This window comes from Carya illinoinensis, chromosome 14 (genome assembly GCF_018687715.1).
Source record: "Carya illinoinensis cultivar Pawnee chromosome 14, C.illinoinensisPawnee_v1, whole genome shotgun sequence".
NCBI classification, from domain to species: domain Eukaryota; kingdom Viridiplantae; phylum Streptophyta; class Magnoliopsida; order Fagales; family Juglandaceae; genus Carya; species Carya illinoinensis.
In genome coordinates, this window is record NC_056765.1 from 6,119,079 (window position 1) to 6,191,167 (window position 72,089).

Genomic DNA, 72,089 nt, shown 5'->3' on the forward strand with positions numbered 1-72,089 from the left:
GTCATGGTTAGAAATATATCAGGTTTGCCAAAACGTTGAACTAATGCCATTGCTTCCATATATCTCTTCCGCATATCTCTTGGACCTCCAATAAAAGATGAAGGTAGAATAATCCGTTTTCCAATATTGGATGCGCAAGTTTCTCCAACTGAAAGACTATCTACAATACCTTGATACACATCTGATCTAATCTCATGTTGTTTCGAGCAAAAATAATCTAGTTTTGACGTTTCAATTTTAATGTACATATCGACAACAAATTGTTGCAGCAAATGACCAGATAGTAACAAAATCGACATGTACATATCTCTTATTTGTAATTTGAAACAATAATATTCACGACATAAAACCGTTGGTACTTTCTTCTTATTCTTCAAAACTGAAAATATGATAAAATATAGTTTATAAAATTTAGATGAAACTAAAATACATAATTAAATTTACATAAATTTTTTATTACCTTGGCCTTCTTTCCGAAGAAATTCTTCCGTGCTATTTGAATGTTCAATAAAGTGTGATTCTAATGCCTGGGCATTTAACGACATCGTTCCTCTTTCTACTTTTTTGATTCCCTGGTGCCAACCCGAGTCACCGAAAGGAAACAATAATGGGTATTGTAATGGATCATAACATCCAAAATAATATTGAACAATATGACTGCCTCCTGCTTTGTTAGAAACAATAATGTCTCGACCTTTTTGTTCTGTACAGTTGTCAGTTTCTGTCCATATAGCTGCTACTTGCGATACCAACGGAGCATTGTAAACACGTTGGTCTAAATCAATATCTGATCTTATACGAATTGTATGATTTTCAAGACTTGAAATGTTGCTGAGGGTTCTAAAGAAGCGACAGTATGGATTAACCTCAAGTATATCCATTAATCGAGCAATGATAGAAGGATCTAATCTTTCTGCGTCATGAATACGATTTTCTAACTCGTGCTCCGTATCGAAGAAATATAGTTGTAAATATGAAGGATGCCTATCTTCAGGAACTAAATCCTCAATATAATGATACATCTGTCCCTGAACTCTAAACGTGTAGATTCCTCTGTTTCGTCTGCATAATTCTTTATCAAATATAACTCCAAATGATGTGAAAGCGAATTTATTATTGTACGTGCGTGCATATGTACAGAACTTTTTAGACTCGACTGAATTAGAAGTGAATAATTGATAAAGCTCATCTGAAAATTGATTACGGCTCAACGCTATTGTCCCATCAGCGCAACAAAAGCCGTTTGGTTCATGGTAAAATTTTCTTGCTCCACAATATTGGCACGAAAGCACAAAGGGTAAGTGGTTTGCCTCCAAAATGTCAGTTTGTAATATTCGTCTGAAAGAAGTACCAACTGATGAAGTTTTCTGAACACTACCAGAGTTGCAAGTTTCTATTCTAGATAGAGTAGATGCGGTCCTATGTATAATGTTACCAGAAGTGTTAATATTTGACGAAGATCCAATTTCTCTTGTACAAATAATTTCATCATCGTTTGAATTATAAGATACATTACGTTGAAATCTTGCTTCTGTTTGTTTTTTCTTACTTCTGCATTCTTTCAGTTCAGCATACCTCTGCCGCTTTTTTTGACGTAGTTCTTCTTTCTTCTCCTTTGATTGAGCAGCGTACCAATTTTTTTTTTTCCAACACCATTTCCAGATTCTTCAAAATTTATTTTTAAAGAATTTTAGATACAAATTAGTGAAGATACAATTTATGAAATTTTAATGTTCTATGTAATAATATCGGCTTACCAGTTAGCATTCTTAGAACGAATCACAAATTTTGTAGGAATTTGATAGACTAAGAAGACATAAATAACAACTTGTCAAACATGCAGACATACAAAACAGAGAAACGAATATCCAAGGAAAGAAAAAAAAAAAACAAGCTTGCAATTATGTATCTCTAAAGCATAAAGAAATATTATATATAAATAATAGCATATGATTAACATTCATATCAAACCAAATATTAAATAACAATCTTATTGATTTGTAAAATAACATAGACAAATGAATTCATAAAATAATACAAAATAAATAGAGGAACATTTATTTATATGGATAATAACAAAACATACCTGGAGATAGAGGACAAATGAAAGATCAGTGGAAAATGAGGAGATCACGACCCAGCAAATCGAGGAGCACAAAGACAACAACACATGCAACAACTTTGCTGTAAATGAATATATTATAAAACATCACACAACCACTCTGATAATATATTATTATTTATTAAATAAGACTATATTAACATATCAAAAATTAATCTGTTAATAACGTTAAAATAATTTAATTTGTTAACACTTATTTATTAAAATTTTAATAAGATTTTTCATATTATGAATCTTTCAATTGGAGGGAATTGCTGCTAGATGCTTTTTTTTTAGCATATCTTTCTCTCTGTTTTCTACGGAGTTCTTCCTTTTTCTCTTCTGATAAATCTTTATACGGGATATTCTCCACTCGTTGTTTTCTTTGATCTTAAAAAAATAGTCTCCAAACTTAACTTTTACAAAATTAATATTACTATTTAAAAAAAATGCTACATAACTTATTAACACAATCTTACCACTTCTCATTATGTTAACGAAGCAAATGATTCTTCTAAAAGTTGGATACTGTTCAACACAACTAAAACTAAATGAATAAATAATAATTGCTTAATGCGAAATCCATATTTCCATGATGCATTTTAAATGCTATAAACAATTTCGTTGATTCATATGTTGAAAAATACATACAACCAAATTATTTATACTTTAAATCAACAAGGAAATGAAGATAAGAAAATAACACATGGAATGAAAAAATACCATGAAAATGAAACTTATAAAAAGCATAGATCAATATCACATATCAAAATTCTTGAATAAAATATTTTTCAAAATTAATTTGCCATTCAAAGCAAGGATCCACAAAAAAATTATAAGTAGAGACCAGCAAAAAGAGATATATAAAATATATATATATATAAAAGCACTTACAGGTCTTGAAATGAACAATAGAGAGTCTTTTATATATTTAGATCTCTTGATGAGGACAATTCCTGTTTAAACACAAAAGGCATTGTAAGTTTTAATTGTATTATATATATATATATATATATATACACAGGCAGATTATGTGTAGGCAGATTTTCCTTACCATGAAGAAAGAAATAAAACTAAGGAAATACGTACCTTCTGAAACAAAAACCGAATGAGCAATACGAGACGAAGTGAACACAAATGAGCCATAAAGACCGTTTTAAGGTGCCTATTGTCCTCAATCATCCAGACGTCCTATCATGCTGCAAAACTACTGCTGCAACCAAATCTTTTTGCGGATTCAATTGTTTTTGGCGTGTGTTACCCACCATGATGACAAAAGGGATCCTTTAAAAGCTTGCTATTGACATGTTACCTAACGTCTCTTAATTCATACATAGCTCTATTATTGTTTTTTTTTTTAAAATCCTACTTTAGTAGGTTTAGAGACTATAATTTGAAAGAAAGAGATTAAGCTTGATTCAATTGTTTTTGGCGTGTGTTACCCACCATGATGACAAAAGGGATCCTTTAAAAGCTTGCTATTGACATGTTACCTAACGTCTCTTAATTCATACATAGCTCTATTATTGTTTTTTTTTTAAATCCTACTTTAGTAGGTTTAGAGACTATAATTTGAAAGAAAGAGATTAAGTTTAATCCATTGTTTAATTAACAACATGTCATATCTCCAATCCAATCTCTTTCTTTCGAGAAGACTTTTTCTCTCGGCCTCCGCGATTAGCATGAGATTTGAGACTTTATCAAAAGTTTTTTATTTTTTATTTTTTAGTAGTGCAGTCAAATTCTGCTTGAAATTTCCTGCTCAACTTCACATTCCACGACACATGTTTGACGACTATGAAGTACTTGCACATTGCTTTAACTTAAACAGTGATCTGTACCTTTTATGTCTGAGAAGAAATTATGCCGCTCAGTGTTTATTGCTGAGCATGCCGCCCTTAGTTTTTTTTTTTATATAATTTTTTAATATATTTAAACATTTTTAAAAAATAAAAAAATCTACCAATATATTTAAAATTATTTTCTTAATTATTAAATAAAAAAATTAAAAAAAAAATTGTGACTAATGACCACTTTGAAAAGGCAAATAGAGAAGATATACAAATATTTTCTAATAATAACTTTAGTATAAAATAATAAGATAATGATAGATTTACTCATTGTACAAATTGTGATTTTCATCCAGAGGTTTCTCGGTCGTCCAAGAGTCATGCGGGAAGAAGCGTCGAAGTCTCCAAGTCCTCTTTCTTCCTCCTCCTTATTTTCCTTTTTTCTCAACTTTACACTTTTATCCTTCTTGTCACTTACCGCATGAGTGTTAAGGTTCTTTTTCTTTTTTTTTTTCACAAAAGAACTTTATGAAAAATGAGTTAAATTTTACATTTCACATTTATATAATCCAAGACCAATACTATAAAGCAGGCATTTGCTTTTGAAAAAACTTTAGAAACACAAAACCCGACACAAGCTAATGTACCTAAACAAGTGCAAAACTAATCACCCAGTATAATAAATAAAATTCTTGATTTTTAATATATTTGTTGAGTCTTTTTAAGGTTGAGATCAATTTGAGGAAAATATGCACAATCATCTCAAACTATAACAGTATCTGTTGCAATCATCTCCTAATCTATCAAAAACTTGTAATGGACTCCCTTCTCCCTTTAAAATAGTCCAAATTAGCCCTAACAATTTAAAAAAATATATAATAATATAAAATAATAAAAAAAAGTAAGGAACCCACAAGAAAGAAGATATGTTTGCTTTGAATACGGAGGACAAGCCGGGACCAACATTGAATAAGGACTTGTCATCTACTTTCCAATGACAATTCCAATCCACACGTCTAATATCAGTTATCCAGTGCACTATCACTATTGATAAAAAAAATTTAATATACGTAATCCCTGACATCACTTCGGTGGAAAAAATCATTTAGCTCGATTCTTTTTCATCCATGTAATTTGGCACCCTTGAGCTTCCTTTTATTGTTGCATGTGAGACTAAAATGAAGTTTATTGTTTCATATGCTAAAATGAAGTTTTTGCTATTCTGGGAACACTAAAACATATCAATAATTTGTAGAAGCAGATAATAGCACAAATTGATTAGGAAATGTGTTGATTACATATAACATAGCAAATTACTTCATTTTAGTACATTGCAGGTAGAATTCCATGCATATTATGTAGTAGTCATCAGTTCATCTTCAATTATGTTATTACTACAATAAATGGCAAACGTTCAAAATGTCCTAAAATAAAGAACAAAAGAAATAAGTACATCTTATTCAATATACTGAAGCAACTGAGATTATTCATGTGAATCAACCTGTTTAGAAGGAGACCAGCAACACTGTCATGATTGTTGATATCTTGATCCACTGGAATTTTTCCAAATAATAAGCAAAGATTTTACAAGTGAATTGTAACTAAAAAATTTGTAAAATGACAAGCTTCAATTGGGATTTAGAGAACATTCATGGAGGAGATGAATGAAATTATTAGATCTAAAATATCATCTCTTAAATACAATTAGTATTTCAGATTCATATTACGGTTTTGTAAGAAATTGTGCATTATTAAAGGAGAAATAAAATGGAACACATAAAAGATCTAACAGAAGATAGAAACACAAATATGAATATTTGTAAAGTATTATTTTATTATCACAAAGCAAAATTACAGAAATTTGAGGCCCTTTGCCTCAATCTTTAAACGCTCTTGCTCTTCAAAAATCTGCATGCCTTTCCTATCTAAAGGAGTAGCCACTCGAAAAGAAGAGTTAAGCAAAGATTTTAAATCTCTGTTCTCTCGCTTTAGTGCTTCCATCTTCATGTTGGACTCCATAAGAAGCCGCTGAAGAATAAAAATATTCTCGTGAAGTTTGTCAACCCCACCAGTCCTAGATTGTAGTCGCTGAGAATATGCGACAAGGGTTGATGAGTATCGGGTACCGAGACTCACAAGGTCGTAGATAATTTCATTATCTGACTTATTAGTCAGATCATCATTGGATTGCATTATAGTACCTACGGAAGAAGCAGAAACAACTGGTGAATGAGGTGCAGAATATCTCATATATTGGTAATGAGAAGATTGTCGAGCCATTGCAAAGTGAGAAAGCAGAAAGAGATTACAGAGTAAGAATGCAGACTAAATTTAGAAAAGTGAAGAAGATGAGATGCGAAAGAAGATTAGCTGAATAATTCTTTTATAGAGAAAATTATGACAGAATATCACTCTATTGCTTTATAACATCTTTCGTGAAGCATCTCTCTATAAGAGACAAGAGATGTAGCATCATAGCTGCGGCGCTTGACAGATACAGAAGAGCGATGTAGTATCATAGCTGCGGCGCCTGACAGCTACAGAAGACCTGTAAAAATCTTACGGATCAGAGTTGTCTGGTCTAAAACAGAAGGTCACCATTTTTGTTGAAAGAGAGAGAGAGAGAGAGAGAGAGAGAGAGAGAGAGAGAGAGAGAGAGAGAGAGAGAGGTTAACAGCTTAATTTTGATGAATTCTTTACTGAGTATGTTATTTAGAAGAACACTTCAAGTATATCATTTATGTTTTTCTAAAGCAATTGAGAGTTTACCACTGAAACCGAAGATGTTAAACATGGGTACAGCTGAAAAAATCATGGAAGGTGGAATCCGCACCGTTTTCCATCAGAAAACCCTCCAAACAGAGCAAAAAAGAGAAAACCAAAGAAGACAACGGCCAAAATCTCTTCGTACAGAGCTTTATCAACAAAAATGAAAACCCACATGCAAATTCTATGAGATAGGGCAAAACAAAGTAGAGAAAATAAGTGAGAGGAAAGAGAAGGTGAGGAGCGAAATGATAGGAGTCGGGGTGGGTCAATGGAGAACAGTTTTATTTCGTGAGAGGAATGTGGGAGGTTTGTGTACGTGACAATACACACAAGGGAAACCCACATGCAATGTATCTGTGCTGAGAAGTGGATTCTCTCCCACCAAATGAAAACCAGGCGTCCTTAAAGCGGTTTTCGGTTTTACTTTTTGGTGAATTACAACTTGTTTGGATGCCGACTAAGTATGTCTTCGATACAAAATTATATTATATTATTATAATTAAATATATCTGATACGAGTTGGGGAATGATAATCCAATTATAACATATATTAATGTGCAATACTGTACGCATCTAATCTTCCTCAGCTGTCCAATTAGAATTTCTGATTCCGTATGGCGTAGGCAAACTTAACGAAATTGAATTCATACCTCACAAGCAATCTAGAGAGAGAGAGTAGGTGAGTGGTTGCTTTCATTGGAGAAGCATTATTGTCAAACTTAGGGCAAATTGCTTTTATAGTTTTTGCTTTGAAACAGGAAAGAAATGTAAGATAAGGAAAATGATCCCACAACCCTTGCAACCGACCCTACCCACTTACTATATTAATACAAACTAATATTTTTCTTAAGTTTAACATTTTATATCATGTATAAAATACAAACTGATTGTCAAGTTTCAATAAAAATATCATATAAATATAAATAGTTTCAATAAATATGTAATTTATTATTTAATCTTAATTGTTGATATTTTTAGCTTATATAGGTACGAAGAAGATAGATTCCATTAAGTTATAAGGATATGATAAATATAGTATTTTATGCAAAAGCATAAATTTAATATTAAATACTCATTCATCTCTTATTTTTTTTATTCAATTAAAAAAAACTACATATTTTACTTTGAAATATTTTTTACAATTTTTATTAAATATAATAATAAATTCACATAAAAAATAAATAATTTTTTAATAATAATCATCACTTTTTTTTAAAGTAATTATACGATAATATAAATCATCTTGTTCAATAAATAGCCTCTCCCACTGTAAAACCGGCTGAGCCTTCAGCCATCATCTTGATGTGAGTGGCTATTAATATGCCAACAACTAACTTGACTAAATTGCAAGACCACGTGGGAAGTTAAGAAATGAAAAACAAGACAGGAATGGATGACAGCCATCATCTTGATGTGAGTGGCTATTAATATGCCAACAACTAACTTGACTAAATTGCAAGACCACGTGGGAAGTTAAGAAATGGAAAACAAGACAGGAATGGATAAAAAATGTCAAAACGTGCCTTGTTTTAAGATTCTCGGAATGAGCAGACACGATAATGACGTATATCATTATCTATTTTGATGATTGATATTTGTCTGAATTGACTTAATTTTAAAGTACTTTATCACGTTTCAAGATGTAGGTCCCTTAACTATTTTTGTATCTCTTCGATGATTGATATTTGTCTGAATCATCGTTGGCTTAATTTCAAAGTACTTTATCACGTTTCAAGATGTAGGTCCCCCAACTATTTTTTGTATCCCTCCTCTGTCTCAACGTCTGCATCCACTCTTCATCCCTTCAAAATTTGATTTCAACATTCTTTTATATAGGTGATCATACAATGAGTCTCGTATACCACATATTTTATATTTTTATTTTTTAAATGCTTTTTTAAATTTTTTTAGATTTATTTTTTAAAATTAATTTATTTTTCATATACTAAAAATATACATTTCTGTCTATTTTCATTCAAATGTCCCATCATGTATTGCAAAAAAAAAAAGATGAAAGGTCCAAGATGAAAAAAGAAAGTCAAATGATTTGAAATCTCCAAGAATTATGATTCCTCATTTCCAGGACACTAAAGAAATGAACTTCATGAATTCTATCATTAATAGGATTTAAATTAAGCATGAATTTAACCCAAAATAAAAAAAACAAGATATGTGAAGTAATTCTGTGTCCCATTGCTTTTAAGAAACAGAATAACATATGGGTTAAAAAAACATACGAATCATCTTGTTGAGCTAATGTCCACTATCACCAAACTTCACACTCAATAATTCTAGCAAATGTAAGAAACTAAAAACCTTGGGGCATAATTAACAGACCCAAATTAGCAAACTTTGAGACGAAGAAAAATAACACAATTCCATAAGAAACCAAATTAGCAACAATGATTTTCCATAAGCAACCAAATTAGTTACACGAATGGATTTTTTTTTATCGTTTAGCGGCTAATCTTCCCACCATAGTAAAAACAAGAGCACATAATAACTCTCACCCATACTATATTACTTCCCACCACGGATAAAAGGCTAAACCACAAGCTGTTCGGATACAATCACAACAAACTGTTAAACCCAATCCTCAAACTAAAAATCTACCATTCTCACGGAAGACTTGGGAGAAACAAACATCCCCAGCTTGTCGCATGTGATCCTGATACAAGGCAGTGAGAGCAATTTAAAATTAAACATTTCAGGAAATTTTTAACTCTACCAAACACTTCAATCAAGCAGAGTAATAAAAAACCCATTAGGCTTTCCTAAGCAAACAAATGAAACATTGGTTATGATAAACAAATACATAAAAAAACAAGGCACAAAGTTGAAATTACTGTGATCTTTGAGCCAATCGGAGTAATATTCTCCTTCCCCTACAAACAAAAATCACAGAACATATCATCAAATCCATAAAGAAAATAATACATAAATTAAAAAAGTGCAGAGAGAGATCAACAGAATAAAAGCCACATATGCTTATATGCATATGATCCGATAGATTATTTTCTCACAGAAAATAACCCCAACAGAAGGAATCAAAATCATACGGATGTCCATCACACCAAAAAAAAAAAAAAAAAAAACCCAAAAACATTGAACAAAATCTTCCGATTTTGATGGTTCAGTAAAGTAATCATTCAAACATTCGTTGTTTGAAAAAAAAAATTTTGAAAAAAAACTTAGCTTTGGGAAGATCCATCGGTATTCTTCTTCACCGACCTCTATTTCTCATTCAGATGGAGGATGGTATTTCTCTGCCTTTGTCTCCATCTTCGTCTTCATCGGGCTGAGACCGGAGGCAGGCGGGGTTGAGGTTGGAAAGGAGGATGGATGATCAAACCATGGGTTATTTTTTGTGAAGAGGAATAAGTGAAGAGAGAGAGAGAGAGAGAGAGAGAGAGAGGTTTGTAAGAAATGGGTGTGAATGTCGGATAGGCAACAAGAACAAAGAAGAAGCGATAAGTTCATAAATGTGACGAAGACATTGGAACACGAAGGTGGAAATAAAAAGACCAAAACATTTGTCGGCAAAAGAAAAATATAAGCAAACCGATCGAAATTTTGGAATAAAAGTAAGGGTAAAATTAGAAATAAAAATATTAGACGAAAAAATTATAGCTTAAGCTATTGGCACTTATTAATAATAAGATATATAAAACAATACTTTGTATAAAAAGTCTGAAATATGTTAGTGCAATAATAATTTTCTGTCATGCCCCTCCTGAATGTATAATATTCATTACTGGGTCTAATATTCTATTGTTCCTCACCCACTCCCACTCCCACTCGCACGCCAATCTAGAAAATCTTTCCTTTTTTTTTTGTTTAAAAAAAAGGTAGTGAGTATTAAAAAAAAAGAAGGTAGTGAGTATTTACTCTTTATGCCTGTGATAATTCGAGAGATGAGAGCTTTGTATCTGTTCTATATTAAAAGCGGCTATCAGCTAATAGTGTTTTTTCAACCATTTTTTATTTTCAAATTTATCCCTTCATTTTTACCTTTTCCCATTTTAATCCCTCAGTTTTTCTTACATTTGTTCGCACTTTTACGTTTCTAAGCTTCTATTTTGTTTATGTTGTGATCTTTTACTATCGCTTATGAACATTGTTTAAGAATACTTTTGTTTCCATTTTTATCCTTCGGTCTAGCCAAATGTATACGTTTTTGCCCTTAAGTTCCTTTCACTTTTGAAGCAACGAAAATATGGCCAGATAAGTACTCTCTCTCTCTCTCTCTCTCAAATCAACTAGCCAAATTTGATAGACGATCAGGATGATTTGCAAAAAGTGACTCGGCCTCACCAACACCAAATGGGAAAAAGAGGCAACTACTTCCCCTATTATTATTTTTTTATCTTCCAAATATTTGAATTATTTGTTTGTTTTACTTTTTTTGTCCTTTTGACTTGCTTTCTCTTTTTCAATTTCAGACCACACACAACACAAATCCTATCTCTCATTATTGGCTCTCTTTCTCTTGAGTTATCTCTCTATTCTATTTAATTAAATATTCTACTTACTCATTAAAAAAAAAATTTAGTCTATACATAAGTAAGAGGGTTAAGATATAAAATAAATAATAAAATTTACATTTTTCATAAATTTTTGATAGTTTGGAACGAGAGTATTTTTATAAAACAATACTATTTTTATAATTTATTTTATAAAAATGTCTAATTTAGAATAAAATTATGTAAAAGTCTGAAAAATATTATATGTGTATATATATTTTTTTCATAACAGATGGATGCTCTACTTGACAGTCATTGTTAGCAAAGAAGTGCTAGATTTGTAAAGATAATTACAAAAAATTGTAAATTTATTAGCCTTGATATAATATATCAAAATATATATAATAGATTTAACCTATAAATTATATCTTTCATCATTGATACATGAACTTACTTCTATAACTCTCTTGCATGATTTGCCACGTAGATCTTTGGTCTTCTAACATGTTTCCGGCTAAGAGTATTGTGAGCTCATCGAACTGAACTTCAAAGCCCAATACAGCGGTCCATGCATTTTTTTGACCGACATGGATTAATCAAAGCCCAATACTATTTTCGGAAAAACTAGATGAAGTCTTAGGAAAGTATGTTATGCCAACCCGGCGAACCATTGAAAGTTCGGGAATGCTGATGCAATTACAGATAACTATTTTTATTTAATAATTTGTGGTTTTGGATCAGACATTGATTAGTGTCCGTTGCAAGAACTGAATATTTGGCTTCAACATATGTTCAGGGAAATTAACTAGGCAGCAGATTTTTTGGCTCGATTGGGTGGGAATGGATGCAATAAAGTTTGGTCTTCAGCTCACAATCGTCCTTCCCAGCTCATTAGTACGTATTCTCAGAACTGACAGACTTGGATTACCATACTTACGAAAAGTCTCCTACACTAGACTGGTTTGATGTGTTTATGGGTTTTTACATGTTTCTTTTACTGCTTATAGGGGAGGAGTTCATGTGCAGGGTTTGTTGGTTTTATTCTTCAAGTGAATCAATTCTTTTTGGCTTCTTTATTAATAGGAGCTATGTGCTCAATTCCTCCACCAAAATTGAGGGCTTCTTTTATTAATAAAAGCTATGTACTCATTTTATTTATTTATTTTTAAAATAGATAGGGGTGCCACTTGTGAACAACTAACACTATGGCAAATAGTTCTTTATCTTAAGTGGAGAGTTGTAGTGCTCTTCCTTTCAACATTTGACTAAAAAAGGTAATAGGCCTATCTCTTTGCATAAGTACTACCCTCACATGCCCTCTCGAGGCGTCACACTCTATGGTAAAAGGTTGTGTGAAATCTGGTAGGGCCAAGACTGGGGGTTTTGTAATTGCCTCTTTTTAACTTCTCAAAAGCCATTTTTGCTTCTATTGTCCATTTAAAGTTATTTTATTTGAGCATTTGGGTGAGGGGTTGCTGCTATACTGCCATACTCCTTTATAAACCTCTTGTAGTAGCCTGTTGGGCCAAGAAATCTTCTCAACCCCTTAAGTGAGATAGGCTCATGCCACTATAATATTGATTTTAGCTTCTCAAGATCTATACTAACCCCTTGAGTTCTGTACTAACTCCTTGGGCAGAAATCAAGTGCCCCAAATAAGTGATTTCCCTACAGCCAAACTTTGGTTTGGAGAGTATGGCAAAAAGCTATTGCTACCTGAGGGTCTCCAAAGCAATTTGTAAGAGCCCAACATGGTCCCTCTTACTATTGTTGTACACTTGGATGTCATTAAAAAAGACCAAAATGGATTTTCTGAAAAAGGGCTTAAACATCTCATTCATGAGGCTTTAGAACATTGAGGGAGTATTAGTTAGCCCAAATGGCATAACTTAAAACTCATAGTAGCTCTCATGTGTTCTAAAAGATGTTTTATAGGCATCTTGGGGTTTGACATGGATCTACCATATCTGAGATCCCACCTAGAAAACATATTTGACCCATGTAGTTCATCCATTAATTCTTCCACTATAGGGATAGGAAACTTGTCCTTAATTATGACTTGATTGAGAGCCTGATAGTCCACACATAGACGCCATGTCCCATTTGCTTTTTTGACTAGCATTATAGAAGAGAAGTAAGGGCTCTGGCTGGGTTAAATGACCCCATTAGTTAAGAGTTCCTTAACTATCTTCTCTATTTCATCCTTTTGAAAGTAGGGGTAGCAATAGGACCCCATTGAAATAGATTTAAAAAGAGGTAGTAAGTTGATCAAGTGGTCATGGGACCTTTGGGGGGTAAGCCCTTAGGTTCCTTAAACACATCCCCATAAGTGTCTAGCTGCTATTGTATTGGTCCCATTGTCTTTCTTCTTCTGTCAATCTTGGTTCTTTAATCAAGTATAATAGCACTCCCTTAGCCTCAGTCTTGTGGAATTTATTCAAGGAGCCCTTCTCCTCAACCAACTGTGAGGCTGCCAACCTCAACCCTTGCATTCTGGTAAGTGAAGTGCATGGTGAATTTTTCAAAATTCCAAAGAATAGAACCCAAGGCCCTCAACCACTCTATTTCTAGCAGTATGTCACAACCAGCCAACACTAAAACATGGAATAGACATATAGAGATAGCAACTTAAAAAGTCCTAGATACCTTATTGCATCAGGAAATAAACTAAGAGAAGATACGGAGAACCAAGCTGTTAACCAAGTGGGGGAATTGATGCCTGTCATGGGACCAGTTTCCCTATCTGATTCTGAAGGTGCGCAAGAGTTAGTGCACCTGCAAAAAACCCAGGAAATTGTCTCAGATGAAGAAATACTGAAAGAAAATAGTGAAAGAGGTATAGGTTCTAGGAAGAGGAGTTCCTTTAGGGTCAAGAGCAGGCCATCAAAATTGAATTTATGAATCCTTTCTTATATTGGAATTTAAGGGGGCTTGGTACCTCCAAAGAGCAATTGATTAAAATGATAAAGAAATATAAAGTGAATGTGGTAGCCATTGCGGAACCTTTTGTCAATAAGCAGTGTATGGTTCGGTTACAGAATAGACTGGAGTTTGGGGGATGTATTTCTAATGAGGAGGCTGGAGGAAAATTATGGGTGCTGTGGAATACCAAGGTAAAGGTTACTGTTCAATCCATCAAGGGTCAAAGTATCTCGCTAATGGTTGAAGAGAAAAACAAACAAATCCTCGCATCTTTTGTCTATGCTAAATGTTCATACCTGGACCGTAGAAGACTTTGGGAGGATTTGAGCTTGTTGAGTACCGGAATCACACCTTGGATAATTATGGGAGATTTTAACATTATCCGTAATAATGATAAGAGGATTGGTGGAAGGCCCAGACCGACCATTGCTATTAGGGAATTCAATGATTTTATTGATGCGGTGGGTATGATTGAAACAAAGTTTGAAGGAAATAAGATGTCGTGGTGTAATGGGTAGCAAGGAAGAGCTCGTAGCTGGGCAAGACTGGATCGTTCTTTCATTAACTCAAAACTAATGCTGGAATTTCCAGGTTTGGGGATGACCTATTTGCCTAGACAAAACTCAGACCATTCCCCGCTAGTGGTGGCCATGGAGAAAAATGATAAACCGTATGGGTTCAGCCCCTTCAAATTCCAGAATATGTGGACCTCTCATGAGCTATTCCATGACTGTGTGCGAGGTGTTTGGCGTAAGGATCAGGTCGGACAAGGAATGGCTAGGTTGGCAAATAAATTAAAGGTTGTTAAAGGGGTGCTGAGAAGGTGGAACAAAGAGGTTTTTGGTTGGACTAATTCTCATATTCAGGGGCTTGAGGAACGGATATGTGGCCTGGAAGAAAAACTTCAGATGGGATTTTCTGAAGATGTTGAACTGGACCTGTTAGCATCGAAGGCTGAGCTGCATACATGGGAGAGTAGGGAGGAAACGAGGCTCGCCCAACAAGCCAAGCAAAGATGGCTTGAGAAGGGGGAGGGTAATGCCCAATTCTTCCGTGCTCTGTCTTCTAGAACCCATAGGGTGGTAAGGGAGATGGAAATAGGTGATAACAGATGGTTGAGGTCTCCTGAAGAGGTTCATGAGGGTGCTGTTGATTTTTTCAAGAATTTTCTGGTAGAATCCCATTTAAGTCCTGCTCCTGATTTGACTAGTTTAGTTGAACCTGTGGTGAGTCCAGCGGAAAATCTGAATATTCTAGAGCTTCCTTCAATCCAAGAGATAAAAGATGTTGTCTTCTCCATCCCCATTGAAAGTAGTCCGGGGTCAGATGGTTTTGGCTCAGGATTCTTTAAAGCCTGTTGGGAGACCATTGCTGAAGATGTTGTCGCTGCTGTCCATGATTTCTTTAGAGGTAATCCAATCCCAAAATATTTCTCTTCTTCTTTTTTGGTGTTGATTCCAAAGATCGAAAATCCAAAAAGCTTTGACAAGTTTCGCCCCATAAGCCTCTGTTCAGTTTTTTATAAAACTTGTTCAAAGCTCTTAGTGGGTCGGTTAGCACCACTGCTACCTCGCATTGTCTCCCAAGAACAGGGAGCTTTTATTCAGGGTAGAAGCATCTTGGAGAATATTAGCTTGATGCAAGAGATGGTTCAGTCCATTAATAAAAAAGTAAGAGGTGGAAATGTAGTTCTTAAAATCGACATGGCTAAGGCATACGACTCTGTTGCCTGGAAATTCCTCATTCAAGTCATGGCAGCCTTTGGTGAGTCCATCTTCCCCTTTCAATCCTTGTCTCATCCCTCATCTAATCCCCCTCAAAATCCTTCCCTTGTCTTTACAAAACCCTTGCCCGACTCTCTTGATTTTCCTACCACTGCCTTTCCCCATCATCCAGCCACTCCACCTTCCATTTCAGCACCACATTCATCACACCAACATATTCCTACATCCCACCATCCCCTCCCCTCTTCTCCTCATGATGACCCTTCCATTTCCACCCATGATACCCCACCTTCTCCTCCTCTTCGCAGGTCAAATAGAGTAAGGACAGCTCCACAATACTTGCAGGAATTTCACTGCCACCAGACTTCACTTTCAGCTCCTTCTCAATTGCTGTCCAAGTCTCCATCATCCTCTGCTGGTAATCCCTGCTCTCTAGCTAATTTTCTGAAATACCAGAATTTTTCTCCATCTTTTACTGCTTTTTCAAACTCCATTTCCATTGTTTCTGACCCAACAACTTACAAACAAGCTGTCAAACACCCTGGTTGGTGTCAAGCCATGAACTCTAAACTGTCAGCCTTAGAACAGAACCAGACCTGGATAATCACTGACTTACCTCCTGGAAAAGAGGCAATTGACTGTAAATATGTTTACAAAACAAAATTTCATGCTGATGGATCTGTAGAAAGGTTGAAGGCAAGGCTTGTTGCCAAGGGATTCACACAACAAGAAGGGATAGATTATACGGAGACCTTTTCTCCAGTCGCAAAGCTTGTTACTGCAAGAGTTTTATTATCTGTAGCAGCAGTACAAGGCTGGACACTTCTCCAATTTGATGTTAACAACGCCTTCCTCCATGGCGATTTGGATGAGGAAATATATATGCGCAAACCTCCTGGTTATGACAAAGGAGGACCCACTCAAGTTTGCAAGCTTCTCAAGAGTATCTATGGTCTTAAACAAGCTTCTCGACAATGGTATTCTAAATTCTCTTCCTCTCTTCTTGCCTTTGGATTTGAGCAATCTAAAGCTGATTACAGCTTGTTTACTAAACTAGATGGTTCATCTTTCACTGCCTTACTAGTTTATGTAGATGATATTATTGTGGCTGGTAATTGTTCCTCTTCCATTGCAACACTCAAATCTTTTCTGAACACTCAGTTTAAGATCAAAGATCTTGGTTGTTTGCGCTATTTTCTTGGTTTGGAAGTTGCAAGGTCTTCCAAAGGCATTCACTTATGCCAAAGAAAATATACTTTGGATATCTTGGCCGACTCAGGGACTCTTGGTAGCAAACCTCTCAAGCTGCCACTTGAGCAGAATTTTAAACTTAGCAAATCATCTGGTGCTCCACTCTCAGACCCGAGCTCTTATAGAAGACTCATTGGCCGTTTGCTATATCTAACCATCACTAGGCCTGATATATGTTATGCTGTCCAGCTCCTTAGTCAATTTATGGATCATCCCACCACTTCACACTTGGCTGCAGCTCATAAAATACTTCGGTACATCAAAGCAGCACCTGGACAGGGCATCTTGCTATCATCTTCCTCTCAACTTCAACTCAAGGCCAACTGTGATTCTGATTGGGCCTCGTATCCTGACACACGTCGTTCCGTGACTGGGTATTGCATTCTTCTAGGGGACTCACTTATTTCTTGGAAGTCCAAGAAACAATCTGTGGTATCTCGTTCTTCAGCTGAAGCTGAGTATCGCTCCATGGCTTCCACATGTTCTGAGCTTACTTGGCTTCGATATTTACTTCTTGATCTTCGGGTTCCTCATCCTCAGGCTGCATTGCTTTACTGTGACAACCAAGCAGCCCTCCACATTGCTGCCAATCCGGTCTTCCACGAACGTACAAAGCATATTGAGTTAGATTGTCACTTAATCAGAGACAAAATCCAAGAGGGTAGCATCATCACAGCTCACATTGCCTCAAAATGTCAACTTGCTGATATATTTACAAAAGCTTTACCTTCCTTTGTTCTTCAGTTGCATTTGTCCAAGATGGGAATAGTGAACCTTTATTCTCCATCTTGTGGGGGGCTATTACACACCATAGATGCTCAAACTGCAGGCCGTTCCTCTTCAAAAGAACCTACAAGTCGTTTAAGCTTAGAACCTGAAAAGGGATAAATTGTATTCTTTTCCAGTTTTGCTTATTTCCATTATTTTGATTCTTTGTAAATACTTATTATTCCTTTGCTTAGTCAGCTGCTATTTTTAGTATAGAAACGGTTAGTTTGTTACAGAAACGTGTATATGTAGGACAGATTGTACAGTGCTCATTACACAGAATATTGAGAAAGCATCTTCCCTCATCCTTCGTGCACATGCTCTCTGTTTTTCCAGCTTCTTCTTTTTTTCTCTTTGATTCCTTACACACTGATCACCGCAATATCAGGGTAGCCCTCTTTTGCCTGGCCACAGTGCAGGTAATGTCACTTCACAGAATGTGCCAACGTGGTATCTTTTGCTATCTGGTGATTAGCTAGTTTTGTATATTGTCGTAAGCTCCATAAAAAGTTGTCAGTGACTTAATGATGATTGTTGTTTCTTTATGTATTAAACTGAATTTCTTATCCGAATGTTTGATATTAGTATTCAAAACCTTATTAGTCGAGCTTTTAGATATTGAAGTTGCCAGATGCTCAAAATATTGAAGACGAATTAGGTATGCTATATTTACCACTGGGACTTAAACCTTTTGGTCAACCCCCACTTTCTTTTTTCTTAATTAATGTTGGAGTTCAAAACTTCAAAGAGATTTCGGCATTTTTTTAGCCTCAAAGAAATTTGTAAGTGAAAGAAACTGTGGAATGTTAGAGCTCCACGTTTGATGTTGTGTTGAGTAATGTTGCTGTATTTTGTTTTTGTTTGTTTATACATATTCTTGGCTTCAAATGGTTTAATTTGTATAATTTGGCAACATGCTGTGATGCCTAATTTTCTACTGATGGAACATCCTTGTTTGGCTTCTGCAGATCTTTGCTTTATTCTTGAGGCCAAAGAAGGACCACAAGTACCGCTTGTATTGGAATATCTACCACCATGCCCTTGGATACGCCATACTTGTCCTTGGCATTCTCAATATTTTTAAAGGTTATGACATCTTGCAACCTGCAAAGAACTGGAAATCAGCTTACATAATTGTGATCATTGTATTGGGTGCGATAGCCTTCTTGTTGGAAGCGATTACATGGATTGTAGTCTTGAAGAGGAAGTCTAGCAATTCCACCAAGCACTAGATGGATTCAACAATGAAGAAGGTAGGTATTAGTTGCTCATTTAGGTTCAAATACATTTGGTGCCGTTCTCTCATGGCAGATACTGATTTTGTAATATCCTTCTCTTCTTGATTGTGATATAACTTTCTCTTCCAAACTTTTGTTTGGTTTGTGTATAACAGCTTGATTTCTCTTGGATATCATACACTTAAAGATTGTTCAATCTTTCAGCTATACATGTCTTCTGTGTTCCAGAGGTTTGATTGATGAAACTTTCTAGGATGCATGCCTAATGACAAGAAACTTGAAGAGAATTATTCATCCATGATTTCCCGTTAATTTTTTTTTATCAGTATCTAGAATCTTATTGCTCTTTACTTTCTAGATTGCACTCATCACTATCAGAATGCTGAAAAGGGATTCCTCTTGAGCAGCTAGTGGCTTCAGCTACTAAAATCTCTTTTCACAGTGCCAAAGGTCTTACTTTTTTTTTTTTTTTTGATGGGCTCAAAGGTCTTACTTGACTTCAAAGTGGTTGCCAAAGTTATAGATTGTGTGCATGGGTACCGTATCAACAAAACAGCAAACTCAAGTTTCTTCCAAATGGGGATTGGCTAGATGACATTTCTTAACCTCGTTTGTTTTCAGAGATGAGATGAGATAAGATAAAATCTTTTGAGATATGTTGAGATAAGATGAGATTAGATGAGATATGTGTTTATTTTCAGAGATGAGATTAGATTAGTTTGACTTTGTTATAGTTAATAATATGATGAGACCCACAAATACTTGTAGTACCTTTTATAATATTTTATTTACTTATTTATTTACCAATGCTGCAATTTTCAAAGTTTTGGGTTCAGTCGTGAAAACAAACGAGAATCCTAAACTTGCTGATTAAGCATTGAAGTCCCACTTAACTCAAATTTAACCACCAAAACAGAGTAATTAAGCCATTTTATTTTGCTCCTATATGGGATTCTCTATCGATGCATCGGTCTCTCCCTCAATACCAGGAGGGACATGCCCTTCGTTTGAAGGATAGTTGTCAGGGTTGGTACAACTTGCCTAAATATGTGGAAGATTACAACCCAAAAAAAAAAAAAAAAAAATGACATAGAAGCACTTGGATTATGCTTTTGCTAAAGTGATATTTTGATGATAACCTCTAATCCACACGTATTCCACATCCCCTTATCTATGTAATAAGTACGTTAATTATCTCATGAAATTGAATAATCTAATTTTGAAAAAAAAAAAAAGAAGATATTTGATGAATTTGATTTTCTCCTTTTAAAATTATTGGATAGTTTGGAACATGGCCTTTGAAAAAGGAAAAGAGGGGAGGATTTAACTTATAGAGTGTTAGTCTATAAGTGAATCGTAGTAAAGTGCTAGTCTTTTTTAATATAATGATTTAAGATGTCAATTTTAATAATTTGACGTTATATTCTCAAATGTTGTATTTTGAAAAATACAAATGGATTTATTTTAAGAGAAGACAAAGAATTAAGAAATCTTTTCTTTAGATGCATGGAAAATAATTAACTCACAACTTTCGTAAAACTTTAACAAAGAAATTTATTTTTAGTGAAGTAAACTATTTGCACAAATTGATTATCAAATGATCCAGAAAGGAATTTTGCAAAAGTTAATTTATAAACTAATATAATTTTATTTGATATGTCATATCTACTTTACAGTAAAAAAAAAAAAAAATCTGATGTATCACATCAAATCACTTATAAATTTATTTTTAAAAAATTATTTTGTGAACACTTTTTTGTATAATTATAAAGAATTATTCACATATTTAGGTAGATTATAGGATTTAAATCGTATATTATTAAGACAACTATAAAGAAAAATCTGATTTACAAGTTTGTGTAGATAACAATCATACAAACTAAACCTTACTATTTAAAAGATGTAAATGATATATAATATGCGAGTAATGTTAGAGAAAGTTCTAGAGCATACAAGTCTCAGTGTACTCACTTTACAAAAAGTAAAATTCATTATAAAAAATAATTTTTTCATGTAAATTCTAAATTTATATATTTTTTCTACAGAAAGACACCAACTTATTGTTATCATTTCTCATTTTACAAACCTAATATGGTAAACTTATATATATATATATATATATATATAAAGGGGATGAGAGGTTTTGAATTCAAATTTTTCATTTGAAAAATCGGATCATATGCCATTAACCAATCATGCTCTCGGCTAATATGGTAAACTCATATGACAAGTCATCTGAATCCCATACAAAAATATAGACTAGCAACTTCTTGTTAACAGCTTATTTACAATTATAGATTAAAATAATATATTTTTTTAAGAATAATGCTTGTGTGTTTCTATAAATTTGATTACTCATTTTAACTGCTCATGTATTTAAATTTATTATTATTATTATTATTATTATTATTTTATTTAATCGTTAAGAAAGTGTATATTAATATATTGATCGTTAAGAAAGTGTATATTAATGTATTGATCTATTTTTTTATTTTTTAAAAATATTTAAATATGTTAAAAAATGTCAAAAGATAAAAAAAAAAAAAAATTAAAGAAATGGACAGCAAAATACGTAGCACGACTTCTTTTGGCAAATTACATAGCACGGCTTCTTTTTTAAAAGCGTGGCTCTACAACCACACATAAGGCATCCTTGCAATTTAAAATTTTTTTTATAGATATGAACATTTATAGAGTTTGATGTGAAACTTATACATACAAAATAAATATGAACATTTCTGCTCGAGTTTAATCTAAAAAGAATGCATAAACATGTGTAAGGTCTTATTCGAAACTTATACGGAAAAAAGTTTATCCTTCCCTTTGAATCATGTCTTATGCTTAGGACACTTAAACCTTCATGTGTCATTATTTCTTGCAAACTTCAATTGACACAATTCTTCTATATTTATCACCATCATTTCCTTCCTTTCCCAAAAGATATAAATTAAAAAAATAAATTTGTATCTAGATAACAACCATGCTACCAACTTATTCATCTCTCATTATTTTAATGAAATAATAATGCCTCTGAAGTAAACCATTATGTACAAAACTAAGAATTCCTATAGTTTGATATGGAGTAATTAATTCAATTTTCTTAAACATTGTACTTTTTTTACCCTTATCACTATTCACAATAATGATTAATGTTAGACTTAAAATGGATAAACCAAGGTCTAAAACTAGAGTCATTACCAAACGAGACCTTAGTTTAAAACTAACATACTCATATTTATTTAAACTATAGTCATTTTGTATAGAAAATCTTGTAATGGTATTCACATACTTATTGCAAAAAAAAAAAAAACATTTTGATGGCATTAATGCTTTGAGTTTGATACTCATAAACAATAATGGAATTTAAATCATTATTGATGAACTAATAGTGTCCTCGAGATCCCTCCTTTGGAAGTGAATCTCAATGCACAAAATGTTCCATCCATTTTTAAGTTCAAAATTTAAACCACTATCGAGAGTTTAAACTACTATGAATGAACTAATAGTGTCAACGAGATCCTTCATTCGGGAATGAACCCCAACACACAAAATATTATCTCCCATTTTTAAATTCTGTGGATGAACTAGTTGTATCATCATAATTCTCTTTTAGGAGTAAACTCTGGTATACAAAGTGTTCATCCAACCTTATTTTGATGGATGAACAGGTAATGTCATAAAGATCCTCCTTTGGGAGTAGATCTTGATACACAAAGCGTTCTCACCAGTATTAAATTTTGTGTATAAACTAACTGTATCAATAGAATTCTCCTTTTGGAGTAAACTTTGACATACAAATTATTCTCTCCAGCCTTATTTTGGTGGATGAACATTTAGTGTCATCAAGACCCTCCTTTGTGAGTAGATCTTGATACAAAATGCTTTCTCACCAATATTAAATTCTGTGGATGAACTAACTGTATCAACAGAATTCTCATTTGAGAGTAAATCTTAACACACAGAGTGTTCAATCCAACCTTAATTTAATGGATGGATTTGTAGTGTCATCAAGACCCTCATTTTGGAGTAAATCTTGGCACACAAAATTGTTCACTCCATCATATCCACCTTACTATAGAGTTAAATTATTTTTCACCAAAATTTAAGAAAATCTTGTACCTTTGAGCAACCAATATTTTCCTTAATTTAGGTATAAATCATTTGCCCATATTGGATAAACAATTATTTATGGCATAATAATAATAATAATAATAATAATAATAATAATAATAATAATAAGAGCCCAAAAATAAATATTAAATAATTCATACATGTATTTAATAATAAGAACATGCACATAAAAGAAAAATAAAATTTCAGATTGTTTCTTTTTTTTTTAAATAAAAACTAATATTACAATAATAATATTATACTATCATATAATCTAACTGGTCTGGGTCTGGACCAGATTGGTTCAGTAACCTGGGTCAAAACCTGGTTTAGTGCACTGGTCAAACGCTAGTTAGGCTGGACAATTGGGTCTAGTCAACAATAATCTTGCCATCTTGGGTAGGGCCTACGGTACAAGCTTGATTCTTTGGTCCAATTTCCCTTTTTTTTTTATGTTATTGGGTTGGGCTAGTTTTTCTAGCCCACTATGCTGGCCCATACACTCATTACTTTTTTAATATCTTGGAAAGCCCACAACCTAAGCCCTTTCTAGAAGAAACCCTAGGCTGCTTCTTCTTCTTCCCTCAGACTTAGTAGTGCCACACCAATCATACACACTTCCTTCGATTTGGCGCAACGGTGGATGTCACCAGGGAGGAGAAGACGGCATGGCGTCCCAAGCCTCCTTGTCACAACCCCCAGGAGAATTGGCCGGGACCACACCTCAACACAACTCATGAAGGGTCAGGACAGTCACATGGCTAGCCTGCTTGCATGCCTTGGCTCAGACCATGACATGCAACGGGCAACCATGGAGGCTATTGGCCATGCGCAAACCATGTGTGCAGGCTTGCGCGTGCCCTTGAGCATGCACCTATGTGCATACACCTACATGCGTGCCCCAGCACCACTTAGCGAGGCTAGTGGCGTGCCCTCACAGGCACGTCATTTAGCTCACGACGCCAACCCGTGCCTTGCAGGCAAGGCTAGTGGCGTGCCCATCTAGAGCACGACTCTAGCTCGTGCCTTGTAGGCGAGGCTAGTGGCATGCCATCCAGCGCCTGGCTCCAGCCCGTGCCTTACAGCCTCATAGTCCAGACCATCAACTTGGGCCATGCATGCTCATCGCCCAGGCCACCAGCCCAGGCCATGCAGGACCACCGCCCAAGCCACTTGATTGGGCACTACAGCAGCAACACGTCATCACCCTGTGCCCACCATCAGGCCTAGGCTTGGCACCATGCCATGCCCACCATTGGTAGGCCATGCACAGTGCCATGTCGTGCCCACTACCAGACCAACGCATGGCACCATGCCATGCCATGTAGTGAGCCGCAGACCAGACCATGACTAGCCTAGCCGTGGACCATGCACCACCATAGCCCACCATAGGCCATGCATGCCACAACCATAATGGACTAAATTATATATTTTATTATTTTTATTTATTTTATTTAAAGAATTGTTAATTATTATTTCATTTGCTTAATTTATTCATTTTAATTTTCCTAGGGACCTTTTAGGGGTTTCCACTTCATAAACTCTATAAATAAGACCCTTAGACATTTCTTTAGGATCTTTTGTCATTTTGAACATTGAGTGGCCAGCCATAGGCTTGAGAGTTTATCATTTTCGGTGCTTCTTGCACTTGGGCTCTTTTGGGGTGCAATTCGTGAATCCCCAAAGAGAGAATCACATCTTACAATTTGTGAATAGGTGTGATTCGATTTATCTTTTAATATTGAGGTTTCCATTCAATTCTTTGTGCAATTCGTGAATCAAAGATTGTTTGGTTCCTTTGTTCTTTTCATTTTCTCTCTTTGTGTTTTTGTTGGAGTTTTGTTGATTAATTGGAGTGAAGAGGCCGAACCCTTCATTGGGATTTCGGTTTGTGCTGTGGCTTGCAAGATCTCTTGTGTTCATGTGTTTTCTCCCATGTTCATGAGATTTTCTTGAAGTTTCTTGAAGATTCCCATCTCCCAAACACATATTTCGGCCAGCCCATACCATTGCCTTTCACACCACCTTCAATTGCCATAAACCACAAAACCCTAGCCCCACATCAAGCCCTACATGCCACCTATCAATTCCCATAACCAAACAAGCCCATAAACCCTAGATCTCACTTGAAGAATTCGGTCATAGCCTCCTTGGCTTGGCCGAAACCCTAGATCCTACTTTTTTTCATTTCCATTTTCCTTCCATAATTTGATTGGTCATCATCCCTTGATTGACTCACTCAAATTCCATTTCCCTCCAAAACAATTCAGCCCCTTATCCATCACACTCATTTTCGGCCAACCCTAGTCCATCTAGATTTCAAGATCTCAATTCCTATATTTTAGGAATTACACAATTCCTAACTTTTAGGATCTCCACAAGCCACCTTTGCCCTAGCCATGTACCCCCACTAGCCTTGGCCGAACCCTTCATCAAACCTAGCCTCAATCACTCATCACTAAACCCTAGCTAAGATTGCCCATCATCCAACCCTAGCACACAAATGGCGCCTAGCATCCCAAGGGTCACTTAGCCGTGCACCATCATCACCCAACCCGTGATTACTTAGCCCAAACACCATCTATACTTCCCACCATTGAACCCTAGCCTCATTTCACCAAAACTTCATTTTGGCTACACGTGATCTACACCAAGCAAATGAGTCATATCGATCACTTGAGGAGCAACAAGGAAAGGATTAGACCCTTAGTGTTTAGAGGCTTGACCAAGGTCCCCAACACTCCTCTCGCTGTCAATGTCCACCTCCAATCACAGTTATCTTCTTTTATTTTCTTTTTTTGCCGTATTAACCACCATGACCACAAAGGAGTTGGCGAGGAGGTTCAACGCTAAACTCCATACCCTGTTGTTTTATATTCAAAAACACCCATCTTTGAGATAGATCAGGCTACCAAACCGAGAGGTCTTTACAACAACAGTGGTGGAGCTCTTCCATCCCGGAGTACCAATGAGGGCACTCCGACCACCTTGCTCTGCCTCTTCTAGGCCCCACTCAGTGGCTCCTCATCATTGTTCTCTCTTTCTCTTTCTAGAGACAACACCATACAAGCAACAAGCACAGTTCGAAACAATTTCAAATTAAAGTTTTGAATTCCATTTCAGTAACTATTCTGGTTGAGGTACTAGAATTGAATATTTTGATACCAACATATTTCATTGTACCATTTCAAGATAGTCGTTATATAGATATATATATATATATAGAGAGAGAGAGAGAGAGAGAGAGAGAGAGAGAGAGAGAGAGAGAGAGAGAGAGAGAGAGAGAGAGAGAGAGAGAGAGAGAGAGAGAGAGAGAGAGAGAGAGAGAGAGAGAGAGAGAGAGAGATTATATTACAAAATAATATCAATACAAGTTTTCAAAATATATATACATGAAAAACTCAATAATAATTTTGAATATAAGTCTTAAAAATATACATATTTAAAAACTAGAAAGCTATGTTTTTTATGTTAACTCTAGCAACCCCGAGTTCATTTTTCACTTCCTCTAGATAAAGAACAAAGAGATTGTTTTTATAAAAACAACAATTAATCGCCAACACAAAAAGTGCATCGTAGGTGTTTGTGGGTCATTGCCTTTTTCTTCATTTTCATAGTAGGCTGGGAGAAAATCATGCAAAAAGCTGTAGTTGTTTCATCAGTTATGAGACTATTGCTTGAAAAATGAGTCAAAAAGGCTAAAAATTTTCTATTATAGCTTCTGGACCGGAATGAGCATTTCAGTCGAAACATTGGAATTCAGAATGAAATATCCACATTCACCGTGCCTATACGGTAAATTTAAGCCATTTTGGCTAGAAGGAAACAAAATAAAAACATTGTTTCAAATACACATGAATAATATCAATATGAAAAATTTTTACATATGCGAAATCAAGACTACAATTTTATGAACAGGTGGGACATTCACGTAGAATCCTAAGCAGCATATGTTCTTGTCTCAAACCGAAGAGAAAAACAAAAATAAACCAAGAGAAGCAGTACTGTCATGCATGCATATTTTATATGGTTACAATGTATTTATCAAGATCATAAAAAATCTGTAACCCGGCTCTGATACTACATGTTAAATATTTTAATATTAACATTAATAATTAGATTTTCAATTTTCTATTATCCACAATAATATAATAATATAACAGTTAAAAGACGTACCTTTCTCTATCTTAGTTCGATGAAAAATTTGATCTGGCTATGAGAAAAGAATCACCTTAGCAACTTTACCTCAGAGTGTCTCTCGATGGCTAAAGACACACTAATATTGTAGGTGAGAACCCTTGATCACTCAGTACAGTGGAAGACTTTGTATCCCACTGTGATTAGATATACAAGTATTCTGGTCCTACTGTGACTCATTAAATTAAATGATAAGATTAAATTAGTCTAAACCCATGAGTGTGTGGGACATAAAGTTTAAATAAAACTCTTGCACTATTATGACGATTTAATTTAATCGAAAATGTATACACCATACAGTTTCTTGAGAAAGTAATATTCCATATATGACAATAACTCTATAACCCTACAACACTAATAATCTTGTGTAGGCCGTTAAGGATACTTCTTGGCAGGTAAACTTCTAGAGTAATTTATTGCAATAGGATGTATTATATTCTTGGATTTGGACTTATGATAATTCTTATCTGTATTATAAGATTTAGAACTGGGCAAAAATAATTACATAAAACTAATATTATAATATTTATTGAACATTTAATTATGCTAGAGAAATTGAGATGCTCTATTTTATGTGTCTATCATTTTCGCACTTTAGATCCTAGAACTTGGATAGAAATTTTAGGAGACCTTAGTACTCCCTTTTATTTGCCGAATTAAATATCTAAAATAGGAAAAAGAAAAAGATATGATCATATTGGGTGATCATCAATCTAAAATATAAAACATAACATGCAACAAACGTTGGCTAAATATTCATTAACCTGTCCCATTATACAAAACTCATCAATTCTAGTTAATATGTCAAATATTAATGGAACAATATTATAACAAATGAGGAAAAAAGTCAAAACCAAAGCTTCATGTTCCTATCAAAGATGCCCGATCCATAGGTTGAAACAAACATGTCAACAAGAAGGCGAAATGGCATCGATACAAATAAAATGGGAACACAAGCCAAACTAATGATAGGAACAAAAATCCATGATTCCCCACGTAATGTAAGTAAAAGGGCAGTAGAAAAGGCTATCATCATAGTTATGATGGACAAGAAAAGAGTAAAAAAACCTATTATCATCTTTCTGGGCAATGATATAAGAAAGTCTTCATCTGCATAACGTGAGGTGAAGATTCCCAAAAACATTAATACTGCAGTCGAGGAAGAAAAGAACGACACAGAATCAACAATTATAAAGATCTTAAACAGTTTGTCATGTGCTAGAATTGGCAAGCCGGTTTCTTGATGGTTACCACCTGGAATAGTAAATGCTGCCGCAAACATAATTGTAATGATGAGAGTTCCTACCACTGAACCAGAAGTTGTTGTGGCCTTCATCCATTTCTCTCCCTTTTCCCTCAAATTCCTGTGGGTCTTCGTAAACAAATCTCTAGCACTCAAACCATCTCTATTTAAAAGTTCCTTACTCATGGGAGGGCAAATTCTTTCAACCTCCTGCATTTATTAAACAAAATCTTAGAAAGAAAGCAATTAAAAGTTAAAATACAACAAAAAATTATCCATCGATATTTGACATTCTATTCATCTCCTTAGATCTCCTGCAATACTGACTGATTCCGAGGTCCCTTAAGATGGAGCACTCTTATTGGATTCTGCAAATGCAAATCCAATGGAGAGTTTGGCTAATAGAATCTCAAAATGTGCTGTATTGAATTATGCAAATATAAAAGGAAATGACTTTTTGGTATAGTAAGTTATTAAGTTATTTGGGTCAAATTTGATAGTCACTATAGCATGACCGAAAGGAATAAAAAATATTTTCTTGTGTACAAACACTCTCTCTCTTCCCTCGATTTTGGCTTCTATGGAACTCTTTTTTTTTTTTTTTCCTTTCTTCCCACGTGTTCTTCCTCTCTTGCAACAGCACGTGTTTCATTATTCTTCTTTTTTCTTTTTCTTTTTCCTTATTTCCTACCGTGATTTGGTTGCAACAGTTTTTTGAGAGCCATAATATTATTAATAATTAACATATAATTGGTTTAATGGTAAAATATGATAAAATTAAATAAATTCAAATTTTTAAAAAATTAAATTAATATTATTTTATTATTATATAAAGAATAAATGATAATTCCATGTAGGTATTGGATATCAATGAAATAGGCGAAATCAAATTCATACCATATTAGTTAAAACTTAGATTTGGCTTTTGGCTATTCTAACGAGGGTATAGATTGAGCAACGTACTCTGTGCAAACTGCACAATGGTCGAATTATATATACGTATATCTAGCATTCTTCTTCCTACAAAGTGAATTGTATGACATGTTTGGTCCTTGGAATGAGATTAATTTCTATTCTTAGTGAGAACTCCTAGTGAGAATAGGAATGCTCTTTCATAATCTTTTGTTTGATGGCAAAAGATGAATATCACAATGCAATTGAAGTGAAAATTTTAAAATATCTAATCATTGCAATTTTTTATTTATAAAAATACAACTATTCTTATTTTTATCTTTTAAAAAAAATTATATGTATATATTAATAACTAGATGGTGGCCGGACTGCTTTATGTCAAACCTAGGGCATGGCCAGACCACCACGATGGCATGGCTGAGGGGATCTTTTTTCATATATCTTTTACAGTTAGATGAATAAAAATGCCAAATTTATAAAAAGGCATTGTTAAGCTAACTTGTTAACATTTAGATATGGGTTTCTCACTAAATGTTAATGAGAAATTAAATTTACTATCATAGCGTGCAAGAGTTGTGCACTTTTAAAAAAAAAAAAAAAAAAAGTAAATATAAGACTCACATGAGAAAATTAATTTTGAAAAGTGATATTTGCAGTTATGGAGTGCGCAAGTGCCGCACAATTCATTTGAAAAAAAAAAGTAAATATGAGACTCACATGAAAAATAAAATTAATTTTTTAATAGTGGACCACACTCTTTTTCAAAATGATTACGCAGCGCTTGTGCACTCAACAACTATATTTAACATGACTAATTAATTTTTTATACTGGACTCCACACTTTTTCAAAAAAAAGTATGCCACTTGCACAATCAATGATTATATATAGCATTTTTTGACACCCCTTATAAGTTTATTCTATGTATAGAATGTAAACAAAAATTTAGCTTTCTAATTAATAGAGAACCCGATTGGTAGTAGTGGTCATAAAGTAGCCGTTGGGAAAACAAAAGTTACTCTTATATGATTCCATATACGGTAGCGTTTTTAAAATCTTAAAAAATTCTATATATTTCCAAGAAGATTAATGAATTGCAAAAACAAATAAATAAATAAATAAATAGAGTACTACTGCTACATGTACTTACAAGACTCATGTTGTTAGTTTTAATTTGAATTTCAAATTTTGTGATTTTCAATGTATCAATGATCAATACGTGAAGTAGTTTTTTGTAAATTTTTCTTAAATACATTTAACACTAAATACTAGCATTTTCCACACAAAAAATATTGGAGAGGAAAACGTACGTTTTAAAAGAAAGCAGATAAGTAAAGAGAGTATAGCCGAGAAATCTAAAGTGAGAGATCGAGCTACTGACCTTAAACCATTGTATTTCTCTTTGCATTTGCAAAACTGAACCTGTGATGTGATCAATAGGAGTGACTTCGGTTAACTTCCCTGCCGTATGTAATATGGTATTGCCATCATTATCTCGATAACGCAATAGGTCATTCTTCTGTTTTAACCCGTATATAAGGTTAAAGATTTGATGTTGACGGTGTAGGACAGCATAATGGAATATGGTCATTCCACTAGAGTTACGGATGAAGTACAATTCCGTATTTGCTTCGAGCATTTCAGAAACAAATACGAAGTTCCCTCTGCTGATAGCACTGAAGATTGTGTCCGCAATAATGTCTGAACACATATTAATATCTGAAATTCGTATGGATCGTATCACTTTCCAAATGCGAGATAAAAGATCTTGAAATTCGATATCTACCAACGTTGCTTCATATAAATCCTTAAGTCCTAATTTGGCAATTACAAAACAATGCAGATTTAAGTGAATGAAACAATAAATGAAAAAGAAAGGGACAAAACAAAAATAAAATAAAATTAATCAAGAAGTTATGTTGAATGGAAGCAATATACCGAAGAGGTTCAAGAGACTTGAAACTGTTTGGCGACGTTGGCGCAAAAGAGCTTGCCCTACAAAGCAAAGTTTGCTCATAAAAAACAACAATTAGAAAATTATTACTAATTAAATGAAAAAAAAATGGTGGTTATTAATATTGAAATGTACCTTTGAGGTGTTTGTGCATATTCCCATTACTAAAACCTGTTGCTCTGTAAGCAATTATTTAACTTCTAATTTGTAAAATCAGCTAATTTAGAAATTAGTGAACATTCTGGTCATCGAAAATGGCAATTTAAGGGAAGTTCTCTTGTACAGCATTCGATCATAAGTCTAAAAAACTTGGGTCATATGATGTTGAAATATTAAATGCAACATATGTTTTAAGTCTAAAAACCTTGGGTCATATGATGTTGAAATATTAAATGCAATATATGTTAATGAAAAATAATAATATGTAATTGGTGTTGGGGAAATCAAGACACATGTATGTGCGCACACAGTGACAACAAGAGTTTAACAACAACTGCCTACCTCCACAGAGAAAGAGCTTCACTATTAAACAATGGAACACATAAAATACAAAGGAAGAGGATCACATTCCACTACCCTTAACTCTCTTCTTTTTTCACAGAGCTCACCCTGACTCTCTCTCTCTTTCTCTTCTTAGCTCTTCATGCTAGAGCTCTTCCTTGTTGTGCATTTCCTTCATCAGATGGCCTTTCCTTTTATAGGAGAGATTTAAGAGGCTTGTAGCCTCCATCCTTGACAAAGGAAAGCAACCATTGTTGATAGTAGCAGCAGATGTTAAAGGAGAGGAGAGGCAGCCTGCATTCTTTGACAACCACCAACCTTGACTTTCTAGATGGTGATTGGGTGTGGACCATTCAATTCTCCCCCTCCATGCCCATCAGAGGAGAACGCTCTATAGTTAGAGGTCATCCCGGCTATGTCTTTGCATAGCTCGAGCTTCTCACTAGTAACCACATTCGTCAGCATGTCTGTTGGCTTCTCTTTCATATGGATCTTCACAAGCTTTAATAGTTGTTGTTCCATCGCTTCATGTATCCAACGATAGCAGATATCAATATGCTTGGTGCAGGCATGGTACATTGAATTCTTGCTCAAGTCTAGAGCACTTTGACTGTCACAATGTACCTTGTAGTCTTCTTGACTAACCCCTAGTTCGTGGAGAAACCACTTCATCCACAACATCTGCCTCTGTTGTAGATAAAGCAACACACTTCTACAACTTGGACTGCCAAGAGACAACTCCTCCTGAAAAAGTGAAGAAAAGTTTTGAAGTAGATTTTCTACCATCCATGTCTCTTGCCATATTTGAATCAATATAGCCTTCCAGAATTGGTTTAGCTCCCCTAAAACACAAGCATAACTTTGACGTACCCTTCAGGTACCTGAGAATCCACTTCACAGCTTCCCAATGATCATTTCCTAGATTTGAAAGGAATTTGCTCACCATGCCTACAGCATGAGCAATATCTGGTCATGTACAGACCATTACGTACATCAAGCTTCCTACAGCTGAGGAGTAAGGGATTGCTTCCATCTCTTCAATCTCTTTCTTTAAAGAGGTACATGAGCTCTTGCTTAATTTGAAGTGGTTAGCTTGTGGAGTATTGACTGGCTTGGCATCTCCCATGTTGAAACGTTTGATCACCCGTTCAACATATTTTTGTTGTGATAGCAACAATCCTTTGGCTTATCATGAACAACCCTCATGCCCAAAATCTGTTGTTCTAGGCCTAAGTCCTTCATGTCAAAGGACAGTTCCTTCTTTAGTTTGTTAATCATGGACCTATCCTCACCAATGATTAACATATCATCAACGTAAAGAATGAGTATAACAAACCTCTCAAGTTGGCTACCAGTCCGAGTACAACTCGAATTAAGGACATGTTCACCATCGGTAAAAAGATTTCATCAAAGTCTATTCTTTTGTTCTATAGGAACCCTTCAACAACCAATATGGCCTTGTGCTTCACAAGCCTTCCCTGTCCATCTTTCTTCAACTTGGACACCCACTCGTTTTTAAGTGGTTTCTTTCCTTCAGGAAGCTGCACCAACTCATAGGTCTAATGTTTTTGCAAAGAACTCATTTCTTCTTACATTGCCTGCATCAATAGGCTTCTATCAGCATAAGTTTGAATTTCATGGAAGCTCTCTAGCTCCCCCTAATTAGTAAGTAGAATATAGTCTAATTTTGGATATCTCCTCGACGGAATCAATGGGTGGCCTCTTGCCAATCTTCTTGGTTGAGCTTCATCAACCAAATGAGGTTCCTCACCATCTAAGCCTTGTGGTGGTAGTCCAGCTTCTGGTGGAAAGGGTTCTTGCTGCCCCTACTCAACACCCTTAGCTTCTTCTTCTGCTTCTGGATCTTAACCCAACATATCCTCAATATTTGTGGCAACCTATAATGGTGTAGGATATGGAGTATTGGAACTAAGCTCTCTTGATTTTTGAGTAAGCTCACTTTGTCAGGAGATCCCATAACTAGTATCCAAACTCTTCATCTCCTTATCCACTGAAGATACACATAGTTGACTTGACACGAGCTTCTGTCTCAGCTCTTTGGATATGTGTACAAAGGCTTTGCACCCAAACACTCTCAGGTAAGAGTAAGAGACATCTCTTCTAAACCACACTTGAACATGATCTGTTGATCAGGTAACAAGCAGCACGAACAACATGATGGTTTGATTCCTTTCGGCTGCATCATTATGTTGTGGGGTACGTGGGTAGAACATACACCCAGACTGTTACCTCCCAATGACTCTTCTTCCGTGGGACCACATACATTAGAGTGTACCAGACTCAACAACTCTGATCTCCTATTCGTAGAGGAATTAAACGAGACTCAACGTTGTTTTTCCAAACAAACAACAATCACAAGGGTTCAATGCAATGCACAAGCGTATCCAACCCTTTCTCACTCATGTGTCCGAGTCTCTTATGCCACAGATTTAGTGATACCTCCGCTTCCACTGAGTTGAGGCTATTAGAACCGATCTTCACATGAGTTTTGTACAACGTACCACAAATGCGTTCTCGGGCGACAACTATGAAACCTTGTGACAACTTCCAAGTGCCTTACTAAAGTAGCTGTCATAGCCCTATCGATCAAGGACTATCCCAGAAATCAAATTGAGCCGAAGGTTAGGAACGTGTCAAACATCTTTCAACAGCATGATGCAACCAATCTTGTCGCTGCTAGAGAGTACCGCTACATCTCCCGAAAAGTGACTAGAGTTTCATCATCTTCTTTCTGACTGCTTTGACCTTGCTCTCTTAGAAATTTGCAGCAGTTCTTCCTCACGTGGCCTTTTTTGCCACAATGGTAACACTTCAAGTTACCCTTCTGCTGGTTCGTGCTGTCGTTGGACCTTCCATGTGTCTGAGACTTCTCTTGTTTCTGCCTTCACTTCTGGCTTTTCCATTACCTTGAGGCCTATCTTTACTCTCTATAACGAGGGAAAGAGACTGATTCATGCTCGTTTCCTTCCATATGTCCTCTTCATTGAAGAGGGCATCCTTGACCATCATCATGGTAAGTTTGCCATCTGGAGTAGAGTTACTCAGGGAGACCACCAGTATCGCTCAACTGTCTTGTAATGAGCTGAGAAGTACCAGGGCTTATTCTTCATTGCCAAGAATGAACTTGGCAGACTCAATCTGGTTAACTAGGTTTTGAAACTCACTAGTGTGCTTGGCAACAGAGGTATCGCTCTTCAACTTAACAAGCTGTCTCATCAAGAGGGCCTTGTTTCGAGCACTCTTCGCTTGATACATAGCCTCTAGCTTCTTCTAGGGTGTATATGCATCCGTCTCTTGGGCCACGTGGTGAAAGACACTATGGTCAATCCATTATTTGATTTGATTGATAGTCTTCTTGTGCATATTTTTCCACATTTGATCTGTAACTTCATTTAGCTTCATCCCTTCATTTTCTAAGGGGTCAGACAGATCTTTACAGTTCAGGAGATCCTTCATTCGAGGTCTCCAAAGACTGTAGTTTAAGGAAGTTAGCTTTATCATGGCGCCTGATGCTGAATCCTCCATGGACTTAGATTGATTCTAAGTTCAAAATGCAAGTACAAAATCTTCAAGGTGGAATCATGACAATCGAACAGCATGGTTGTGTCCAGAACGCCTAATTTTGTTAAGAATGAATGTTGTTTCGTAAAAATTGGCCTCAGATAGCACAAGGAAACCAAAACAGGAAATTTGGTACATGCAGCATGTGGGGCTCGTGGGGCACATAGGTGTGTGCAAGTCACGCACCTTCTACGCTGGGGCGTGTGGGCATGACTGAGGCGTGTGTATCACACGAGCCTTAAGCCTTCAGTGTGTATGGGGGCGCGTTAGCATGTGTCCTTCACTCACTAAGTCTTTGGGGGTGTGTAGGGCCTCGTGGGAGTGTGTCCCTCATGCACTCAGTTGCTAGGAGGACGGGTCTAAACTGGGTTGGACCAGTCTAGGCACATGGTGCAAGTAGGCCTCACTCACCGATCTTCTAACGGCGTGTGTGACGTCTTCTCGGCCTCTAGTTTACACTGTTGGTCTTGTTTTGTCAAGACGAACACTTTGATATATTCAAATTTTGAAACTAAGCAAATACCATAATCGAGTTTTTTTCTAAAAAAACTCCTCCCAACAACAAGGCTCGGATATCATTTGCTGGGGAGATCAAGACACATGCACTCGCAAACTGCCTACGTCCACAAAGAAAGAGCTCTGCTATTAAATAGTAGAAAACAGAAAATATAACAAAGGATGAGAATCACATCCCACTCAACTCAACTCTCTTGTTTTTTTTCTCAACACTCACCCTGGCTCTCTGTCTTTCTCTTCTCAGCTCTTCATGCTAGAGCTCTTCCTTGTTGTGCATTTCCTTCATCAGATGGCCTCTCCTTTTATCGGAGAGATTTGAGAGGCATGCAGCCTCCATCCTTGACAAAGGAAAGCCACCATTGTTGATAGCAGCAGCAAATGGTGAAGGAGAGGAGAGGCAGCCTGCATTCTTTGACAGCCACCAACCTTGACTTTCTAGATGGTAGTTGGACGTGGACCCTTCAATTGGCATATTCTTGTGGCGAAATTCAGTTATATTGATATGTAAATATGTTTGGTAGAGCTTTGGTTGAAATTCGAACCAAAGAAAAAGACAATACAACAAATTGGACTTTTTGCCATGGATTCTTTTTACGCCATATAGATTGGTGACAATAAGTGAGCTATTGCCACAAAAATTAGTAGTGGGAGTAAAACTAGACTTTTTTCCATGAGATTATAGTGGTGGATAAGAATTAGTGAGAACATATCTTTTGTAACGATATAATAATTTTTCTTCACGAGTTGTCTTCATGGAAGTCAAAACTGAGCCTAAAATTATGGTTGTGATGGGTATAAGCTTTTTCCCACGAGAAACTCATGTAATCGGGGCTACTGGTTCTGGCCGCAAAAAGTAAATGTAATATATTGGTCCCCGCCCCGCCCCCGCGAGAATATCCTGTTTGGGTAAAAATATAGACGTACATTAATATTGTATTTTTCGCCCCACCTACCAGCTCTGCGATTACCCCTGTCTTCCCCCTCCCACTCCCGAAGCCAATATCCCCCCGGCCCCCCCTCCCTTCGCCGCAGCCGCTGATCCGATCCCCACCTCCTCTCGGTCGCGCTACCACGAAATCTCCAACCCCTCCCTCGCATACCCAGTGCATCTCCCCCGTTGGTAGGGTAACCCATTTCCCCACACTAACCTCTCCCCCCCGCGCAGCCCCGATTTCCCCATCACCCTTTCGTGCAGCCCTGTTTCCACCAAGAACTATACTTCACGCGTGGATTTGCTCTAAACCAGCGCCCACCCCGACACCCATTGTTTGTAAGTTATCAATTTCTTCCCTAACCGATGTAATTTTCCACTGAATATCCAAAGTTACTTGTCCCATAGATGTTGTTGCATTTTAGGCGTATTATAAATCAGATTATACGCACTTTGTGGTAGTAATTTATTTCATGTAATTCTGCTCCATGGATTTTGCCCCGTGTTTTTTTCCCCTGATAATGTGCTGCGTAGTTTGGGTGATGATTACTCTAGCATGCCTGATTTTCATTATTCCCTGCATGGATTTTGCCATGGATTTCAATCTATTCTTTTACTGGTTTTGATTGTCCTTCATTCGTGTTTTTGAACCTTTTTGTAGTAGCTTTGACTGAACTATACTGTCATGGATTCCCGACTAGTACCACTGGTTGTCATCTCTTGCTAGAGTAAGTGATTTTCACAAGAGCAAGCTTTTGAATACAACAGAGCATATAATGAATTATATTTGGTTTTCTGTCTATATGGTTAATGATAGCTTTAGGATATTCTACTACCGGTCCACTACCCTTCCAAATTAATTTGACACCTTTTCTTCCTATCTTCTGTCTTCTTTGAGATCCCTCAAGGAAACACCAGCCCAGACCCCTCTTTCTCTTGTCTGCTCTCTCTCTCTCTCTCTCTCTCTCTCTCTCTCTCTCTCTCTCTCTCTCTCTCTCTCTCTCATGCTTGCCCCCAAGACCCATAATAGTGGGTCCCCAACACACTATTTTTGAATAACAGTGAGGTCACCGAGTCCTACCAGGCTTATGACTCCTTGTTAAATAATTTCCCAAATATCATATAAGGGAACTGATTTCTAATATTTGTATTTCATAGAGAATTATTTAAGGCATATATTATGTATTCGCTAATTGGGGGCTCCAACTCCTAGTAGGTATGATCGAAACAATGCTTACACAAGGGTCGAGATCAATTGTAAGATCCAGCCCCTTCAAACTCATCCAGCCCCAATTTATTGCCACTTAATTCATCCCCTAACTCTAGGATACATATTAAGTCAGTCTTAAATGCATGAATGAGGTTTTTATATTGTTTTATAGCCATTCTCATTCACCATAAAACTGTATGCTCTTGGGGTCCCCACCAATCTTGCAATATTGGTGGAAACAAGAGCTATTGAGGATATAGTAATAGTTTGTTCTCATATTCTTCTATATAGAGGGAAGCCCACTTGCCTTCCATCCACTATTAGTTTGATGCCAAAACCAATGTCAACTAGTTGCGTAACCCCTCCTAATGGTATAATCCTTTAGTCACCAACACACTAACTAGATCAACAGTCAACAATATTGTACTGATGTATATTGTATATATGTTATATAAAAACATGTTAGTAAGTGATAATTGAGCATATAACTCCAGTATATACAGTTTCAGTTGTTTGTACAAAAAGTATTCTTAACAACTTATATTTGGGATAGAATAGATATTCAAATTCAGTATTGAAACTTGTGGATTCAATGTAATTGAAGTTAAATATGGATATTAGAAACTTGCATGTTTAGATACTGAAACTGTAGATCTGCATCCCCACTGCAGCTGAGAGGCACTACCAGTGGACCAAAAAATTCCTGGTATATAATTTTTGCCATATTTGCTAACTACTACAATCAGTTTTGAATACTTGATTGACTTGAGAGTATTCAAAACCATATTCTGGACATAAGCCAATGGGGAAGGTGGCATAATGCCATGAATTACGTATAAAAAAAAAAGAAAACTAAATTGGGTACAATTCCTTTGTATTTGTTCTCGACCCATCAATCCCAACATTGCTTGAATTTTGAATTATGCGTGCCCTTTCAATCTGCCCTGTTTTTAAAGACTAAAACTCAGTAATTCTTTCATTTTATTTGCATTTGTTGATCACCTTTTTAACTGGGTATCATAGACTCTTTTTGAATTCAACAAAACACATAAATTTATCCTGAAGTAGATAGCATTAGATTCGATCATTCATCCATTCATCATCTTTGAATACATACGTCAGGACACATGATTGAGTACCACTTAATCATGTACTGACTTGTATTTTGCATCAATTTCTCAGACAGGCAATGGAATTTATCGTCAAATCCAAATTTGAAGATAATGGTTTGTTAAGCTTTGAATAAACCCACTACGAACAAGTGTAGGATATTTTTGCAGCTGAATAACAGGGGATATTAGATGCTTTTAACTTTGTGGACTCTCATGATATTTTGTTGGACACCACCCTACTTGCAATTTTGATTAAAAGTCCTTTGTATACATGAGTAATTAATTATAATTGTGGCTGTAACATTCTATAAGTAGGTATAACTTCTCCCATTTAGCCTCAACGCCCAAATGTTTATCCCAAAAACCAACAACAATACTTTAGAAATCTTATAAGACGCTGTCTGCGGATCTATTACATCAAAAGGTATGTTAAGGTCCCTTAGAAAAAATCCCACATATGGTAACTATATGATCAGTCCCAAAACCTGGACTGATTTTAACTCAAATATATAATTTGATCCCGAGTTGTGCTTACCCCCTCCTAATAGTTTAAATCTTTAGCATCCAAACTTACTCCCTAGAAATGAATAGTCTACAATATTTAATTGGTGTAGCCCTTAATTTTTTTAAATTAATGTATTCAACTCTGAAAAAGATTTGCTTATATAGAATGCCCTTATGTCCTTATCCTTGCCTCCTCTGAATATCACCTTTATGAGCAACTGTTGTTGATTTTTGTTGAACCATGGATAACCTACTACTTACCATATGTAATCTTCTCCATGGTGAGTACATATAGACCTTCATTTCCCTTTGGCATACTACATCTAAGATTCCAATAGAATTTGACTATTGGACGCATAAACATTACTCACGTTTGTGGAGAAGAATCTGTTTGTAGGTTACAAGTATATGATTTGATATACTTTAGCTTATCCTTGGAATTGACTACCCATTAATGAGATATCACTTAGTTATCTCATGATTATAAGAATTTCCACCTTACAACTGGTTTACAGCAGTGTGCGAGTTATTTAATGTAGAATTACAACTTGGTATTCCAGTTTTCTAAGCTCATAATGCTATGATAGAAGACTAATATCATTTAATTTTCTATTCGAAGGTCATTATGTCCATGTGCCAAAGCTGTCCTAATTAGCCTTTTGCTGCTAATTCACCCAGATACATAAGATGGATAAGTCTTGGGTGCATATTGAAGATAGATTGCATTCCACTGAGTATGATCAAGGTGTTCGACAATTCTTAGCCATGGCGCAAGCACATTCATCAACACCCAATCAGATTAGGTGTCCATGTAAGAGATGCCGGAATAGAGCTTTCCACTCTATTCGTATCGTGGAAGATCATTTGTTTTTAAGAGGGATTGATCCAACCTATACAATATGGATTTTTCATGGAGAAGAGGATCCGATCCTAAATTCTACATTCTCTGAAGATGTAGATGATGATGCATCTCCTTCCAATCACTACATGGATGATGTCGATGAGATGTTAGATGACATTCGGCATGGGTCGTTCATGGATAATCCTTTAAGAATGATGGAAATGCCCACAACTTTGATGCCGGGTCCACCTCTGATGCTCCAACCAACTATAATTTCGAGGAGTTGGTTGCCGACGCCCAAAGGCCACTTTATCCTGGATGTAAGAAGTCCTCGAAGCTATCATTCATCGTCAAGTTGCTTCACATCAAGAGCATAGGTGGTTGGACCGTGAAGTCCTTTGACATGGTACTCAAGCTTCTGCATGCTGCATTTCCCGACGCTCTTTTCCCAGATTCATATAACGATGCTCGTCGCTTAGAGCGTGGCTTGGGCTTCAGTTATGACAAGATACATGTGTGCCCAAATGACTGTCTTGTTTTGGAAGGAAAATGCATCGTACAATCCATGCCCTAAATGTTCGGCATCTAGGTGGGTTGTAAGCACAAGTGAGCAACGAATGGTACCACAAAAGGTTCTTCGATACTTTCCACTGAAGCCGCGCTTGCAGAGGCTATTTATGTCAACAAAGACTGCCCGAGCCATGAGATGGCATGTCGATGCACGTGTTGACGATCCATCATGCATGCGACATCCAGCAGATTCAAAGGCATGGAAAGACTTTGATAACAAACATCTTGCCTTTTCCCAAGACCCTCGCAATGTTTGACTCGGTTTGGCGAGTGATGGGTTTAACCCATTCAATAACATGAGTAAGCCGTACAGTATATGGCCAGTACTACTTGTGCCTTACAACTTGCTCCCTTGGTCATGTATGAAAGATCCATACACCATCTTGTCGTTACTAATCCCTGGCCCTAAGTCACCAGGAAATGATATTGATGTGTTCTTGCGTCCTCTTGTTGATGAGTTGAAGGAACTATGGGAAGAGGGTATTCGGACGTTTGATGCGTACAGTGGGGAAATGTTTAGCTTACATGCAGCACTACTTTGGACTATCAATGACTTCCCCGCATACGCCAATCTTTCTGGGTGGAGCACAAAGGGCAAGATGGCTTGTCCTTCATGTAGAGAAGGCACAAATTCACAGTGGTTGGTATATGGGCAAAAGCATTGCTATATGGGCCATCGACGGTGGTTGCCACCTGATCATAGTTGGAGACGGAAAAAAAAATTCTTTCAATGGGTGCGAAGAGCATGGACTCCAACCATCAAGGGTCGAGGGAGAGGATTTGATAGAACAATTATGTGAGGTCTCCAACCATATCCAGTTTGGTAAAGCTAGTTCGAAGCGGAAGCGAACGCCCAATCAACTAAATTGGACCAAAAAATCTATCTTCTTTGAGCTTCAATATTGGTTAGACTTGGCCTTGAGACATAACCTTGATGTCATGCATATTGAGAAAAACATTTGCGATAGCGTTTTGGGAACATTGCTGAATATTGATGGAAAAACTAAGGACTCTCCCAATGCCCGCAGGGATATGGAAAATCTTGGAATAAGGAAGGAATTGCATTTACAACATGCTGGGGACCGAGTAAGTATGAGTCTTGGTTGCTACATGTTAAATTCCTACGAACGAAGGGTTTTCTGTGATTGGGTGTCAAAAGTGAAATTTCCTGATGGATTTGCATCGAACATCGCCCGTTGTGTGAACGCTAGTGATGGAAAGATCAGTGGAATGAAAAGCCATGACTGCCATGTCTTCTTGCAATCACTCTTGCCGGTTGTCATTGGTGGGTTTTTACGGTCTGATGTACGTCAAGCCTTAATAGATTTGAGCTCGTTTTTCAAAGAATTGTGTTCTTGAACTTTGAACTTATCAGTGTTGACATCTCTTCAGGCTAATATTCCCATCATTCTCTGCAAATTAGAAATGATATTCCCTCCAGCCTTTTTTGATATCATGGTGCACCTTGCCATTCACTTGCCAGATGAGGCATTTCTGGCAGGACCTGTGCAATACAGGTGGATGTACCATTTCGAAAGGTATCTCTGGAAGTTCAAGAGGTACGTTCGCAATAGAGCTCGGCCAGAGGGCTCAATTGCTGAGGCATATGTGCATATCGAGTGCCTGACATTTTGCTTAATGTACCTCCATAATATTGAAACTAAATACAATCGCGAGGAACGAAACATTGATGTTCGTAATGGCTCAACTGATAACGGAAATGAGCAAAGTTTATTTGTGTTCTCACAAAAGCTTAGACCTTTGGGAACAGCAAGATCCCACAAATTATCAGACACACTATTGGTCAATGCCCGATGGTATATACTTAATAATTGCTCGGAGATTGAGCAATACATTGAGGAAGTCAATCATCTATTACTTAAATACAAAACAATTATCTTACAACTATATCACTTATCTCATTCATGGTGAATGATCGTGTCACATATATGTACAGGGAGCACTATAAGAAGATCCAAGAAGAGCACGCTCAGAATATCGACCAAACGCACCAGAATCAATTCCCATCTTGGTTCAGATCACGAGTAAGATGATCAACCGTCTGCACTGCTGTACCTACTTCAATTCTCATTAAACACCTTTTGACTAATTCAGCGTATATATTCATATGTCTGGTAGATTCGAGAGCTTCGTTCAGTTAAGCCGGATGCGGTAACAGATGAGATATATGCCTTAGCATGTGGTCCAGATCCATGGGTCGCATCTTATGCCAGATGCATAATGAATGGTGTTCGCTTTCATACGAAAGAGAGGGAAAGGTATCGCCGCAGCCAAAACAGTGGGGTGGTCGTGCATGGCGAGCATCAGGGATCCCATGTTGACTTCTACGGTGTGTTACATGATATTTTGGAATTGCGCTACATGGGTTGGCGTTCGGTATATCTCTTTGAGTGCGCTTGGTATGACATTGGCGACCCGAGAAGGGGGATACGTGTTAGGGACAAAATGACCGTAGTCAATACTGCTAGGACATGGTATAAAGATCAACCTTTCGTCCTTGCCGACCAAGCAAATCAAGTCTTTTATCTCAATGATCCGATATTGGGGGGAAGTTGGCAGGTAGTCCAAAAATTGTCAAGTAGGAATGTTTACAACATTCCTGCAATAACAACTGTTGATGATGGGATTGACGATGATGATGCATCAGATGGTGACTCCAATGATGATGGTGACAACAACATTAACAATTATCCCCCTATTCTCCAGAGTGGGTCAGCCATGGCCGAGCCATTAAATCGAGACGATGTAGACCATTTGCCTGTTGATCCAACTTCCATATTCCATGGAGAACCAATACCAGAAGTTGATGATGATGTATTCATTGATGATGAACTACATGACGATGACTTGAGACTGGATGATGTAGGTGTCGATGGTAACTCTGACAGCGAGGCCGAGTATGAGCTGAATGAGGAGGAGGGAGAAGAGTTTTAATTCCAGCCCCAGCTTGTTTTTGTGCATTCCAAGTTTTCCGATGGACTTCATCGGTGTAGTTATTGAAATCACTATATGTAACTTAATATTATTCAGACTCGTAAAACAAGCTACGCCTCCTTATGTGTGATGACAATTTGGGATGCTTTTCCATTCATTCAAGCATATATTTAGTAGCTTTTAGAGTCATAAAGTATACTCATTCAACAACCCCAGATTTTCTTTAGATAGCATTATGTGGAAGTCATTAACTCCACATAACAACAAAATATTAGAGTCATTAGTTCACCTCTGAAAATCTGAAGAAGACTACTGGTTAGAGTTTCTTAAAACAATCTCAGGGATTAGGATTTAGGTATGTACAAACTGGCCACACAAGTTTCATGAGCAATAATTTAGTTTTTATAAAAATTACCAACCATGTGGAACCTCCAAGGGTGTTGCATATAAAGGTTGAGTAATTTCTTACAACTGCTAGCTTTTTTGTAATAATTTATAACTTGGTTTAGAAGTCTACAGCTGGTACAAAATTTGTTTATAATGTTGCTCATTTCTGAAAAATTCCTGTCTTTGTGTACACATTTCAGAAAATCTGTACACAAAGTGTTCTACAAACCCCTACAAGGGGCGTGTAATAGCATGTAAAACATTGTGGCTCGACTACTCTGGCCATGATGGAAAACTCTCCATTTTACAGTATTGGAGGATCAGCATATAACTGGTTGAGACGAGCAATATGCTGGTCAATTGGTTACTTAGTGATGTATTCAGTAGGAATACAGTGAGTTGGTTGCCTCTTCTATAGCTTGCAACAACCCTGGATTACATGTTCTGGTTTTCACTTGTGCAGGATTAGGATCACTACTGTAAACCCAGAGTTATAAAAATTCGTGATAATGAACCTGTCGGTTCAAGAATGGAGGAGCTGCCAACTGAATTATTGCTGGGGATGAAGAAAAGCTTAGTCCCTGGTTCTTCAATAATCAGGATAGTATCCATTTTTCTCTCTTCTCTCTCTCTTTCACTCTGGCATTTCTATTAATCAGGTGTATATTTCCTTTTTGTTCAGGAACAAGTTGGGGCATGGTTTAGCCATCCAAGAAGTTTTCCCAATATAATAATGGGAAAGTTTGGTGGTGGTGTTGGGATGGTTCTGAAAGAGTGGAGAAAGATCAGCCTATGACAATACCCATGTGGGAGTAGTGTCAAAATCGAAAATTTGATGCAAGAATATGAATACAAGCCCCTGCTTCCAGGAAATTAAAGTGCCGATAGACCCACAAATTATCTCATTCATATTGGAACCAACATGATAAAGATATGTTGACTGAATTTTGGCACATAATTCAGTAACAAAAAGAACTTAACAGAAACAGTTTATCGTGTGACTTGATATCACAGTTTGCACTTTTAAAAATAAGCAAATATTCACATTCAATTAAACATGTTTGCACCCAGTTGATATGTAACAAAAGGGAGTATTCAACTGTGGTGTATAATTATGAGCCTGAGATTCAAAACTGGGTGCCCACAGAGGCTATTATAACTGTTGAGTAAATTTGAGTGGAATAGATATGGTATTCAAAAATAGCATTGTTTAATATTGATGGTATTATTGTTGACATAATTTCCCTAAGTGCAACTGATGTTGTCGGTTCAAGGATTCAAAACAGGAACAATTTGGTAAGTTATTCCTGAAATAATGTTGGCCCTGAGTAGGATGTATATTTTGTGCATATAAAATATAACAAAACTTTACTAATTGGAGTATTTAATTGACATTGCAGTGTAAGGGTAAGATCAGGACCCAAAAAACTGGTAATATGTAAGGGGCGGGAGAAGAAGTACAAGGGCGGGATAGTCAATTTTCAGATGGGAAAAGGCGTCATTTGTTTGAGGGTGAGGATCTGCCTGACAAGCTGCCAAAGTAAGATATTTGGGGACAGCTGGCGCACAATCCTACTTCAGAACATAGTCTTATTTACAGTTCTGAGTTGCATCATATCTACTTCAGTTACGCACTACACACTTTGAACTCCAAGAATATCCAGAGTTTACAAGCTACTGTGGCCTTCCCTGCAACTCAAGGGAATCCAGCTCTACCATCAGGTTTGGTGAAGAATGATTTGCAAGCACCTGCTTCTTCTCTTTCTACTTCAGTTTTCATTTTCTTTGCACATCTACTTCATGGTATATACTTTCAGAAAATCAGTTTCTCGATCAAGGTGTCCAAGCATTTAGCTTCATAGCCATCCTGGACCTTATTGTGCCTTACTAATGTAAAAGTGGATATCCTATTACACAAGCTTCTACTTTATTCCATGGTTTGTAATTTTTGACATAATTTGATGCACCAGTTTAGGTGACTTAACAACTTTGATGTTGGTTACAGTTTGCCACCTGATCATTTCTTCTACCTAGGATATCATGAGAATAGCAGTTTAAGTCAAGAATCAATCTTGCATAATGGCTGACTTCTGTCCAAGCATTTGCTGGAGTTCACTTTTAGTATAGACTCTTTTGACTATACTACACCTCCAGCTTACTTATCTATCACCTCTGTCTGAGGCTTTCCTGATGGAACTACTTCTATTTGCAAACATGCTGGATTTTGGAAACATGTTGCAATAATGGAGAATGCATAATCTTTATCCTGCATTTTGAGTTGCAGAGGTATACTGCAATGAGTTGCATTAGGAAGGTGTGGTATCACAAGTCTGTGCTTTCATCTAAATGCATAATATATTGTCTTAACCACAAATTAATGGTTAGGGATGTTAGAATACTTGCTATTAATACATAGTCACTTTTTCATAGCTACCACTTGATTACAGCTTAAGTACTAAAACATAATCACATCCTTACTACATGGTTGCATGTTTAGAAAACACAGGTTGGCATGAACTATCTTACAACTGCTAACAAACTGGATGTGCCAACTTTTATCCCATTCACAACTATCTGATGTAGATTTTTCAGTCTTGCAGAAACTTGACATTTATTCATTTACTGTTTTCAGAGATATCACTTTGTATGGGTCAATTAATTATAATAATTGGAGGAAATCCATGTTTTGGCCATTGATTTAACATTTGTTTTAGTTTTTTAACATAATTACTGAGATTATAAGTCCATGCATGTAGAAAATAGGTAAGTGAAGGTTTAGATGTGACATAGACAAATTTACAGTAAAATATTCACATAGTAAGGGTAGAGGCACTAAGTCTATGAGAGTAGCAGTATTTTCAGAAATCTGATTTTAACACAAGCAGGTAGCCTTGGAGTATCCAAAAATATTTATTGTCCTTCATCAAAAGTAACACCTGCATGTCTTCTACAAACCCCTGAGTTGCAATATGGGTTCCTTTCTCAGCTGGAAACAAAGGAAGTAAGATAAAATGTGGGTAATAAAATGAACCCATAATATCATTGATGTCCAGAGGCATTAGGTAGGTGGTGTGGGTTCAGTATGCTTACAATTAGGCAAATATTATGGCAAAATAATAATGTGTATTGGCATGAACTATGCAATAGTAGACCGGGATCAAATTAAATAGCATGTATTCAGAAGTGGTTTTTACATATCCTTTGCAATAACACAACTGATATTACAACTGATTAATAAGATGCAAAGGCAATGAGGGTGAGGACAGTGAAGTTTCGGGGGGGCCGAGTCCCACACGGTGCAGCTGTCATTGCTAGCAGCTTAGAAGCAGAAGTGTTGCCGCCGAGAACCACACTGCGGGACGAGCCAGATTCAAACGAATCAACGCAGGATGTTGGAGGTGCGGGGGCACAAGAGGCTTTGGTTTTAGCAGACATTGGACAGGGGCAGCAAGAAAATGGTATGTAATGCAACTAACCCAGAATTTCTTAGAGCGTGGCGATATTTGATGTGTTGGCAATAAATATTGTGTACACCTTTTTAATTATATTTTCCTGCTGGCTGTATGAATAGTAAAGTGATTTGGTTTGTCTGAATCTTGTTGATGAGTTGATGTAGATCGACCTAGCAAGAAACGGGGAAGATCGGTAAGATCCCTCTAGTTATACAAGAAGGTCATCGCGGGCCATCATGTGAGAATGCATCAATATTCACGGGCCGATTGACATGGATTATTAAGGTACATGCCGACATGAGGCATGCTAGTTGGAGTTTAGTACCCGAAGACGAAAAGCAAGAGCTCATTGACCGTGTTAGGGTACTTTTTTACTTTGTACTAAATCAGACACACTAGTTAAATATGTCCATGATTAGTCATATGTCATGATTACACACTAATTGAATACAAAAATTTGTATTGATGTTGTAAAATTATATGCAGGCAGATTTTGTTCTAGATTGGTCGAGAGACAACCATCGTGAGATGGTTGTGTCACATTTGGGCGATAAGTATAATGCATATCATTATACACTACACAAAGTGTATTTGAAATATGCATCACACGAAGAGGCCCTACGGGGTGGGACGGACATGGTCTCCAAACCGGTATGGGAAAAGCTATGTGAACGGTGGGCAAGTCCAACATTCAAGGTAAATATTGTAGAATAGTATTGTCTAGGTAACAATATCCAAATATACACTAACCAAATTTTGTACATAGCCAGAAATATTTGTAGTTAGAAGTAAATCCTAATCAGCTTCAATTTTTGATCCATAAGTATAAATGAGGGAAAGTCATTCTAACTAATGACTTTGTCAATTTTATGGGACATCATTGCAGGAGAAGTCCAAAATAAACAGTTCAAATAGGAAAAAACTCAAAGTCAAACATACCGGTGGGCGTAAGTCCTTTATAAGGATATTAGAGGAGAAGGTTAGTGTGGTTTGTGATTGGGGGTATAAGTCTTAAAGTTCAGTATAATTCAGATCACGTCACCTGTTTCTTGTGTGTGTTCGAGGGCATTGGCGCTGGATATGATAGCATTTTACAAAGAAACACATTGGTCAACACAGAAAGGTCAATTCATCAATGCAGATACTAAACACAAATATGTAAGACCCCTTCCTAATGCACTTTTGACATACCAAGTGCATTAGTGTAAAACAGTAATGCTGATTTTACCCCATTACAAATTAATTCTTTCAGAATTTAATGGTCGAGAGGTTAGCTGAGAAAGATAGTGAGGAGGATGTAGTCGAAGCAGCTGAGAGCATCTTCAAAGAAGTGTTGGGACAAAGATTTGGTTATGCTCAAGGGATGGGGCATATGGTGATTCCGGACCCCTATCCTGCAATGAAGAATAGTCGAGCATTTATTCGTCTAGCGGAGGAGAATCAACGCCACAAGAGTGAGGCTGAAATGTACAAGAGCAAGCTAGATCAAATGATGGGTGATATTGCTGCATTGAGGCAGAATTTTTCTGAGCATGACAAACTGTTAATGAGCTATCGCCAAAGTGAATTAGAGAGAGTAAGTGAGTCTCATAGAGAGACTCATGAAGATGCTTAGGCAGAAAACAGTCTAGGATATTTTTTGTGAAGGGTAGGTGGTGGGGGTTTTTTGTGTATAATGTTACAATTATGGCTTGCTAAATCCAATTGCCATGGACGTATGTTTATAAGTAGTTATAATTTTGGTAGTTGTTTTGTATAGTTAGGGTGGGTATGTATAAGACAGTTGTGGGAAGTTCAGTAATCGAAGGGTTTAGGATCTGCCACATTTTGTATTCAGTATTGACTTGTTGGGGGTGCAGTAATAGTCACTTTTGGAATTGACTACATGGACATTCACAAGGTTATGTCCATGTGGAAAGGGTAAGTTCTGCATGAATTTAAGTAATTTTATATGAAAACATGGATTTCTGAGTAACATTTATTGTGAATACTGAAACTGCTAATTGTTATATATTGACAGGGAAACTTTTAACAGGTTGGGGAAAAGCTCAGCTGAAGCATATGGATCAGTGAATGTAGAGCAGGAGTTGGTGGAGATCTCAGAGCAGTTTTAGATTCACAAGAATCTTCAAGGCTGTATGCAAATTCAAACTCAGTATGTGTCTTGAGCTATTGAAATCACTTACGATTTTTAGTCACTCAAGGAAAAGTCTCCAATAACCTATTCTATATCACACACATAGGCAACCAACTGTTTCATCACGTTTGCTCAGTTAAATTGTTTAGGTATGTTAGATTAGCTAGATAACCTACACACTAAGTAGCTTTGGTAGGTTAAACAACAAATTTTCTAACTTAGGATAGATTTCCATCAGAATATCTGTGAGTGGTGATTGGTTAGGACCATTTTATGAGAAAACAGTTTGTATACTAATCTAGAGAATTATGTTGCATGGTACCAACTTGTAAAAATTATGTTTCTAACTTAGGATAGATTTCCATCAGAATATCTGTGAGTGGTGATTGGTTAGGACCATTTTATGAGAAAACAGTTTGTATACTAATCTAGAGAATTATGTTGCATGGTACCAACTTGTAAAAATTTACAGACAAAAATTCCTGCAGGTATTACAGTATTTTGAGAGTATCCAAAAGAGAGTTGTGTTTCTGATAGAATAGTGACAATAAATATTTACAAGTTGGAGCATGAGTGGATTTTAAATATAGTAAACTTCAATTACATGTCAGCAAACTAGGGGGTATAACAATCAATGTCAAACAGATATCATAGTATGAACTGTGAGAATCTGAATGTAATTTAGAATTACTGGGAGAAATTCAAAATGGAATCAGCTACCCATTCTATAGCAAGTATATATTCCCACAGTTCATAACACTGTAAGTCCTTTATTAAAAAGATATGATATGCCACGACAAGTTAAAAGAAATTCAATACTCTTTCTCTGAGAAAAAAGGGAATCATATAGTTGATTGTACTAATAGTTTTGGTCCCAGATTTTTCCACTGACAGTGTGATATTTGCATGGATGAGGCATTAGCAAACTTAAATCTACTAATATGCAATCTGGACCTGCAATAGCAGGGGGCATATAATTGGTAGTAGCTTCCAAATGTTTATCCCAGGGGAATAGATATTGTTTGATGTTGACATTGACCGAGTTGTGCATTTAGAGTCAAGAAAACTAAATACACAACTTGTTATATAATATGATTGGCAAGAGTAGAAGCATTAGAATTAATATTTCTGGTATGCTTCTATAATTTGAATACTATAGAAGCTCCCCCACCTTGATGATTTAGTCATGTAGTTTAACCCATTAAGTCCATCTGTAAAGATTGACAGATTTTGCTGTTTTACACTTTCAGGAGCAATTTGCCACCAAGCTATGTGGATTCATATTGGTAAATCTGAATGTCTTGAGAAGACATCCAAAGCAACCTGTTCTACATGAATGCTCATTTAATCTGTCTTTTTTCCTGCTCTGCACTTATCCCATTGTCTGTACTTGGATAGTGTGCTTACAAACGTGTTAGTTAAGTTCATGGACTTCAAGTAAACACCCTTATTCAATGAATGTATGAGATTTTATGTATCATAGGTGTAAGAACAATGTTGGCAGATTTGTACTAGTTGTTGGTGGTTATGTATGTAAGTTGACAGATTATTAACCCACAGTATATACAATCTGTTGTTGATATTTTGACTGGGTAGCCCTTCCTTTACACCAAATTGTTGTTCATGTATATTGTTGGAATAAGTCAGCTGTTGTTGAATAACAGGTTATATATGCATCAACTGCCTATATCCAAGAAGTATACTGCATCCTAAGAACTATAGTTCTCATTTTGAACTATATATATAGTTCAAAAACAGGTTATATATGCATCCTAATAACTGCTACATGTGACTAGAAATCTGGACATTTATAGTGCGTCCAGTTGGTGACAAAACAGATTTTGGGTAAAATACCCATGTCCTCTAAACCATTTTTCATGGTAAAAAGTATACTGCCAACCTAATTTTATACGTGGGAAAAAGTTATACCAAATGTTGCAATTGGACTACCACAAATATTAAACAATATTGCAATTGGTCTAAAATAGGATTTCCACCACCACATTTCACAATCAATAAACGTTTCCCACCAAATGGAATTAGAACCCAGTGGCGTTTTTCCACCACTTTAACACGCAGCCTAAAACTTATTCTCAGGATCACAACAATCCCATGTTTAGCCGCTTGTGAAGAACGAATATAATGGAAAAAATTCTTTACCCACAATTAGCAGTCACGGGTATAATAATAGTGCCAAAGTGTAAACCATATTTGCCACCAAAATAAACCATCCCAAAAAGCTCTATAGCCAAGAAGTGTTGGATGTGGAAACACTTTAACCCACTAAACTGTCCACTGCATGATGGATGGCTATAGAGTTTTTCCCGAGTACTGATTCCATGCATATAGGATTTCTTCCACCAAAAGTTTTCAACCCAATTTTTACTATAGCCAAGACGTAGTGGATGGGAAAAAATTTTATATCACTTAATTATCCACAGAGTTATTTGTGGATAAAAGACATTACTGAGTTGTGCTCGCATGGAAAAAAGCTCTGATTGCACTACACAAGAGCTATTGGCAACATAGTTTCCCACGGAGGAAACTACCTTTTCACACTATTAGTTTTCATGGAATAAACTTAGTTTTTGCCACGAAATGAGGTAATGGTGGGTAACTTATCTATGCTCATGAAGTATATGCAACGAAGGAGCCACCAGAGGAATTGGTGGGATTAATTTTTATCTCATGAATCTATTACTTATTCCCACCAAGACCCTTCACGGCAAAAACTCCAATTTGTTGTAGTGAGAAAAGAAAAGAAAAGATAACATGATTGCTAGGCTTCATGAGATCAACGTAGTTGATGTAGAACAATCATAACTTATAATCCCCCACATCAGGTGAAAGCAATCTTGATGGCCTTGGAAACCTTTGTTCTACAATTTCATTTTAACAAATATCTTTAAGTTCCATTAATGTTTATTATGTCAAAACAATTAAGGAATCCATTTCACTAAACCTAAATGTGAGACCTCCTAGTCAAGCCAATTTTACTAGATGGGTGTGACATGAGTACATCTCAGTCGAGTGAAAATTAGACAGAGTCTGGTCAACATTGGCGCAAGCGAAAATTGCGAGAATCACAATTTTAATTGACTTTAAAGTCTTGGAATGACCAAAATAAACTCTTAAGTATATATAATATAGATAGATATGCACATAATACTATATATGGTTGAGAGAGATGACAACAGGTCATATATATATATATATATATTATCTTCCTCGAAAGATCAAAGCCTATTGATGATGCGCATTGAGCCCCAATACACTTCTACATGCAATAGTTTAGGTTTTTCTTCGTACCAACTAGAAAAAATCCCACAACCAGCTCCATTTTGAAGTTGAAAATGATTTTTTCTTGAATGTAATCCATATATATAGAAAAGGACCAAATTGGTTCTAAAGCCATAGTTAGCGGTGCATGGTAAGTGAAGAGTTCTTTTTCTTTTCTTGACTTGAGATTGGTTTTACTATTTGAAATTTTTTTGAAGTAGGTTTTCACTTCGTTACAAAACCTTTGTGTAATTGGTCGCTTTACTACATTAAATTTTAGTTTTGATGTGTGTGGTATTCCATTGATAATTGACTTATGTAATTAAATTGGTCATATTGTGACTGGGAATGAATTAAACTTGGTTTTATTTGTTACTAGCTAGCTAGGGGCCTAATCCAAATGAGTTTTGCTACATACAAGTACAGTCGCGCACTAATCTGTGTACCAATACTGATTTATTCATACTTAAAATTTAAATTAATACTGTTTTCAATAAAATCTACTTTTTGACCAATCACATCACATTGGTGCACATATTAGTGCACAATTGTGCTTGCAACTATATCTTTCCAATCCAAATATTTCGCCATAAAATTCAAATATTTTCATAAGTTCAAGTTTTGTGGATAAATGATGACGTGACATGGAATTCGAGCTCCGATCTAAAGTTCGTACCTCTATATTTTGTTCTCCTTGGCTAGCTGTGTCAAGTTTGGTGTAAATTGAAAAATAGGTTTACCATTACCCGTTTTCTTTGTTGAGGAGGTCATTATTCCGACAGAAAAAGGAAACCTCCCGAGCTAGCTAGCTTTGATTGACGTCGTCACAAGTGAAAAACTTTAGGGGAAAGAAATTAAGTTTAGGCATTAACGTATGTACCTGATCCGATACTTCTTTCTTGATCATTTTGATTAATATCCAAACGTATTTGATCGGTAGCACCAGCAGATGAAATGTGTACACCTTACCAAAAATAAGAGGAAAATAAATATCAATTGATATATGTACTATTTTTATTTTTAAGAAAATAAAAGGAGATCATGTGTTTAATTATTATCGTTTGTAATGTTACTTCAATTTTTATTTTAACAGAGTAAAATTTACTATTTAGGCTAAATCAATTACCTATGAAAAAAAGAACATTTTTAATTAATGAAAAGCCAAGAGGAAAAGAGTGGGACTAACTGTGATTGTAGATCCAACGCTTGAGCCAGTTTATCCTCGCGAATTGGCTACTCGTCATGACCACAGTCAGTGCTTGCAGAGGGGAGAAATATTCTCCGTGGAAGGCAAAAGCCCAAGAAGGACAACGCTTAATTAAATGCAAGGCGAGATCTTTTGTTGTTGTAACGTAGGTGCATGCGTACATACATAAAACAATAAATAAAAAAGGGAATTAATTAAATTACATTTCCCAATTAATATATCCGATCATCGGAAAATGAATGGTTAGACGAGTGTAGAGTAGAGCACTTATTACCTAAATCTCTGGCATGGATGGCATAGGTAAGAAGTTTAGCACCCTGCTCAGCTTTTTCTGCCTCTAGTTCTTCCGACGGAGTTAGAGAATAGAGATAGCGAGCCAATTCTTTATGTCCCATGGCCATAGTGCTAACAACTGGAAGCTCGTTCAAAGCAGATCTGAAGCTAACCAAGCTCCTGTTCTTTGTAATAAGGCATTCTACCATCCGGTAATTCCCACTAATAATTGCCTCATGTAGAGCTGTATTGCCGGCATTGTCTTTCATTGCCAAGTCTTGTTCCGAAATCATATTCAGCAACTCCTCCACTATATGTTCCTGTTCAGAAGCAACAGCTAAGTGAAGAACCGTCCCTCCCGTAACTGTGATTCTCGCTCTCAAAGCATCGGGGTGGGACTCTAGGAAATATCTGGTAGAGTTCCAATCACCTCTTCGAACATCCTCCACTAAGTCCACGTAATTAATCCTCCCTGCCATGCATATGTGATCAATAATGTTTGTGCATGTTGAGAGAGAGAGAGAGAGAGAGAGAGAGAGAGAGACCTGTCCGGTTGTCTACAGAGTCTTCTTCCTCAACTACCTGATAAGGTGCTGTAGTCCTTGTTGGGTACTTGTCCATGTCCACTGCTGGAGATATTTGATAAACCAAGTGACACGGGTTGTTTGAAGAGTTTCCTTCCCAGATATCTTATTAGCTCCAAAATCCTGGTTGGCGAGTCGGAATCTCCTTGCTTAACGGCTCATGTGGTAGATAGCTATTAGCTAGTCTGGCCTACCACAGTTGAATGAACGTTTTAGCCAACATTTCCCAAGCAATTTTGGCGGAAATAGTTTTTTTTTTTTTTTTTTTTGAGATAGTACATATATGTCCATCATTATTGATCTTCCTACAAGCCTCGATTAAATCTGTTTCAACTTTCAACAATGTCCCAAAAACCTTGACCCGATAGATAGTTTTTTATCTGGACATGAATGCAGCCCGCGTACGTATTATTATTTCTAAGAAGTTGAAGAGGAAAAATGTTTGTTTCTTTATTGTCTATCAAGTTATGAAGTACATATGTCAGTCCAAACTCGTAACAGGAAGAGACATGCATGCTAGTGCTCATGTGATATATTTCATTTTTTGAATGAAGAATTTAATTACATTTGAGTATAAATTTTATCTCATCTTATCATTATGACTTCTTCTAAATTTTTATTACTGGCGAACGATTGATTAACAAAGATAGTTAATATAATTGGCCCACATAAAAGAAAAATAAATTTTTGTGATTAATTTATTACAAAAAAAAAAAAACTATTCACTAGTCATTTTATGAAGAACAACTTACCTGTTATTTGTCCAGCATCAGTACTTTATCTGACCGAGTGGCTGACACGTCAAATATTAAAGGGCCGCGTGAAACATCTGGTCCAAGCACTCAATCATGTAAACGAAAATGAAAAATGATATGATCAATGTACAGTAAGAAAGTTGTGAGTGCTCCTCTTTTATTCTACCCAATTTATCTAAACGGGATGGAGATTGTGCTTACTGAGGTGGTGTTTGAAGGGATGCTCGATCTTGCTGTAGTCAGAGAAGTTAACAGTACAGCAGTGAATTGTTCATGGTATGGTCAAGTAATCGAAGACATCAAGAAAGTTCTCAGAAACAGACCATGATGGAAGTTGCAGTACACTCCTAGAGAGGGGAACAAAGTAACTCATCCGTTAGCAAAGCTTGCCTTAAAATGTGAGAGTGAGAGAGTATGAGTTAAAAGAAGGTCCTTCTTGTATTCAGTCTTGAAAAATATGATAAATACACAATACTTTTCATAATATATTTCACAATCAAGTTCTAAAATAAAAGATATTATTATAAAATACCATATAAAAGTAATACTATTTTACAAAAATACTCTCATTTTAGATCATGCGTTGTGAAAAGTTTTATGATGAATGTTATGTGTATCATTGCTCGGAAAAAAAAGAAAAAAAAAAAAGAATGGGGAAGGGTAGGGGAAGCTGGAGGGATGGATGTACTTGTTGTCTTCCACACTGCAGTAGAGGTACTCTATCGCAAACTGCTGCCCGTGAACCATCAATTAAGGAAGATGGTCATTGGTCACATACCCACCGCAATTTATTGAAGGTACCATATTGAACAAGTCTGTCATTTTATAACGATCAACTTTATCGTTTTGTCCAGGATAATAAAGTCGTGATATATTCAATATTGCACAGTGATAGAGTTACGAGTGGACCTCTTTAATTTATCCTTATCCTTATCCTTCATGCGTTTTATTTAGTTTTTGGTGGTCACAGTGCTCGTACTTTTGTTAATGCGCTGCTTTAGTCATGATGTGCTATGTCGTAATTTCATGTGGTCAGCAACCTGTGAAGAAAACAGACAAAAGTAGCTACAACATGTGTTATAAAAATGGAAAAAATAGTATTAATTTGTTATAAAACTTGAGAGAGAGATAGAGCTCAGAGAAGTTATAAAACTTATGAATTTCTTAAATAATTCAACGATATATATAGGCGTACAAAGGGGACTATGCTAGCTCACTATGCTAGTACTATGCACTATACATATGTCGGCCAATTCACTATGTTAGTACTATGCTAGCACTATGCACTATGCATTTGATAGCTAGTTCAAGGTGGTCATACAATTTATTTTACAACAATGTTATTTTACAACACTCCCCCTTTGGATGACCACATATAATGAATATGCCTCGTTAAAACCTTGCCAAGGAAAAACCCTGTGGGAAAAAACCAATGGCGAAGGAAAAAGAGTATAATATTCATGTGTACCGTAAAATGCTTTAAGATTGCCTCATTAAAACCTTGCAAAGGAAAACCTAGTGGGAAAAAACCTTAGCGAAGGAAAAAGAGTACAATCAGTATAAGTCTTCAAGACATTACTCCCCCTGAAAAGTGCATGATAAAAGGTCTTCAAGTCTTCGCATTCCAATGTTCTGCACAATCTTCTTAAATGTTGCAGTTGGTAATGCTTTTGTGAATAAATCTGTCAGATTATCACTTGATCGTATCTGCTTGATTTTAATTTCACATTTCTCTTGAAGTTCATGAGTATAAAAGAATTTAGGTGAAATATGTTTGGTTCTATCACTTTTGATATATCCTCCTCTAATTTGAGTAATACAAGCAGCATTATCTTCGTATAAAGTTGTTGGACTATCATTAATCACTTGAAGACCACACTTTTCTTGAATATGTTGGATCATTGATCTTAGCCAAATACATTCTCGACTTGCTTCATGAATTGCAATGATCTCTCTATGTGGATCTGAAAGATAACCTGCATCTGCATATCCAACTAATTGTGGACTTGAACCATGTTGATAAAATAATCTCATATCAACCGTACCTCGAAGGTATCGAAGGATATGTTTAATGTCATTCCAATGTCTTCGAGTTGGTGTGGAACTATATTTTGCAAGTAAATTAACTGAAAATGCAATATCAGGCCGAGTGCAATTTGCAAGATACATCAGGGCTCCAATTGCACTGAGATAAGGTATTTCAGAACCAATAATTTCTTCATTGTCTTCACAAGGACGAAATGGATCCTTCTGCACATCAAGTGATCGAACAACCATTGGAGTACTAAGGGGATGAGCTTTGTCCATGTAAAAGTGTTTCAAGACTTTCTCTGTATAATTTGACTGATGAATGAGAATTCCATTTAGCAAATGCTCGAGCTGCATGCCGAGACAAAATTTCGTTTTGCCAAGATCCTTCATTTCAAATTCATTCTTTAAGTATGTAGCGGTTCTTCTGATCTCTTTAGGAGTTCCAACAAGATTTAGACCATCAACATAAACCGCAATAATAACAAATCTGGAGTCTGATTTCTTAATAAAAACACATGGGCATATTGGATTATTCTCAAATCCTTCTTTCAATAGATATTCGCTAAGGCGTTTATACCACATGCGTCCGGATTGCTTTAACCAATATAAAGATCTTTGAAACTTAATAGAATACATAATTCTGGATGTACTTAGATTAGAAGCTTCATGCATTTTATATCTTTTAGGGATTTTCATATATATGTCATGATCTAATGATCCATATAAATATGCAGTGACCACATCCATCAATTGCATATTCAATCTTTTTATAACTGCCAAACTGATCAAATATCTGAATGTGATTGCATCCATAACAGGAGAGTATGTTTCCTCATAATCACGGTTTCTGCAGGAAACCTTGTGCAACAAGTCGTGCTTTATATCGCATAATTTCATTGCTTTCATTACGCTTACGTATAAATACCCATTTATATCCAACAGGCATTACACCCTTTGGTGTTTGTATAATTGGTCCAAAGACCTCTCGCTTTGCTAGCGAGTTTAATTCAGCTTTAATAGCTGATTTCCATTTTGGTCAGTCATCTCTACGTCGACATTCTTCGACAGTTCTTGGCTCAATTTCTTCATTACTTCTGGTAATGTCAAGAGCCATTTTATATGAAAATATGTTGTCGACAACAGTTTTATTTCTATTCAAAATTTCTCTTGTACTCATGAAATGTATCGAGATCTCGTTATTTTCAGGTACCTGTCCCTCTTCAAGGGAAGACATTTCATGAAATACCTCTTCAGGAGGTTCTTTCTCAGGAGATTTACTCTCTTCAGGAGCATCAATTACTCTTATGGCCTGTGTTGGTATGGACTCTTCAGGAGTACCAAATTCATTTTGTATTTTCCTCTTCCGAGGAATTTTGTCCTTAGCACCAATAGGCCGTCCACGCTTCAGGCGTATCTTAGACTCGCCTATTGCTATTTTGACAACTTGTCCTTCAGGGACTGCAATCCTTGCTGGAACATTAACAGCAGGAATATATGATTTTACCACACCTTTAGTGTCAGTAAATACATCCGGTAATTAGTTTGCAACACTTTGCAAATGAATAATCTTTTGAACTTCTAGATTACATTCTTTTATACGAGGATCAAATTGGGAAAGAGCTTTATTTTCCCAAGTAATTTCCTGTCGTGCTTCAGGCACCGACTTCTCATTACCCAATGTTGGAAAAATGGATTCGTCAAAATCACAATCCTCAAAACGTGCCTTAAACATTTCCCCTGTAAGAGGCTCAAGGTATCTGATAATAGATGGAGAATCAAACCCAACATATATCCCAAGTCTACATTGAGGGCCCATCTTTGTACGTTGTGGAGGTGCAATTGGAACACATACAGTACATCCAAAAATGCGAAGATGAGAAATATTTGGTTGCTGACCAAATGCAAGCTGTAATGGTGAATATTTGTGATATGCTGATGGCCTAACTTGAATTAATGATGCTGCATGAATTATAGCATGTCCCCAAGCAGAAATAGGAAGATTTGATTTCATGAGTAAAGGTCTAGCGATTAGCTGAAGCCTTTTAATCAATGATTCAGCTAAACCATTTTGAGTGTGTGTGTGGGCAACTGGATGTTCAACATCTATTCCTATTGACATGCAATAATTACCAAAAGCTTGAGATGTAAATTCTCCTGCATTGTCCAATCGAATAGTTTTAATTGGATAGTCAGGGAATTGTGCTCGTAGCTTAATTATTTGTGCAAGAAGTTTAGCAAATGCAACATTTCTAGTGGAAAGTAGACAAACATGTGACCATCGACTTGATGCATCAATTAAAACCATAAAATATCTGAACGGTCCACTTGATGGTTGAATAGGCCCACATATATCCCCATGAATCCTTTGTAAAAAAGATGGAGATTCAAAAACAACCTTTGAGATAGATGGTTTGATAATCAACTTACCTTGAGAACATACAGAGCATGGATATTCATTGGGTAAGATAATCTTCTGATTCTTTAGGGGATGCCCATACGAATTATCAATTATTCGTCTCATCATTATTGATCCCGGATGTCCAAGGCGATCATGCCAAGTCATAAATATTTTGGGATCAATGCACTTCTGGTGCATTATAACATGTGATTCAATTGTTCTCATTTCTGTATAATACAATCCAGATGAGAGGGCAGACAGTTTTTCTAATACGAGCTTCTGGCTCGAAATTATTTTAGTAATGAGAAGATGCTCTTTCTTGTCTTCGTTAATGTTTTCAATATGACAACCATTACGACGTATATCTTTAAAACTTAATAAATTTCTTCTGGATTGTGAAGAAAATAGAGCATCATCAATACAAAATTTGGTGCCATTAGGCAACACAATATAAGCTCTTCCGAAACCTTCAATTAGATTCGATGAACCAGAAATGGTATGAACATAGGCTTTACACAATGTTAGATTTTGAAAATATTTTTTATCCTTAAGAATTGTGAGTTGTAGCACTGTCAGCCAGACATATATCTCTATTATTCATCTCAGAGATAGAAAGTTCCTCAATAAGACTCATGATTCTACAAAATATATAAAACTTTCATTACTACAAAACATTGCAGAATAAAACTATTTTACAATAATATGAAGGAAATACATTAATTAAAAAGGAACACTTAGGCCATTTCATTGAACTAACGAAGGGATACAAGGAGGAAGTTCCTCCATAGTTATAATAAAATCAGAAATGGTAAGAGCATATTTTGCTAATAAGTGGGATATGGTGTTGCCATTTCTCCTAACATGAGAAACACTCCACTTAGCAAAAGATATGAGGCAAATTCGAGTCTCACATAAGAACATACTAAAGCTACTCTAGGCTTCATTTTCTTCTTGAAGAGCCTTTGTTACTTGCAGTGAGTCCCTCACCAATACAATTTGAGACAATCCCACACTACAACAAAAATAGGTTTTAGTGACAGATGAAACTGTCACAAGAAATGGGAAAAACGTCACGAAATACATTTGATGACGGTTTCTGACCGTCACCACCACTGTCACGTAATGTGCGTCACGGATTACATTTGGTGATAGTTTACTATACAAGCGTCACTAAAAATATTTTTAGTGACGCTTGGAGATGTGCCGTTTGAAATAACGTTCGAACGTATCATTTTCTGTGACGGTTAGAATCTGTCACAGAAAATTACGTTCGAACATAAAATATTACGTTCAAACATAAAAAAGACGAGTTGACATCCGAACGAGAAAAGGTAACGTTTGTTGATTATAGTTCGGACGTATAATGTAAATGTTCGAACGTTTATATGTGCGAACGTTACGTTCAAATCTCGAATCCAACGAAAATGAAATAATGTCCGAACATTTGTATCATAACGTTCGGACGTTAATTCGAATGTTAAGAGAGTAGAGTTCGAATGTAAAGTGTACGTTCGGATGTTTGGAACGTTAAACTTTTTTGACATTCGAACATTTTTTTAACTTGGGTTTAAACATTCGAACGTTTTCTTACTATTTTGTATAGTTACGTTCGTGTAATACTGTTGAAACGTATTTTATTTACATTCGAACATACATATCAGAAATGCTAAACTCATCCACTTAATAAACAAGCCAATTGTTTCATATTACAGTACATATTTCACAACCAACATTGTTTGAAACTGTTTTCAAATTAGATGTTAAAAACGTAATACACAAATAAAATTCATTTCTTTTTCTTTCCTCGCCCAACACGATTCTGTTACAATGACATAACACGCTCCATTTGCAGCATCATCTCCCGCTGCACTTGCTCTTGGAGCTCACTACGGATTCTTTCCTCCTGGTCTCTTTGTTGGTCCTGCAAACGCATCTCTAAATGAGACTGTCGCTCTAAGAGGGACTCCAACTCCTGCTGTCTAGACCTCATATACTCATTCTCACATCGTCCAGCTTCTAAATCTTTGGTAAGATTATTAATTTGTGATGTTGATGAGGTTAAGAAAGATGAACCGGAATGCTTGAAAGATCGTCCCAAACCTCTTGCCATACTAGAGTTGGGCCCAAGCACCTGTGTTAAAATGTCCAAGTCACTAGGAGAGGATTCCCCAGAAGCTGACTGCATCTCCATCATTTTTTCCTGCAGTTTGAAAGATCAAAACACACAATAAGTAACATATTAAAAGAAATACAAATAAAAAATAATTTAATCACATGTGCAATAATTTATTTAACAAAAGGAACACCGCTTACATAATTAATTGCAGCTGCAAGATCCATCCACTCACTATGCTCATTAGTGTGAGCAGCAGTATAGACATGAACGAGGAAAAAGTTTCAGGATCATCATGTTTCTAAGAAAACGACATTAGCAATTTGAAAAAGACAGTGTTAGTACTTATATAAAAGAATAATAAGAAAAAATATGAATTATTGAGTTTATTAATTACCATTTTTTCAGCAAGACGATGGAATGATCTTGAACCAGCACGATGGTGAATAGTCAGAGCAGATCTATTATTTGCATTTGTAGAACTTAAGTGCTACAAAAATAATTCCCACCGTTAATTGTAATATATGTACATACATATAATATAAACAACAAATATAAAGGTAAATAATTATAGAAAATAAATCTAGAATACCTGATATTCTGAAGAGGTAAAAAGATCACAACACTTTATCCAGTCGTCTAATTTCATCTGCTGGAAAGGGCACTGTGCAGCCTCTTCAAACATCTCAAATTTCTTGAAATGGTTGTGACATCGTCCCTTGTGACGTCGGAATAGTGTAGCCATTAACTCATTCACAGTTCTCAAATCCACGCTACGACCAAAGTCGAGGTCAAATTCATCCTAATTATAAATTAATTACGTTAAAAATATGATAAACTAATGTATATGAAAAAATGATATAATAAGTAAACTCACCAGCACACGACTCCGAATGTGTTCCTTAATCTCATTCGGCACATCTCTCCAGGAGCGCACATAAAATGGAGTGTAAGCTCGAACTACTGTGCCAATATAGAAGGAAAGTGCTGCTGTACTATCATTCACTCCTCCAGTGGAATTATCAGGAATTGTGATTATCAGTTTACCATACCTTCGATTTTTCTCAAGTGAGATGCCGCGTGTATAACCACGACCGCGACGAGCAGATGCATCAACTAATAGATGATAGTATAATTGTAAAGGTTATATATATTATTTATTGAAACAAACCGCTTGATTATATATAGTATTAATGTAAACATTCCTTACTGGTAGGTGTCGACTGTGCATCGTTCTCTGTAATGTTAACTTCATCTTCGGGAACGGACTCCTCAGGTGGGGAGTCCTCAATGGGTTCCGGACGTGGACTCGGTGGAGGAGGTACATTTCTCCTTTGTCTTTTTGGCGGCATACTTGAAAATGATTATATATAACAAAAAAATATTATTAGAATAAATTTATATTGATTATAAAATTCTATTATAGCTGTATATGAATAAACATTTTAGTACTTTTAGTCTTCATCTTTGGATGTATTTTCCATGTTTGTTTCAGAATCTCTCTGTATAACATCTTCGTCATCATCATCAAGCTCTTCTTCGTCATCCTTATCCACTTCCCCTTCGGATTCTTGTTCGTCTTCTTCTTCTGACTCTTCTTCTGTACTTTTCTCACTTTCTTCAATTGAATGACAATTTAATGAAGACAGGTCGAAATGGATGAGTGGGACATCATCTCTACATAAGGGGAGCAACTCGAGTGCACCGAGGTCAACAAATAAGTTAATACCCCCTCCTCCATCTTCCTGGTAGGCCTCTACATTTGGAGTGTCATCTTCATCTCCACTATTATCATAATCTGCACTCACTCCTACTTCATATATATTTCGAGGGACAAATTTTTGTACAACTCGCCAAGTTATCTCTCCACTATTTTCATCAGCACTTTTCATTAGATCAATCAAGTAATAGATTTGAGTAGCTTGACAAGCCAATACGAATGGATCATCTTCGTACCATTTAGATGCAGTATTGACACTCGTAAAATGATTATCCCTATATATCGAATTCCGACCACCGCCTAGATCCCACCAATCACATTTAAAGACATATGTTATAGACCCACCCAGATATTTCAATCCGATAATATCACGAATGATACCATAATAATCAATATCATCTGTTTCATGACTCCCCTCGACCAAGACACCACAGTTTTGAGTTTTTCTATTACGTTCACGGTCCAGAGTATGGAATCTATAACCTCGAACTGTGCATGCAGTGTATCGAAGTGCTCTGTTTGATGGACCATGGGCCAATGCATACAATTCAAAAGATACTAATAACACTATACTATATATTATTAGATAAAATATTTATTATTATTGAGCTATTAGATTTTTAGGAATTATTATTTTATAATAATTATATATTAATAATTGTTAATATATAATATAAATACTTATTTATATTATAATTTTAGTAATACGAATTTTTATATATACTATATAGTTATGCCTTATAATTGACACTTAGTAATATATCTAATTTATTATATTAGTTATTTAACTAATTATATAGATAATAGTTTTAATCGTAATATTATAATTTAGAATTATCGTTATTATAAATTATATACTATTTATTTTTATTTTTACACAAATAATCACACTATTTATTTTTATCGAAATTGTTATATATATTCTTTAATCACAACATATTACTAAAATAGACACATAAATTTACAAATAATTATTATTCCAAAACATATACTATACTAAAACATTATCACATTAAGAATAAACATATTCAATAATAATAATTTTTCATTTTAATTCATCCAAACAACACAATCCATATCACAAATTAAATCTACAATAAAATGTAACAATAGAGTTTAGTATATATACCTTGTGCTTTAAAGAAATTCCTCTTCAAAAATCACAACTTTTCAACAATTCACAACAAATGATCCTTCAAAAAATACACAATACTAGTTAGTTAAATATATATAAAAAAAACATTGATAATTATCATGTAAATTACAAATAAAAAATGAGAAATTTTTTTTATCTTAATGCTTAAAACTATACCTTTGCAAACTCTCTCTCACTATAACCCTCCACTTCTTCTCTCCCTCTCTCTAAAACTCTCTCTGTCTCTCACTCTAACACGCATAGAGGAAAGCAAAAATGAGTCTGCTTTCCCGTGCGTGAAAGTTTTATATTCTGCTTGTTATGCAGTTAATGTTCGGACGTTCATTAATGAACGTTCGAACGTTTAATTTTCCGTGCGAACGTTTATGCAGTAACGTTCGAACGTATAATTATCCCGCCCAGCAATTATATAGTACGTTCGCACATATGATTCTCCAACCTATGTATTCGACTATAACATTCAAACGTTTATATAGTACGTTAGAACGTACTGTTTAAATTTGGTTTCAGCGGGAAATTTCCCTCCGAATTTATTATAACGTCCGAACGTTTCACATGAAGGTTCGAACGTAAATATTATTATTTACATATTAGAATTTAGTATATTCCTCATAATATATTTATATATTAAATTATAAATTATACAATATTAATTAATATATAATTTGTACCAATTATAATATATATAACACAAGTATTATATAAGAACGTACTATATATATTATAACTTTATATTAACTAATAATATAAAATATATTTTACATTATAACTATAATATAATAAGTATATTATATATTATAGTTATAACAAGTATATTATAATATATTATATAGGAAAAATTGTATATTATACTAGTATAATAGTACTTTAATATAGTATATCTACTAACTATATTAAAGTAATATAGTTATTAGATAATATAGTATAAGTATTATATAATATATTATCTATATTATAGTCTATAATATGGTATAAGTATTATATAGTATGTTATCTATATATAATAACTATATAATATAGTATAATATATTATATAGTAAATATATTAACTATATAATATACTACTAGTACTATGTTATATATACTTTATATATATATATATAAAGTATATATTAACTATATATACTTTATATATATATCATACTATACATATACTTTATATGTATATAGTATATATATTATATACTATATATTACTATATACTACATACTATAGTTATTATATAGATACTATAGTATATTAACTTTGGATATATAAATAACTCTATATACTACTATATCATATATACTATATATATTAACATATTAAATAGTATATAATATATATATTAATATTATTACAATAATATATACAATAATATTATATAATTATTATACAAGTATACACTAGATATTATATAAATTTCAATTTTGGTTTTGAAAGAGATAAACAAAAATACCAATTGAAAGAATAAGTTCAATTGAAAGTTTTTGATTCAGCAATTATTATCATTATAAATAGTAACAAAAAAATAGAGTGACATAGGTAAGAAATCAATTCATCATCTGTGATATCTATTCATCTCGTGATTCTGAATCAACAGATTCGATTCATTGTGCAACTCTTAAAAACAAACGTACGTATACTATATACTATAAGATTCGATTCATTGTATAATATATAGTATATATAATATAATATATAATAACATACGTATATATATTATTATAGTATATAGTATATTACATAATATTATACATTATATAATATATAATATATCATATATCATATTATATAGTAATATATAGATAATATAATATATATTATATTAATATATTAAATAATATATATAATATAATATATAGTGTAAAAAACGTGCGAATGTTATAATTCAAACGTTCGGACGTATTGATTAACGTCCGAACGTGTACGTTATACGTTCGCACGTATGACTCTCAGTCTGAACGTATAATACATAACGTTCGCATGTAGATGAAACGTTCGAACGTTAATTAATTAACGTTCAAACGTTAACTGTATATAAAGCCAGGCCCGACAGTTTCCAGGCCATTTCTCGCACTAAAACTCTCACTCTCTCTTCCTCTTCGCCACTCACGCCGCCACAACCGTCGTCATACGCCACCGCAACCATCACCAAAAGGTAATGTCTCCTCTCCCTCTTCTATTTAGTACCATTTTAATCGGTGGGTTTCAAAAATTCGATTCGAAACCCACCGTAGGCCGGTTATTGTGCACCCATTTCCGGCCACCATTCGTCGTAAATTGATAAAATAAGACCGTAGAAACATTCCCCACTGTTAGTAGATGCTTATTTTCGTTGTTTGTGGCTTCGAAACATGCGTTTCAAAGCTTTCGGTAATGGCTGAGTTGACTCAACGATTCTGTGTCATAACGTTCAGACGTCACGACACAACGTCCGAACGTGTGACCTTTAGTATTCTTTATGTTCGCACGTTAAATTGTGACGTGCAAATGTATTTTTTTATGTGCGAACATTTTTATCCAACGCTTTAACAGAACGTTGGATAAAACGTTCGAAAGTAAACCGTTGGTCTTCTTCGGCTAGTAAGAACGTCCGAACGTATGACGGTTCAAATTCATTACGTCCGAACGTTTATATCATACGTTCGGACGTAATAAACTCATTCGTACGTTTTTATCAAACATTTGAATGATACGTTCGATTGTAACGTCCGAACGTATCATCTTTGTAAATTCGCACGTGATAGTTTTAATTTTAACGTGCGAACGTACTTTCAATAACTTTCAAACGTTTCCTATTAAAATATTTTTATATTGTTTCTTTTTATTATTATTATTTTAGATATTGAAAAAGTAAAATTATTTAAAAATTTTACTGCCAAAATAATGTAAATGTGTAAGGATGATATTTTAATTTTCTGTATAATCCATATATGTCATAATACGTATGTATCTATGGTTCTAATCTTTTTTTTTAAAATATTATAACTTCTATTTTTTTTTAATTTTTAATATATGGCTCAGTATATGACGACAAGGAAGCGAGAAAGGGATGGAGGCAATCCGGACATTGCTCGACTGGGGGCACAAACTATTATGGGGGAACGAGAAATCCTCATTAATGAGTTTGATGAGCTCAGCTGGGAGCAGAAGACGCTGAGAGACGTCTTCGTCACCAGAGGCTGGGGCCCCATATGCACATTGAGGGGAAAGATTTACCCCTCAATGGTTCGAGAGTTTTACATTGGGATGGCCACCATGCCTAACGATGCATCATCCCATACTCTCAGTGTACGCGGTGTACAGTTTCAGTTCTCGGCGGATGTTATCGCCGACTTACTCTAGATTCTGCGTATACTATCTGAGTCGACAGCTGCTGAGGCTGGTAACACAGCAGCTGCATTTTCCCCAGGCATATTCGAGGTAGATCCAATCGCTTCTGCTTCATCTTCGGGCCCTGTTGAGTTGATGCCCAGTCATGAAGAAGATCGACCCGAGGGCAATCCTATTGCTGCTGAGGTTGGTGATGATGAGCGGGACCAGGATTTCTACATCCTCACTGGCACGGACCGCACAAAACTCGATAGGCCGAACTCCTTCAGCCAAAATCAGCTGCTGCCTTTCTTTCGCATGTTGCACATTTTTGTTGCAACAAATGTAGACCCAATGGCACATAAGAGCACATTCAGTCGGGCTCATGCACAGTTCCTGATTTGCTTGGCACGTGGTGAGCCCATTGACTTGCCCCTTGTTATATTTGAGCGGATTCTTACGAGGCCAGCATCGTTACCACGGATAATCTCCCGTAAGGAGTCATCATCAGCCGCTTATTACTAGCCCGGGGAGTGCCACTCCAGGCGGAGGAGATGATAATAAACCAGATGAGCCCCATCGACATAACCACACACCGCCGGAGCATTGGACAGGGGAGAGGCTCAGCTTGGCGTCAGTCTGGTCCTACGCCAGATCTTGTTCCCCCGACTGAGTCTAGGGCTGATGTTGCTCGCCCGTCGGCGAGTACTAGTCAGCAGCCGGGAGTTACATCTACTGGAGATGTGCAACCTGCTTGGGTTGATGCAATGATGACAGATATGAAGGTGCATATAGACCGATAGATCAATAGACAGATTGCGCATATAGATCAGGCTATCGCACATCTTGCACATCATGTAAATGTGCTAAACAATAAGGTTGAGACATTGACTGAGGAGTTTTGATCTTTTGTAAACCAGCAGTTCTGAAAGTGATTTGTAAAAATTTATCATATTTAATTTTTTATTTTCGACATATGTAATGGACACAAATATTTAATGTATGTATTGTGTAGCTTAATTTCTACTCTTAATTTTTTTTTAATATAACGTTACTCAACCTTACTATTAAAAAAATATATATTATGGTTAATTTATGCAAATTAACATATAACGTTCGAACCTTATCACTTTAATGTTCAAACATTGGCGCTAATATATTAACGTTCGCACGTAATTAGATAAAACGTTCGAACATTCGCGCTAAAATTTTTACGTTTGCACGTCAATATACATAACATTCGAACGTTATTGTGACGTGCGAACGTATTATGTGAAACGTCCGAACGTTTTAAAATTCTTGCCCAACATTTAGTGATAGTTCTCACAAACCATCATAGTAAATACGTTTTAGTCACAGTTTGGAAACCGTCACTATTTATAATCTGTCACTAAAAGCCATATTTGTTGTAGTGCCACGTCCCTAGCAAATTGAGCTGCTACTAGTGCTCCATAGGATTCAACTAGATGGGGGTAAGGAAATAACATTTTCTTTTGCCTCATGGTTGCTATGGTCTGGCCTTTGTCATCTCTTATAATTACCCCTATGCCAATGATTTCCTTAGCTTGGTCCACTGCCCCATCCCAGTTGGCTTTGAGTCAATTCAATGGTGAAGCATGCCATACATCAGTTGAAGAACATGTTTAATGGTCTTTGCTATGGATTTGAGGTTGGCCCTCTTCAGACAACATTTCCAATCTCAATCTTGACTCTCTAAGCAAACAATTATTAGGCATGAAGTGTTTGTTGAAAATGTAGGAATTCCTTCTCAGCCAAAGTTGCCTTGCTACCACCATGAATTCTTGCAGTTCTTCTGCATTAAGTACTTCAGTCAAGGCCTCAAAGAAAACTAGCATAGGTAGGTGAGCGCTACTGCTTTTCTGTAGTTTCTTGGAACATAGGCCCCAAACATCCTTTGCTGCCTCACAATTCCACAAAACATGCAGATTCCTTTCTTCTTCTCTAGTGCATATTGGGCATAGTGGATCACTCACTACCTTCTTTTTAAATAAATTATGTTGAGTGGGGAGGGAGTCTTGACATGCTCTCCATAAGAACATCTTTTCTCTTGGGGTAGTGTGAAGCTGCCATATCTTGTTTCACACTCCTTTGAAACTATTACTGGTTGATGCTTAACCTTTGGCTTCCATTTCTTTTTCCTTCTCCATGTGGTATGCACTCCAAACTGAAAAAGAGACATTTTTTGTGCCATGCCAGATGAGCCTATCCCTAGAATTCATAGAGCTAATGGGAGTTTGAAGGATCACTGAAACTTCCCCCTCTTTAAAAATTCCTTGCACAAGGTCTGTTTTCCATCTCATTGTAGTAGGGTCAATGATTTCTGCAACTGTAGCCTTACTATCGAGCACCTTAACTGGGCTTGTAACCTTTGCTGGCTTTGCCTTGACTATCCACTTGTTTGTCCAAATGTGTAATTGGTCTCCTGTGTGTAGCCTCCAAAATGAACCTACCTCTACATTTTGTCTTGCAGCCAGCAGGCTTCTCCACACAAATGAGGGCTTAGCTCCCACCTTAGTTGTTTGGAAGTTCAAGTTAGGGAAATATTTGACTTTTAATACTCTATCAGCAAGGGGTGAAGGGTCTTGAATTAGCCTCCAGCATTGCTTGGACAACATGGCTTTGTTAAACAATTCAAGGTCCCTAAAACCCAAAACCCCTCAGCTTTTGCTTGCCCAACCTTTTCCATGAAATCCAGTGAATTTTGTGCTCTTTCTCTTATTGTCCCCACAAGTAGTTTTGGATTACACTGTTAATGGATTGTGGCAAAGTTAGAGGGAGCTTGAACACACTCGTTGTATAGGTTGGAAGGGCTTGAATCACTGCCTTCAAGTAAATTTCTTTTCTTGCCTGAGAAATGGTCTTAATTCTTTGATTACTCAGCTTCATTTTTATGTTGTCTAGAAGGATCTTGAAAGTTCTGAATCTATCTGGACCAACCACAAGGGGTAGCCCCAGGTACTTTTCATATGGCATGGTGGTCCTCATTCCTGCTATAGATAAAATCAAACTCGGAGTAGTTCTGTTGGTGTTCTTACTGAAAACAATTGAGATCTTCTCAATATTTAATCTCTGGCCCAAGGCCATTTCATAGACTCTTAGTAAACTTATCATCCTACCCCA

General features: G+C 35.9%; 2 protein-coding genes and 1 long non-coding RNA gene across 7 annotated transcripts; 1 reads left to right on the forward strand and 2 right to left on the reverse strand.

Moving 5' to 3' along the window:
* Positions 1–9,053: 9,053 nt before the first annotated feature.
* Positions 9,054–10,097, reverse strand: LOC122294946. The gene is made up of 3 exons (XR_006237810.1): positions 9,892–10,097; positions 9,507–9,545; positions 9,054–9,328 (listed from the first exon to the last, which is right to left on the reverse strand). It is a non-coding gene; the product is annotated as an uncharacterized LOC122294946 (long non-coding RNA).
* Positions 10,098–18,090: 7,993 nt separating this feature from the next.
* On the forward strand, positions 18,091–19,233 carry LOC122294924 (cytochrome b561 and DOMON domain-containing protein At3g25290-like). Of its 2 annotated transcripts, XR_006237799.1 has the most exons (3): positions 18,136–18,207; positions 18,757–19,041; positions 19,182–19,233. XR_006237799.1 is itself a non-coding variant. In XM_043103914.1 (2 exons), exons 1-2 carry the CDS (start codon positions 18,106–18,108, stop codon positions 19,018–19,020), a joined length of 366 nt encoding a protein of 121 aa, XP_042959848.1. In that variant the 5' UTR covers positions 18,091–18,105; the 3' UTR covers positions 19,021–19,233. The 2 variants fall into 2 exon arrangements, 1 of the variants encoding a protein (XP_042959848.1); XM_043103914.1 differs by having other exon boundaries at positions 18,091–18,207; positions 18,757–19,233.
* Positions 19,234–28,061: 8,828 nt separating this feature from the next.
* On the reverse strand, positions 28,062–57,017 carry LOC122294862. Of its 4 annotated transcripts, none has more exons than XM_043103853.1 (10): positions 56,925–57,017; positions 56,438–56,583; positions 56,234–56,310; positions 55,480–55,671; positions 54,899–55,369; positions 54,604–54,753; positions 54,298–54,381; positions 31,425–31,481; positions 30,868–31,301; positions 28,062–28,786 (listed from the first exon to the last, which is right to left on the reverse strand). In XM_043103853.1, the coding sequence occupies exons 5-10, from the start codon at positions 55,188–55,190 to the stop codon at positions 28,181–28,183; spliced, it is 1,623 nt and encodes a 540-aa protein (XP_042959787.1). In that variant the 5' UTR covers positions 55,191–55,369; positions 55,480–55,671; positions 56,234–56,310; positions 56,438–56,583; positions 56,925–57,017; the 3' UTR covers positions 28,062–28,180. The 4 variants fall into 4 exon arrangements, with proteins under 4 accessions (XP_042959787.1, XP_042959786.1, XP_042959784.1 ...); XM_043103852.1 differs by having other exon boundaries at positions 30,868–31,205; positions 55,443–55,671; XM_043103850.1 differs by having other exon boundaries at positions 55,443–55,671.
* Between the last annotated feature and the right edge of the window lie 15,072 nt (positions 57,018–72,089).

What these genes read in the sequence shown, in the direction of transcription:
- LOC122294924 (XM_043103914.1), top strand. Translation starts at nt 18,106, where the DNA reads ATGCTCTCTGTTTTTCCAGCTTCTTCTTTTTTTCTCTTTGATTCCTTA. An exon ending in TTTGCCTGGCCACAGTGCAG is followed by an intron (nt 18,208 to 18,756) that starts GTAATGTCACTT and finishes TGGCTTCTGCAG; the next exon opens with ATCTTTGCTTTATTCTTGAG.
- LOC122294862 (XM_043103850.1), bottom strand. Translation starts at nt 55,518, where the DNA reads ATGGACAAGTACCCAACAAGGACTACAGCACCTTATCAGGTAGTTGAG. An exon ending in CATCCATGCCAGAGATTTAG is followed by an intron (nt 54,754 to 54,898) that starts GTAATAAGTGCT and finishes CAACAACAAAAG; the next exon opens with ATCTCGCCTTGCATTTAATT. An exon ending in AAGTCTCTTGAACCTCTTCG is followed by an intron (nt 31,302 to 31,424) that starts GTATATTGCTTC and finishes TTGCCAAATTAG; the next exon opens with GACTTAAGGATTTATATGAA.